The sequence below is a fragment of the Pyxicephalus adspersus genome, chromosome Z (genome assembly GCF_032062135.1).
Source record: "Pyxicephalus adspersus chromosome Z, UCB_Pads_2.0, whole genome shotgun sequence".
Lineage (NCBI taxonomy): Eukaryota > Metazoa > Chordata > Amphibia > Anura > Pyxicephalidae > Pyxicephalus > Pyxicephalus adspersus.
Window position 1 is genome coordinate 53,561,763 of NC_092871.1, and position 70,761 is coordinate 53,632,523.

At 39.4% G+C, this 70,761-nt stretch overlaps 4 protein-coding genes across 8 annotated transcripts; 3 read left to right on the plus strand and 1 right to left on the minus strand.

Annotated features, from left to right (window-relative positions):
• Positions 1-20,265: 20,265 nt before the first annotated feature.
• CZH9orf43 (chromosome Z C9orf43 homolog) lies at positions 20,266-30,806 on the minus strand. 3 transcript variants are annotated; one of them, XM_072429920.1, is made up of 12 exons: positions 30,684-30,806; positions 29,922-30,131; positions 27,754-27,892; positions 26,602-26,701; positions 25,453-25,547; positions 25,100-25,181; positions 24,615-24,709; positions 23,830-24,031; positions 23,452-23,566; positions 22,300-22,403; positions 21,614-21,722; positions 20,266-21,189 (listed from the first exon to the last, which is right to left on the minus strand). In XM_072429920.1, exons 1-12 carry the CDS (start codon positions 30,703-30,705, stop codon positions 21,005-21,007), a joined length of 1,458 nt encoding a protein of 485 aa, XP_072286021.1. In that variant the 5' UTR covers positions 30,706-30,806; the 3' UTR covers positions 20,266-21,004. The 3 variants fall into 3 exon arrangements, with proteins under 3 accessions (XP_072286021.1, XP_072286025.1, XP_072286022.1); XM_072429924.1 differs by having other exon boundaries at positions 30,102-30,131; positions 30,684-30,736; XM_072429921.1 differs by lacking the exon at positions 30,684-30,806 and adding an exon at positions 30,629-30,648.
• A 5,202-nt stretch (positions 30,807-36,008) lies between these two features.
• Positions 36,009-40,460, plus strand: POLE3 (DNA polymerase epsilon 3, accessory subunit). Its single transcript, XM_072430504.1, has 5 exons — positions 36,009-36,135; positions 37,065-37,145; positions 38,055-38,140; positions 39,234-39,352; positions 40,100-40,460. The coding sequence occupies exons 2-5, from the start codon at positions 37,080-37,082 to the stop codon at positions 40,267-40,269; spliced, it is 441 nt and encodes a 146-aa protein (XP_072286605.1). The 5' UTR covers positions 36,009-36,135; positions 37,065-37,079; the 3' UTR covers positions 40,270-40,460.
• Positions 40,461-46,567: 6,107 nt separating this feature from the next.
• Positions 46,568-60,172, plus strand: ALAD (aminolevulinate dehydratase). 2 transcript variants are annotated; one of them, XM_072429716.1, is made up of 12 exons: positions 46,568-46,654; positions 51,010-51,138; positions 51,223-51,273; positions 54,178-54,274; positions 54,655-54,790; positions 55,648-55,731; positions 56,228-56,316; positions 56,815-56,870; positions 58,250-58,337; positions 58,540-58,626; positions 59,096-59,225; positions 59,596-60,172. In XM_072429716.1, the coding sequence occupies exons 2-12, from the start codon at positions 51,026-51,028 to the stop codon at positions 59,655-59,657; spliced, it is 993 nt and encodes a 330-aa protein (XP_072285817.1). In that variant the 5' UTR covers positions 46,568-46,654; positions 51,010-51,025; the 3' UTR covers positions 59,658-60,172. The 2 variants fall into 2 exon arrangements, with proteins under 2 accessions (XP_072285817.1, XP_072285818.1); XM_072429717.1 differs by lacking the exon at positions 46,568-46,654 and adding an exon at positions 49,374-49,492.
• A 4,748-nt stretch (positions 60,173-64,920) lies between these two features.
• Positions 64,921-70,008, plus strand: HDHD3 (haloacid dehalogenase like hydrolase domain containing 3). 2 transcript variants are annotated; one of them, XM_072430088.1, is made up of 2 exons: positions 64,921-65,206; positions 69,198-70,008. In XM_072430088.1, the coding sequence occupies exons 1-2, from the start codon at positions 65,086-65,088 to the stop codon at positions 69,935-69,937; spliced, it is 861 nt and encodes a 286-aa protein (XP_072286189.1). In that variant the 5' UTR covers positions 64,921-65,085; the 3' UTR covers positions 69,938-70,008. The 2 variants fall into 2 exon arrangements, with proteins under 2 accessions (XP_072286189.1, XP_072286190.1); XM_072430089.1 differs by lacking the exon at positions 64,921-65,206 and adding an exon at positions 66,598-66,763.
• The last annotated feature ends 753 nt before the right edge of the window (positions 70,009-70,761 follow it).

Below are 70,761 nucleotides of genomic sequence, written 5' to 3' on the forward strand. Positions count from 1 at the left end.
TTAGAATCAAATCCTATACTTTTTCAGTCAGCCCAAGCAGCTGAACTCTCACTAGAGCTTGTTGTCTTTTTGAGGGAAGAGATGTGAATATATACACTGATTCTAAATATGCCTTTGGGGTTGTATATGATCACGGGGTAATCTGGCAGAGAAGAGGCTTCATAGCCGCAGATGGGAAGCAAATCTCACATTCTACCCTAGTACATGATCTTCTGGCCGCCATCCAATTACCAAGCAAAGTCGCTATTATCCATTGTAAAGCACACGCTGGCCTTCAAACGAACATAGCTTAGGGGAATGCCCTAGCTGATTAGGCAGCAAAGGAGGCTGCTGTTAGACAGACAGCAATAGTTCAAATGCCCTCCCTAGTCCCAGAAATCACCCTTACCGACAGTTTATTGCTAGGTCTCCAGGATTTGGCAACAAGTAGTGACAAGTCAGAACAGCAGTCAGTGGGTGGAGTACAAAATCCTGATACAGGTCTTATCTGCAAAGAGGGGAAACCATGTATTCCAGTTGCGCCCCAATTTTATTTGCACAATATCATGGCCTTGGCCATAGGGGTGCACAGGCAACCACTGACCTCATTAGGAGAGATTTGTTCATACCAAGCCCTAGATCAAAGGTACACCAGCATCTGAGTTACCCAACTTCACCATTCACTCATTTACAAGTTGATTTTACCCATATTCCAAAGACAGGAAATAAACAGGAGTATGCTCTTGTAATTGTGGACATGTTCTCTAGATGGCCAGAGGTTTTACCTACTACCAATGAAACCACACAAATTGTGGTAAAGATTTTGTTACAAGAGATCATCCCCAGACAGGGATGTCTGGTCCAAATCAACTCAGATAATGGACCAGCTTTTACGTCCAGGGTATGTAAGGAGCTTTCTAAAGCCCTTAGGATTGATTGGAAATTCCACCTCCCATACCACCCTCAAAGTTCAGGGGTAGTAGAATGGATGAATAGAACAATTAAGGAAAATTACTGGAGGTACGTTTACAAATTGGAAAAGGTTTTTGCCTGTAACCTTAGCAGAAATTAGGATGCAGCCTAATAAGAATACTGGCTACTCACTATTTGAGGTCCTAATGGGAAGACCCTTCCCTAATCCTTGTGGTCCAAAAGCCCCCGTGATAGAAAAAGGGGATCTAGAAGTAGTACAGGCAGAATATGTGAGAAAATTTGTAGAAATTTTATATCAAGTTGAAAAAGATATTGCTCGTGCCTTTCCTTTCTCTTCACAAGAACCTACACATCCTTTACAACCAGGGGATGTAGTGATAGTCCAGCGTCTGGCAAAAGGAGGGAAAGAAACTGAGTTCCCGTTTGGACCACCCACTCAAGTGGTAGCAGTTACCAGGACAGCGGTTCTCACGGAAGAGGCTCCAATTTGGATTCACACTAGCAGAATAAAAAGGGTTCCGGAGGTTCCTTCTCCGGCATCAGCCATACATATTACATAGCACCAAACATATTATGCAGCGCTGTACATTTAATTGGGGTTGCGAATAACAGACAGATTCAAACAGTGACAAGGAGGAGGAGAGGACCCTGCCCAAAAGAGTTTACTATCTAAGCATATAAGAACACTGTGTTGGCTAAGGGCCTTTTCACATCCACAGTAAAAAAAAACTGTTGCATACACCTGCGGCCCGGGGCCCAAAACTTTAAACAACCACACTGCCTCTTTTGTTGATTTTGGGCATTGCAAACTGCCCCACGCAAATCATAGTTCCCTGCTTGCTTGAATGGGAGAAGTTAGGACCACGGTTGAGCCTGCTGCAAAACGCAGGGGGTCTGAAATAGCCCTAATAGAAATAATAAAGATAATGATGAACAAATGTTACATCATATAGACGTACAATGAAATTGTGTTGGTGTAAAGATATTGGTCTGGGGAAAAAGTTGTGGAAGGGAAGAATGAAGGAGAAAGGTGGAGGGGAGAGTGCCCAGCCATAGTAATTTTAAAAACAAGAAAAATATAGAAGGTTCCAAAGATGCAGTTCCCATAATCAATGGTATTTATGTACTTTGTCTGCAAGGGTGGCTTCAGTCTTTCCACATATCATAGCTAGAATCATTTTACTCTGAATCTCAGAAAAGCTATGTTTTGAACTTTTTGTTTAGCTGTAGTGAACACATACAAAGCTGCATACAGAGAGGTGTTACTGATGTCTAGTGGGTGTTTAGGCATGCTTGGCAAAGAGCCAAAGAATTATTTTGGCCATGAAGTTCTGAAACAATGCCCAAAAATTGCACTACCATATTTGTATATGGATATTTAATGCCTTGCATCCCATATAACAATAGTGGGAGTAGGTAGGAAAGAATCTGGCATATTTTCCAGGTACCAAATACCAGCTTTGTTTGTTTTAGACTTAGATATGTAGGAGAGAGATCCACCGATCAGTGGGCAGCCTACTGTGTATAAAACTGTCCAAACACAAAGAGATGTACTTGAAAAATACAGAGAATTATTGTGTTATCATACAGCAGAGAATAGCATTCAGGTGCAGAATATTTAATCCTGACTGGAGAATAATTAGGGAGGCAGTTAATAATAATATTGGTTTTATAACAGTAGAGTACATTATGTTGTAAAGACACTAATGCCCTAAAGCAACCAAAAGGAAATCATCTGTATTTATTACTCTAATCTTCTATTTCTAATTAGCTGCTATGGGTTAAGAAACGTGATTGCTCCGTGGATTGTGTTCCAGATCATGAACTATAAAGCTGTATTTATATTAGGCAAATTAGCAAGCTCTCTGCAGTGACCTCTCCTTGGCCAGGTTTGAATGAAGCCTTTGACTTGTGGAATGTCATTACACTGGTAGGAGTGAGCAGGCAGTTACCTCAGTAAACATAGCTTACTATGTATGTATTCTTTTCAGTCACTCCCTCCTACCTTCCAAACTTGGAGCCACTCACAAGGCTAACAAACTTTGAAATTTTTACTGGGCTTTCCAGACATTTATTTGAAAAGTATGAGGTTTTTTTCAGTAATATGAACTCTAAAGACAACAAACATATATATAATCTCTCCTTTTTTAAAAAAAGCTCTCAATATGCTCACTTGGAGGGACTTTATTCCCTCTGGGTCTAAACTCTTCTGTCCTTCTTTCCACCACAATTGTCCACCTTTTTGATTAAATATTTTTCTACAGATAGGGGTAGCTGGATACAGCCCAATATTTGCAAGTGATGCATATGCTTTTATGTAGCATCATTCAGTGATTTAAGCTTCCATAAAGGGCAATAGCAAGGTCATTGAACCATCCAGACTTAATAGTGATTTGGAGGTCAATGGGAGAAACCAATGAGCAGTGCTGGGGACAAAGGTGATTGACAATCCCGGAATTGTTTCTTGTTAGAGTTCAGTGACGGACAAAAGGAAGGATGAGTATATAAGATAATAATTATAGGGACAGCTTTTAATCCTTTTTCAGTTTAGCAAGAGTTACTGTAATTTCACTATCTGTGCACCTGGTAAGTGTTAACTTTCATGAAGATTATATTAAAAATCAAAGCAATTTTCCAAAAAGGGTGCGGGTTTATCAACCAGTATCAATGCATACCATGAGAAACAGGGATCAAACATCCATGAAGGCACAGTTTTTTGGGGCAAACACCGTACCTGTGAGGACAGAATTTATATAACATTAGGCCCCCAGCAGCACCACATGGTCTCAGGTATGACTACAGGTCACATACACCTTTGCAATTACTGTCACTAAAACAACCCAAGTTGGTGCCATACCTTAAACTAGGTCCCTATCCTAACTTCCCATGTCCAAGTTGCCTGCCCTAAAGGACTTTACCACCAGCACAACTGCCTTGAACTTAATAAAATAAAATGTAACATAACAAAAGTAAAACAATAGGAAAGGCTGATGAATATGTTTCACTTCTACCAACAACTTCCTTCAAAAGACCCCATCACCTCTTACCGCTCAAGTACATTTTCTTCTATTCATAATCCATTAACCCAGTCCACTCTGGATACTCATTTTCACCCTATCATGTTGTCATTTTCACCCTATCATGGGTATGCTTGTCTTAAGTGAAAATCTGACAAATGTACTGAAAGGGTCTGAGACACTCCATTTTCTTGCCTGAGACACTCCATTTTGTTTCAGTTTTTAGTTATGAGAGCTTAGTTATGAGAACTAAATGTATTCCTTGGTTGTTTAGACTCTATGTGTATAAACCTGATGTTCTGACAAGACGAGTGTCCTTGGTAATTTTGCCAACTCAGATAATGTTGATTGTTTATGAATAACAAGATGTTTTGTACGTGTCTGAAATTATGTAGCTAATTAATTTCAATCTAGAATAGATACACTAGTATCTATCTATTCTAATGCGTCGTTGACCAATTCTTCCCAGGCGCCTGTTCTGCTGCAGTGAGAGACACTGGGATGGTGAGAGATCTGGGAGGAATAGAGCCAAGAAACCTGCAGATCGTTTCATGTACCGCGGTCCTTCAATGACGGAATGATGAATGACCAATCACAAACAGCTGTGCTGTCTTATGAAGGAGAGATCACCAAGGTGCTCCCCCCCCCCTTCTCTAATCCCAAAAATTAATTTCCAGTGACAATCACCTGATCACCCGACGTCTATATGGCACTTTAGCCCCAGTCCTCTCTTTAATTAGATAACAATGCAGTGTCTGTTATTGTCTCCTCTGAAGAACAGATAGCACTGTTCCAATTATCCAAATACCTAGGTACCGTGTAGTATATTTGCATGTGGCAAGTACATTGTGCAAATACAGGTTTCATGTGCAAACCAGCCAGCTAGACATTTGCAAACTTCACCAATTCCCTATTTTCTCTCCTGCAGATAATCCCAATGTATAATGCTCCTACTCGTTCACTACTGCAGGATGTAACTATTGGGGTGAGTGGATTGAGGACCTAATATTGATGGCTAGAGTTGATATGAAGATTATGTAATGTAATCATTTATGTATTCCGTTTTTACCCAGCATATTACATGCCTTAATACAATAAATAACAAGTGACAAAAAACTGAAAAGTTCAAATAAACGTACAACGTAGGAGAACTCTGCCTAAACAAGCTGTAGATGCAAATGCAAGTTGATCCATCATTTGTACCTAAGCAACAGATTTAATTTATTTAAACTACGTGAACAGTAGGATGGGTTTGTGTTCCAGGGGTACAAAAAGCAATGGAATAGATGAGTTAAGCAAGCATTCTATATATGTGTTCTATTACATATATAAATCTATAAAATACATATACCATAAAACACATTTTGTTGAAATATCATACATTTTATAACCCCCAATTCTAATGAATGACAGCTTCTATATTTCAGCACCTTTTCTTTATAACTTTATTTTTAAATACAGAGAGACATCGTACAGATACAATAGGAAAATAGTCAGATTTTTGTACATAGTAAAAAGAACACTGTCATACTCCAAGTCAGAACAGGACCATGAGTTTCAGTTTACAAAATCCACAGAAAATCGGTGTTTTAACAACAACAAGCTACATATCAATCCAGCCAATGTCGTAATAAGAACATGTTTATAACCAGTGTGTCTGACTGCATACACCATTTTCAACAATTTTCCATAACTTGTCATAATAAACCTGAGTAAAACCAAGACTGAAAAGTAGGGGGGGGGGGAGTTGGGTGTTTCTAATCTGGAAAGTTGTCCTAAGAAAAACTAATAGCATTTACATATAGTAATTACCATGTCATTCCTAATTGGGAGAGTGATTTTGTGATGGAATCTGACAGTGGGGTCAATGTGCATCTCGTTCAGTCAATGAGTAGTTCCGCCTCGTGGTGATACAGGCATGGAGTGCTCACCAAATTTGTAATATTGAGCATCCGGAAATAGAGGGGGTCAGGAAAAACCAAACAGGAGGGTCAAAACCAATAAAAAAAACAAAGCAGTCCTATTAGTTGAGTTCCCTTTTTCCTCACAGACAACGTAAGGAAAGGTTTCAGCACTTTTTAAAATTTAAATGCAGCTGATAATACCTACTAGATTGTAAGCTCTTCGGGGCAGGGTCCTCTCCTCCTGTATCACTGTGTGTATTAGTCTGTCATTTGCAACCCCTATTTAATGTACAGCGCTGCGTAATATGTTGGTGCTATATAAATCCTGTTTATTAAAAATAATAAAAAAAATAAAAAAGTAAACAAGCAATATCTAAATGTTAGCTTTGTTGGTACCTAATTTCAGCAATAGTTTCCCTTTAAAGCCCATTGGACAAAGCCTTGCCTTTTTCACATATTGAATTGTTGCAGCTGTATAATGTCTAATAAAATAATACTTTTGCTGACCCAGATTAGGTCTGCGCAATTTGTGCTGCAGTGGGACACACCCTGCCAATGTCTGCCAGGCTGGGAAATGTATGACCTCAGCTAGCTAAGTGCTGGCTGCCAACCTAGGCAGACTTCAGTACAGCGCCTCTGGAAAGCTTCAACAAGAAATATTTTATTTTTTAGTGAATGTGTAATGCAGCCTTGCAGCTGCTGTGGATCTAACTTGCTCTGACATGCAGTTTTTCTAATTCAACTATTATATCATCCATTCCCATGAATATTAGTTTGGTGAACAAAATGGTGACTTTGGGATTGATTCAGAGGCCCTGATTCATCAAGAAGGTCGCTCGCGCATCGGTGGGTCACTCGCGCATCGGTTTTCGCGATCTGAAATTGGAAGCCATCGCGCAATTCAGCAACTGGATGAGCTCGCGGCCGGAGCCGCACATCACTGGCAGCTTTACACTGGCGAGCTTGCATGAAAAGTCACTGTTCCTCTAAAAAATCATTCTTTCTAATGGCACACATATTACCCTTAGCCCTAAAAAAAAATGTTTGCGCTGTTGAAATAGCATTAAAGATTCTAATTGACCTGTAAAGGACTGTAGATACGCACAGAACAGAGAGCAGGTGTGCGCTAATTAATTGCTATGATCTCACCAGTGACAGCTTAACAGATCCTCCTTAATCGCGCAGCTGAAATCTAATCGCCTTAATTGGTAGATTCGTGACCCCTATTGCTCATTATTATCAAGCCAGGAATCCGGCTGGCAGTGAGGAGGCGAGTGTACGAGCGCACTCGACTCCGGACCGCGGGAAACCAGCGCGAAGGTACGCACGTCCAGAGAGCGCGGATTTTATTGATGAATCAGGACCAAAGAGGCAGCAATCACTACATACTGTTTACACCTTTAGAAGATGGAAATCAAATGGAAATCTTGACTGCAGGGCTAATTTTAGGGAGGGAGCAAACTGGACCATTTCCCAGGGTCCACATCATCTCCAATGCCTCAAACTGACAGAATGACAGGGGTACAGGCAGCTGGAAATTAAAGTGTACCTAAACTCAGAATTTTCACTTTACATAAAAGGGTAGACAACACTTTTATGTTAAGTAAAATTTCTGTTGTTTGTTTTTTTTTTAAGTGCAACACCCTTTTTAAAAAAAAAAGTGCAGCCCCCCTCCCCCTAATTTTCGACTGCCTAGGCGATCGAGAATGAATTGGAGCGCAAAGCCTCCTGGGATACCTACGTCAGGCATCCCAGGAGGCTCTTGGGTGCGCCTTCTGCACATGCCCGAGCATTTAGTACTAATGTACTGTGAGCTGTGGATATAGTAATTATAGCAGGTGTTCCATGAAGGCCTGAAAGTTACTTTAAGGGGTAAAAAAGGATAAAAAAAAACACTGGTTTTAGAGAAATAAAGGGTGCATTTATACATGTGAAAAGAGTTGCCCCTTAGGTGAACTAGTTTCATGTGGTGGGCGTTTGGCACAGCTGGCTGGCTCTTAGAATTTCAGACTCATTGTGGGTTGCTGACGGGAATAACAGGTGGGAACGTGCACTGTACTTTACAGTTCAGACACTGATGGCCTGTACATCCCTGTGTAGTTATAGTACCTTTCAGTGATCTTTTGTATGGCCCTCAGTGACACCACATGAACCTACTAACAGTCATGTGCACTACAAACCTCCTCTGCTATTTTACTAACGCTTTATATAGGAAGAAAAATTGCAAATAAATATCATATTAAATGGAAAGTAGGGACCTTTTGCAGTTAAAGTGGGCATTTTGGGAGGAAGATTTTACCAAAGACTACACAAAAACTATTAAAACTCCAAACACGCTTTGCAAATTTCGTGGATGTTGGAACAGTTTGACACTTTGCAAGGGGGTTAGAACCACTTAGGATATCTTATTGTAGTTAGAACCACTTGGGACACTTCATGGGAGTTTGACAACTTGAGGCACTTCATGGGAATCGGAATTAATTGCATTGAGCATTTCATGGGAGTTGGACCTTGGCACACTTTATTTTAATTGAAACCGCATAGAGCACTTTATAGGATTTGAAACTCTTTGGGGCACTTCAAATGAGTTGGAACCAATAGGAACACTTCATTGAGGTTGGAACCTCTTGAAACATTCCATTTAAGACGGAACTGCTGGAGGCACTGAATAAAAAAGTCAAACAGTTGCAACTCTTCCAATCTCCTACTTTGAAGTCAATGTATAATCATGTAAAACTGTAATTAAATTAAATGCTGCAATAATTATTATGTTGTTTGGGATATCCCCAAGGCATACCTGAAAGCAACTTCATCAAACTGAAATACACACATTGGGCAGAGATGGCCTTTAAGACAGTGAAAGACAGTCAGTATTAGCATGAAGAATTACTGCTGCAGGCTCAGTGGTCATTATGGTATACTCTTATTAATTATACATGAAAACAATCAAGCATCTGCTATCCTGTTACATGCTCATCTTCCTGTTACCTAATTACAATTTAATTTGTTTAATCTCTTTTGCAGCAGGTAAGATGAGCCTGGACATCTGCTGGTAAAATCTTGTCTTGACCTGTGAGTCAGTAGCCTGTTTGTTAATTTGTTAGGTGAGGCAATATGGCACCCTGTTGGAATACAGCCACTGACATATACAATCTAGTGTCTGTGTTGAAGTGTCTGCATGATTATCTCTAGCTGCTAATTTGTGAAAAGAAGAATCTGATTGGCTGCTTCAGGCAATAATTCCTTGAAATAGAAGTACAGGAATACAGGAATAGTGTACTGCATTAAATGTATTTCACATAGAAGTCCCAATTGTTTTTCTGTCTGGTTCAAGTCTTCATATTGCACCTTGGTGTGGTTTTAAAGTGTGACTATAACAGCCCATTTATGTGGGTGAATTTTTTTGTGGGCTGCAACATGTATAAATTGGCCATTCCACTACAATAAAAAATAAGCCTGCAGCATCCTGTCAAAGAAGCTGTTATATACTTCTCCACCCTTAACACTTTAGCAGTGTTCCAACATTTCCAGGGTGTGCCAGATAGCCTGACCCCTGGGCTTTGTGGTTCGTCCCACAGTCCATAATGCCAATACTGTGGCGATGTTTTATTTAATTAATTTTATGCTTCAACCAAACCAGTTCTATATTCACTGTCAGGTTAGGCAAAAGAAATGGGGAAATATCTGGTTGCTTTATCTTATGGGATTATTAGACAGGAAGTCTGAAGTTTGCTTTACATTATCCCACAGTAGGGCTCATATATAATGGAGTGTAGTTTCCGTTCCCCACTGAAGGACAATAAATAAATCTACTGAAGGAGATTTTATTAGAGGAGCAGTTGCAGTTTGGGCATATCACTGCTTTATAAATTGACCCTTTAGCTTTTCAGTTTCTTCAGAAACCCATCAATGTTCTGAAACAGGGGTGTCAAACTCTGGCCCCAGGGGTGAAATCTGGCCCCCAACGTCCTTTTTTTTTGGCCCTCAAATTAATCCTAAATATAAACTGCAGCTGGCCTGCTGCTGTATTGAAATAGCGCTGATACTACAATTCCCGGCATCACCCGCGTCTATAGACCAGGGGCCTCTCTGCCTATGCGTGGCCCCGAATTTGACTGTTTTATTGATGCAAGTAATGGCGGGAATTTTAGTAGTGGCGCTATTTCAATGAAGAAGGAGTTCCAGCCCCGCATTGGCCGCGTCTGGCGTTTCCAGCACTCCCCCTCAGCTGTACTTTTCCTTGCTACTCCAAGGCATGGACTTCAATGGTTGGATTTTCATAGAAAAAAATTGTTTTTATTTATGTTAGCCTGTGCAAAAAGAAATTTAACTCAGAAGGCTACAAACAGAGAAAGAGGAATACGATTTTTGCTTAAATAAAATATGGAAATAACATTCTTATGCCTCTTTCTCCATTATAGGCTTGTTCCAGATTGAATGTGAAGCAAAACCTCTTTGTTTCCATATGAAAAGGTTTTATATCCAATGAGAAGGAAAAACTTCCTCAATTTTTTCAATAAATTTCAAGGTTGGCCTGCGACTTTGTCTAGTTTTTAATTTTTGGCCCTTTGTGCATTTGAGTTTGACACCCCTGCTCTGAAAATTTTTTTTACAGAGTTTTACCAGTTTACAGATTGTGAGTATGTAAAACATGATATTCCTGCAATGTTTTCAGCTATTATTTCAAATTGTTCACAATAGGGTGGAAAGAATTTAGGTATGAGAAATATAAGGAAGACACTGGAATAACCACATTCTTCACAACATTGTATCTCTTACTCAACCCAGCGAATCTATGTGCTTAACGCCATTCATTTAAACGTCTAGAAATGTTATTTGTGCTTAATCAGTGCTCCGGAAGTCATACTAAAATAATAGTGCAATTCCTGTTATGTGAGTGTGCCCAGGCATTCACGTTTATTCAGGCCCATAGCTGTATGTCTGTGCTGCTGTGCCATTTACTATTCTCCGTGCTGAAGGATTTGACATGGGAAAGCAAAGTCCTTCAAAGACTGCAGAACAAAAGGTCCTAAAAATAAACCTATCAAAACCAATACATCTGTCAATGATAACATCATATTCAGAGCTTCCAGTAGTAAAAGCGATGCGCAGAAAATTTCTTAAAGTGTAGCCACAAGAATTTGAATTTTCAATGTGGTATGTGGGTGAGCTGTGGGCAGCTGTCCACAGCTCATCCACATACCACATTGAAAATACAGCATACGAGAAGACAACACTTTATCTTCCCCTGCTGCATCACTGTCATTTACTTCTACTAAGACAGACAGAGATGTCATAACCATTGTGCATATGAATGTCCTGGAATAAACATTTTAAGCTTCTATCACACGTTCACTCCACTCGGACATCTGGAAACAACAGCCGTACGTCCAAACTGATATCAGTCTTACTATCAAATCACTTACAAGTAGCAATTCATTATCACAAGGCTCCTTATGCAGTAAAAAGCCCCAGCAATAATACTAAGTCCCCCCCCTACCCCAATGGAAGCCCTGTATGGGCGAAAGGCATCAGATGGGACACCTTACTGCCATCGCTAACCCAGTATGATACTAAACCATATTGCTATTTTTTGCAAAACTAGTGGTTATTAGTTAGTCTAGGATTCATTTATAGAGACACAGCTCCCAATCTTTTAAATTATGTTGTTGGAACAATAAAATTTTGTGTTTTGAAATTTAACTCTGGTTGCCCTTCAAAAGCCTGGCTTTCCCTCCCTCCTCTTTTTCTCTTCCTCCCACAGATACACGATATGTAATCACAGGCTGGGCAAATAGGAGTCCACTTCTCTTTGATTATTCATTGGGGCTTTTCTTTCGGGTGGAACAAACTAACAAACTACAGGATTATTATAACACTTACTTATAAACAACACTTAATAAACACAATAGCAATAAATGCAACAATAGTATCATATAACAAAACTGTGTCCTAATATTAAGGTATTTTACTATAAATAGTGTACCATGCCTGATCTGCATTGTATAGGTAGTCTGTGGTTATGCAATGGCTAGTGCGATGATGGTAAGAAAAATCATTTTGTAAAGATGGCATGTAACATAGGGGAGTAATGTTGCCGGTAGGGGCTGGGGACATTGTGAAATGGGAACTCTGGGTTCAAACTGATGTATCAGACACTTGTTAAGTACCTCGGCTAGCTTTAAAACAATTTACAGCACATTTTTACTCCAATGTCATCCTCAGCTTGGTAAAAAATAGGAAGATGTCAGGTGGAGGAATAATACAGAAAAAATGTTTTTTTAAAGCTATAGGTAAATGATTTGAGGTAAGAGTTGATGAAGCCATTCCTTACATGGAGACTTGCTGACGCCTATTCTCTAGAAGATTTTGGATCAATTTCAGACAAGTTCACTTTACAGTAGATACCACCCTGTTTGCACTACATAACCATACTATTTCTATAGTTGTGTTTCTATACTATTTCTTATTTTTGGACCAATGCTACCTATAGTTGGATTATAGAGGAATAATACATTTTAGGAAAAATCCTTACACATTACCTCTCATCATTTTTTCAAGAGATCGATAGACATTGTAGTTATATGATATTGCCTACTTATAGTTATGTACCCTTTGGTAACAATTAAAATAATAAACCATATAACTAATCGTACATACATGTATGCAGTCCTCTTTTATTGTTTTTTCCAAATGCTCAAAATCTCTGATGTAACAAATTATATCTAAAACACACTGGATGCCTACAGGTGCCAATTTCTTATTCTCACAGCTCTAGTTGTCACCACACCAAATATATAGAAAGTATAAAAAAAAATCAAATTGTGTGGGGTTAAAGAAAACAGATCCAAGCTGATGACTATACTCAAAATATGCCAAAAAGTTTAATAAAAAGGGAGACTCTCAGGAATTGAAGTAGAAAATTCATAATAATTTTGTACAAATATTTGTATTTATCATCCATATTAAAGAGGCAGTTAGGCTTGACTGATTTACTGATTGTGAAACAATAAGTTAATTGCTCAATTATCTAAAATGTTTTCCAAAGATTTTTTAATTCTGTGCTGGTGTGTGCCAGTGGTCTCTATCATATAGGACAGACCCTGTAGAACTTTATAAGGTAGATGTGGGGAGCACAAACATTCTACTCAAAAAGGGTTCCTTATATCAGTGGTCGCCAACAGGACCTTGTTGGACACCTGGTGCAAATTTTTTGTGTTGTACACTTGTGCACTTCATTTTTTTGTTGCACCGGGTTTTGTTTTGGAGTGTTGTTTTCAACACCACGAGAAGGACACTGCGGATCCTTCAAAAAATTGGTCTCGGGTTAAAAAAAAAATGTCTCTCCGTCTTACAGTATTGCCATTGGAGCCAAAAATCCATAAACCTATTTCAAACAAGCAGAAACAAATATCACACTAAAAATGTGTAATACTTAAATAGGCTTCAATTATTTTGTAATAATTAAACTAACTTTAATAATTGTGTTACAATTTAACAAGAATTTCTTATGATTACATAAGCATTAATATTTTGGTATATTTAATAGGTGCATTTTATATTAATAAATTGGAAGTTCTCTGGTCATTATTTTACAAAAGTATTTATCTTTTTTAAAAAAATTCATATTAATGGTCCGTGGGATTTAAAATTATGAATTTGGTGTGTCCGAAAGGTTGGTGACTGCTGCCTTACATCATAGTGTGTCTCACCATTTACCAATCAAACACAATTAGGGTTATTTTCTAATGGAACGTGGACTATTCACTTAGCAATGTGAATTGTACCCATGCAAGAGATATTTCACTTCCTTTAGTGGATGTGGTAAAAATAAAATCTAAAAAAAGTTATTTTCCTTGCACATGATTGGATGGTTGAAGCCAGCATAATTTCATCTAATTTACTGGGATGAAGCTATTTGCTATTTGTCTAAAAGTACATATAAAGAAAGTTTTTAAAAATCTATTATTAGGAGACTTTTCGGATTGTTACCCCAAACACGTTTTCTCAGAGCTAAGTGGGGAATTAAATGTCAGCACTGTTCTGTAATGACTTTCTGCATTGATGTCAGTTCCTAATAGTCCTAACATGTTGCACAACTTCTAGCTAGTGGGCACTTACCATTACTACAACTTAAGTTTGAAATGCACCTGTATTCAAGTAATGAAAGTAGATTTTATTGCATGATACCTTCAATGGTTTTATTAAGAACTATCAAAGGCTCCCTAAAAATCCAGATACATTAATAACAGGATTGTAAAGAATATTTGATGCTCTATTTTATTTATATAAAATATTTGATGAACAGGTCTATCAGGAGGAGAACACTTGGAATAATTATCGTTAACGATTATGCACAAATATTTTGAACGATCATATTGTGCACAATTCTGTACATGTTGGAACAATACAATCGTACAAATATATTCCACTAATAGTGTACATAGGCTAGATACGATCGTACAAATTTTATCCACCAATAGTGTACACATGCTAGATACCACTGTACAAATATATTCCACTAATAGTGTACACTTGCTAGATACGATCGTTTGAACGATGCAGGAATTGACATGTATAGGATGAAGTGTACTGCAGAAACATCTGTGATCACTGAACGACCGTACACAATAAATACTGAACAATCGTCGCTCAATCAGATCCGCCGGGACCGTCGTTTGTTTACAGCGACAATTCTCCTTCGTCAGCGTCGTTGTGCACTTTTTATGTTAACGATTATCGGACGATTGGTCATTAGTCTGTATTTTCAACAATAATTATTGCAAGTGTGTACACAGTTTAAGAAGGGACTACAGTACACCAGTTTCACCATAATCCACTGCTAAATCTAAATATGTCTATCCAATGTGCGATCAGTGTTTTATTCAATTCTTTACATGTATTTACCCTTGCTTTGGATATTTTAGCCCAAATAATGTCCTTTAACTAAAAAAATCATTGGTATATATTTTTTTTACCTGTTCTAATACCTGGCAAATTTCCTTGCTATACATTACAAAACTAAAAAAGATCAAAGATAACCTCCCAAACAAATCTACTAGGATAGATCCCTTGTCGCAATTGAGAATCATTTGTTTTGAACAATAATTATATATTGCTATTAAAGACACTAAAGAGTTGATCATTTGTGCAGTGATTGTAGTGGGCGGTAGTATGATCGTGAAAGATCCTTTCCAACGACAATTATTGCACATGTGTACAACACGTGTGTACATCCTGACATCAGTGCCATATGGAGATAAGAACACAAACTCTGGTGTGTCTGCAAACATTGTATCCACCCAGGCCTTCAATACAACCTGATTGTACCCATAAGCAAGATTCTGATGTTGTGTAGTGTATTTAGTGTTCACAGTTTAACCCCTTGGTTTATTTTCCTTGTCAGAGTTAACAATAGACTTTAGTCATACCTTAAGGCTGGGTCTACATGGACATTTTTAAAATGCATGTAAACGTTGCTACTGCGTTTATATGTGTGTTGATGCTTTTTAGGCTTAGCCTACAGGGACTGTTTCCCCAGCGTTTAACCTGAGGCTTTAAAAGCCCATGTCTGAAATTCCCATGCATTTCAAAGGGCTACTCTACACCAGGATGCAGCATTTTCCAGCATTTTAAAGCTTAATAAAAGTGCATACAAACGCATATAAATGCAATAGAAACATTTACATGTGTTTTTAAAAATGTCTGTGTAGACTCAGCCTTATTAGCATTTTAAAGCTTGTCTTTAAAACGCTGAAAAACGTCCCGCGCTTTTACTACGTTTTCCAATGCTTTTAAATCATTTACATTTGAAATGCTTATAAACACGGGAAAATGTGGGAAAAACGCAGGAAAATGCCCCATTGAAATCAATGAAAGGGTTTACCTGCATTTTCCTGCATTTTTGGACGTTTACCAGCGTTAACCCCGCGTTTTTATTTTTTAAATGTTGCAAGCAGGGTTATAGAAAACGCTCATAAATGTGCCCTAAGGAAACGCCCTGGTATAGGTTACTCCATTGGAATGCATGGGAATTTCAAACATGAAAAGCCTCAAGTTAAACACTGGTGAAACAGTCCGTGTAGACTAAGCCTTAAACTGTCGACAGGATAGCTAGACAGGTAGTTCAGTTCAGGTTTTGAGAGAGGGAGATTACCTGGCACATTAATGAGTGACCAGAGGATAAAGCTAGCTACTGCTATTGACTACATATGTATCATAAACAATTTTCATTTTTCTAATTTGCATAGTTGTTTTCACTTATGTTTTAGCCTTAATTGCATCTCATTGCTACTGAACTCCTTTATTGACTTCCTGTCTGTATGCATATATTTTACCAATGGCTGCATGGTATTTCCCATAGTCAGTTTCCTGATGGTGACAACAAGGAACCATGTCTGCATATTATTGTTTTAAGTTGCCCTAAAGCTACGTACACACGTCAGATTTTTATCGCCCGATAATCGGCATCGGCCAATTATCGGGCGAAAATCTGCCGTGTGTACAGTCGTTGTCGTGTCGGTGTCGTCCATCGTCCGGACGACCGACCTGCCGGATCCACGGACGATGGACGACAGCCGATCCTAATGAAAGGGAAGGGGAGAGCGCGCAGCAGGGTGCCGCTCCGTCGCTCTCCCCCCTCCCCTCTCCATAGAGCATGAACGGTGCTGTATGTACAGCATCGTTCATGCATCGTGCACTCCCTTGTCGTTGGAAAGGATCGTGAAAGATCCTTTCCAACGACAAAAATTGGAAGTGTGTACGCAGCTTTAGTCTCTGACAAAAGTCCTTAGCAACAGCAGGAATTTGGGATTGGATACAAGTATACAAGATACTTGTATGAACGGATCCCCATATATTATATTCAGAAAAGCAACAGATTTTAAAATGTAGAAAAATAATAATAAATTAACAGCTCAATTAATTTTATCCCTAAATCCATATACTTTTATCTTTTTTGGGGGTACTTGGCAGTAAAGACTATATTACAAACAGCATAGGATCGGTGGTCTGTTTGATGGCTGCCACCATGTAGCTATAGATCACTACAGCAAGCAGTGAATTGTGCTACATAGAGAGGCTGGACAGAGTTTTGGGACAGTCATTGTTGAATCCTAAGATAGTGATCATTGCCCCAGGATGTCATCTGTCCATATTTCGTATGTCAGTTGAATCTCAGGTGCTGGGTACATGTGATGCTCAGCACTCTAATGTTCACATAATGGTCAATACAAAAGTTTGTCCTACACCAGTAATAGAATGGGTCAGAGTGGTTATGCATTGCTATGAACAGGCTCCAAGTATCATAGCGCCTGTATGTCATCATTTTGTACATTTCTACAGATCAGGATAGAACTAAGTTATTTGAATATTTTCTTACAGAGTGGCACAGCAGATGATGTGTGTATCAGTTTATATACACTTTTGTTTGTTTGCAAACAGGGTACAGTAACAGGGAGGAACTAAACAATTGTGTGCAGTCATCAATTGTGTAAAGTAATTATAGTTATCATTTCATATGTAACAACAAATACTGACACAATGCACTATACAGAGAGCAAAAACTTGGTTACACATGGTATGATAAAATGTGTTTATTGCAGCACAATCAAATACAGCTTTATATCAGTAATTTTTACTGGTTGGTATTCAGACAACATGTTTATCCAATCAAGGAATCCCCCTTCTCTCGTAATTCCCATAACCTTGTATCCCCCGCCTGCCAACCTAGATTAGTTTTTTAATATTTATTGATTTTAAAACAAAAAATGTTAGGAGTTGAGTTCTATGGAATTCAATATTAGATGGTCACATAGATATGTGGTAATACTGTCTTGTTTTGACAAACAATTGCTGATTATGCTGTTAATGGATAGGAGGTGAGTGGGTTCTGTTTTCAACTTTCTTTCCTTTTCTTGTATTTATGATTGTTATATTGCCTAGAACCTGAATGATTATTATTGTTATTAATATTTTTAATATTATTATTATTAATAATAATAATAATAATAATAAAAGAAAACAGGATTTATATGGTGCTAACATATATATAGCAGCACTTATGTTTGTTTCTGTTCACTGTATGTTTCCAATGAACCTTCCCAATAAAAATAACATTTAAAAATGAATATCTATAAAACATAAGATTTTTGCTGTCTGATTGTAATATAACATTTTGTCTTTCCTAGATAGTTTGTAGTTATGGCCTGCTGAGGCATTAGATAAGAGAAGTCTTGGAAGCCAAAAATATCCAAACTAGAAACTACTGGTTGTTTGTATGTTGCGCCTATTACCATGTGTATTTGGCATTTAATTGAACAGTTACACAGAATAGACATTTAGGGTGTAACTACTAATTGAAAGGGCCAAAAAATGTAGTGCTTTTTCTATTCTATAGTCACATTTAGGTTGGTTAGTTCTCTCCTACCTCTTCTCTCCTTTTTATTCCAGTTTCAATTATCTTTATTAGATAAATGAATAGAGAAGAACAGACCCCAACAGCACGCAACCACCCCCACCCCTTCTAGGGCCCATATCAGCTACATTGGCTTGGATATAATTATGTCCTTATTATATATATGAGCTGTTCTCCTTCTGAGAAGGAACAGATTTAATTGAAGAGACCTCACTAGTTTACTCCAACATATCAAATATTTTGGTACTTTCTCAGGATTTAGAATCAACAATTCCAAGACTGAGATGCTTTTTCTTAAAACAGTATACCCATCTGATGTGGTGGAACTGCTCCCCTCTCAATCTCAGATTTTGGGCAACTCCTCCTCAAAACACTCCCACCTCTGACATCTACACTCTCCTACTAAACTGCCCCTCAGACTACAGCACCCATGTATCATTTGTCTGCCGTTGGGCCACCTTTCTTGATCTACCTTATTAGGACACCCCAAATGTATTGGAATCTAGCTGGTCCATTACAATGAAACACATAATCAGGGAGGTGTGGAGAGAACTACAATATAAAATAATTCACGGGGCCTACAGTGCTTTTGATCTACACCCTCTTCTGCTCAGGGGTTACTAACAGCTTGTACAAAATGTGACCTTCCCTCCAGCCTACTACAGCATGTGTTGTGGGCATACCCACACATTCAAACATTTTGGACTGTTTTTTCACTCATTACCCGCTCACTCCTTGTCTCCCATTTATGGCTCTTTTTTGTGCTTTACTAGTCTTTTTGAATCCTTTGGGCCAAACTGCCTTACTGTTAAAACTCAAAATGTATGTCTTCTGGCTGCCAATAAATGTATTTTGAAGAATTGACTGGAACTTCACCCTCCCACAACCTCACAATGTATGACTTATTTGCAAAACATGGATGCCAATACACCCTGCCCCCTGCACATACCACACACCATGGAATGATATGAAGGCCTTGGGTGTATCTTAAAGTAAGCCTGTAATATGGTTAGATTTTATTTAAGGCCATAGTTAGTTAGTTTATTGGTAATCATTAATTTGCTAAACTAGAATCTGTCGCATTTTGGTGTCCTTTTTACAAGGCTCTATCTCCTAAGTGTTACAATAGATATGTTGTACTGATCCCTCTTACCTCAAACTATATATAAAAATAAGGTCATTTTGGATCATAGCAAAATTTTATATGAGCCTCATGAAAGTGTTAATATAGCCCCTTGTTTTCTGGAAAACCTACCGTAGAAACTCTCCAGGTGTGAGGAAAAGGGAAGCTTTTCAAATTGTACCTTTGTTTTTTTTTCCTCAGTTGTTCACGATGTATCTATATTTTTTATTTTACAATGTCAATTTCTGTTTGAAGCTATGTGCTAACTCAAAAAGGTAGTATTGTTTCAAATACTACCTTTTCAATAAAAAAAATAGTATCATAAGAAAAAAAAAAAGCTTGTATTCCAGTGTTGTGCATTCCTGCATACTGGAAGGCTATCCATAGGATTAAAATATGTATATATATATATAAAATGGTTCAAATATATGGGATGTTGGTGAAAGTGCATCAAACTACAGGTATAATGGAACAACTCAGAATGAACCCTATGTAAACTAGAACCGTCAAAACAGGATCAGAGAGCTCCCCTTACTAATGGCAATGTTTACTAATAGTGTTGTCACTCCAAGACAAGAAGTAAATAGGGCCTTTCTCCTCATCTACATAACATAAAAAATAGCCACTAAGGATTGTACAACTCCAAGCAAATAGTTTAGTTAGGCTAAAGCTGATTTAGCAGCCAATTCCAGCCTTCTTTGCCACCCCCACACCCAGTGTGAATGCCCCTTTTCTTTCACTCTTCCCGTGTTGCTCTCAATTGTTCAATATGTAAAAAAAAAAGGAAGATTAACAGTCATGTCCTTTTTTTATTATTATTATCTTTTAATATTGAACACTGTCCAGTGACACCGTGAACCAAGTAATATAGAAACTATAGAAACCAGTCAAAAATGAGCACACACAAAGTGTATTTAATTTTTAGGATGTTTCAAAGTAACAAAAATGTATTTGTACAACACATCACCTATACAGATATCCGAATTTACAGCTGTACAAAATCTGTCCTAAATCACTAAAAGGAACACAAAGCGTAATGCAGTTTTTCGAGTGTTCAGATCAATGACAGAAATGTATTTGTACAACAAGGCAACAAGGCACTTATTTAAGTTTCCCTGTTAAAAACAGTAACATGAACAAAAATTATTTTTTTAGGGGGGGTTAATATGTGTGACAGAAATACCTCAATCATCACATTATCTAGATAAAACTTCCCATTTATAATGTTTGTACATAACAATAGGTAGGTCCATGTACTGTAACATGTAACACTTTTAGTGCTAAACTGAGCACACACATGTAATGCAGATTGTACTAGGGGTAAATGTTTTGCTTTAGCCACCAAATGTGCAATGTTCAGGCCTAAACTCAAACAGCAACACCCAATACATTGGAAGCAGTGAGTGGGGACTGATTTGAAGCAAATCTCTCACTGGATTTATTAAAGCAGCTAAGGTGTACTAAATGTACAGTTATCCTTAGCATTATATTTATTAATTCACGCATTGATCCAATATGATATGCATCTATTACTTATTTAATGTACAGTGCTGCATAATATGTTATCGCTATATAAATACCGATTATTAATATTTAAACATCAGCTTGATTATACCTTCCTTTTTTTTCTAATTCAGTTTATACTCCTATGTGTTGGAGAAGGAGGAGGAGGGTTGGGTTGTGGTGATTGTGTCCTCTGTTCAGGGGAATTTTGGCTGTCAGTTACTTCTGAGCCCAGGATGGTATGTTCTGATATATCAGGAAGTTCACTTTCTTTTAAAGATTCCATTCCTTTGAAGAGGTGTCCACTTTCGAAATCTGTGTACAGAAAAAACAAGAAGACATGTTTAGAGCAGACTAAAGCTGCGTACACACTTCCAATTTTTGTCGTTGGAAAGGATCTTTCACGATCCTTTCCAACGACAAGGGAGTCACGATGCATGAACGATGCTGTATATACAGCACCGTTCATGCTCTATGGAGAGGGGAGGGGGAGAGCGACGGAGCGGCACCCTGCTGCGCGCTCTCCCCTTCCCTTTCATTAGGATCGGCTGTCGTCCATCGCCCGTGGATCCGGCAGGTCGGTCGTCCGGACGATGGACGACACCGACACGACAACGACTGTACACACGGCAGATTTTCGCCCGATAATTGGCCGATGCCGATTATCGGGCGATAAAAATCTGACGTGTGTACGTAGCTTTAGATGCATACCTCATACTGCTGTTTTATCTTAACTGACCTGGAAGTATTTGTAGGATGTTCTCATCTTCAGTCAACTGATTAGACTCTTTGGTATGTTCTCCCAGGAAGTCTTGTTCACTTATCATTATAAGGTCCAAATCTGCAGGCTAGATAATAGAATAATAATAATATTATTGATAATAGAAATATGTAAGGAAAGTTTTTGAAAGATGGTTGTAGAATGGTAACATGGTCACTTGTCATCCAGAACAAGTTTCTTCCAAAAAATAACTTGGTGAATGCACAATCATGCTGAAAGGTCTGTCTTGCAGAAACAGCACAGCCAGAACAAAGAAAAAGATGAAATAGGGATCAGGTCACATGGTTAAATCATCACTGGTTGCTCATAGGAAATAAGTGGGAACAACAGTTTCTTAGATAATGGCACACTGATGAATTGTATTCACTTGGGTTCTCCAAATAATGACATGCAATCAGAAACACTTAAGAAGAACTAAACCCACACTACTCAACTTTCCTGCTGCCATCTTCCTTACTTTTTACTATTTGCAATAGTCGGCAGTCGTTTTTGGTCGTGTTGGGAGGAAGTAATTCATACATATCTGGCACACACAAGGGAAGCTGGGATTACTGTGTTTTCCTGGCAACTATTGTTGAGCTGTGTATGCCCAGCTCAGCAAACATTGACATCCCGGTAGTGATTTATAAGAACATTATACTCACTATGTCAGATGGTTCCTCTGTCCAGGTGTGTGATAATACAGCTGAAGAAGGAGATTCTCTGCTGTCTAATTTATGTGATCTTTCTATATCACAAACTACTGAACCTGTAGAGAAGACAGAGGCCTTCAGTCATCATACTACATATACATTATTATTCCAACTAATAATGAAGAGGTGATAATTCTCTGCTATACTCGTTAACAACAGCCAGATTCTCATCTTGGTTTTCCTTTTTAGGAAATTCATTCATTTTATTAGCACTCATACTATAATTTTTAAATTATTTTTTTTCTTCTAAAAGAAAGAATGTGCACAGTAATACCCAACCACACCTTTGAAAACAAACTACTTACCCGTGGAATGGTTTAAAACCTAAAAAATCTTTACAATTTTCTTGCTCCAGGAATATGTTATTATAATATCCCCACCGTGGTCTCATCGATACAAATCAAACACAGCTTTAAGCTAGGTACACACTTCCAATAATTATAGTTAGAAAACAAACAATTACGACCGATCAACGATTATGCTTGATTATATTTGAACGATCGTATTGTGCACAATTCTGTACATGCTGTAATATATACAATGATACAATCGTTCAAATATAATCCACCAATAGTGTACACACGCTAGATACAATCGTTTGAACAATGCAGGGAGTGACATGATAGTGTCAAGATAGATAGCGAATGATCAGATTCACTGTGCCGGTAGTTCATTTCCAACGACAATCCTCGTTCATCAGTGTCGTTGGTCACCTTTTTTGTGAGCGTTTTTTGGCCAATTGGTCGTTCGTCTTCAGCGATAATTATTGGAAGTGTGTACGCAGCTTTAGAGTGAAAGCCAGTTAATGACAAAATGCCCCTCTCATTGCACAGGCTCAAGTTTTATAACCTAAAATGGTTTACAGAATGCACTTTTTTAATTTATCAGGCACCTGTGTTAGTACTACGTTTTCTAAAAAAAAAAGGCAAAAATATTTATTATGTTTAACTTGATGCTGATCACAATTACAAAAAAGAAAATAAAAAAAAAATAAAAAAGTAAAAAAAGAAAGTAAAAATAAAAAAAAATACCCTAATACATGAAAAGCTTCCACAAAAATAGCTGTAACACCTCACCAATAACAGTTCTGTGAGTTCAATTTACCTGGTAGGTTTATCCTGCAGCTGGGTCCAGCCAAATCAAAATATTTCTTCCATAAATAGTATTGGTTCCTGATGCTGTTCAAGTCATTTCCCACATTGTCCACAGCCACAATATTCTAAGATACAGAGCACAATTTTGTCAGAAGGCATTCTGTCATACAATGATCCGATTGCTTTTTGACTCTGTTTTTATGCATTCGCCAGGACAATCATTTGGGTGATGGACGACGGGCGCTGTACACATCAGCCCTGAGCCGAATATCAGGCGAGAACCATTGGACGTGTATACATAACCAAAGTCTAAAATTGAACAATGAATAGCACTGCAATCAATAAAAAATATTTTTGACATGCAATGTCCTTTGTAGTAACCACCGACCTGTTCATTCAGCTTGTATACTGGGCTGCTCTGTGAGAAGATTGGACTACTGAAGTATTTGCTTCTTCTATCATGCAAAACCACAGGCTGGTTTTCTAGTAGCAGATCGTCTGGCCCAGGACCAGGCAATGATTTTGAATATGGGAGATAGTCACCAGATCTTCTGATTCTCATGATCTCATCTGGGCTTTCCTTTATGAAACTAAAAAACAGTAGCAATTGTGGCACTTTAACATTGTCCATCAGACAGACCAATGAGTTTACAGGTGGTGCAAATAGTAATAGCAGTGTACAATAACACCAAGCATCAAAGATCAAGGAAATCAAACTGAAGATTAATATGAATGTCCAGCACTGTTCTCACTAGAAGCACATGCCTTCCCCTTCGCTCCGTTTGTCCACACGTAACAAGGTAAATGCTTTATATATCTACAAATAGAGCAGCATTTGACTCAATTTGTAAATTTAATAAGACAGCATTCGTTATCAATGATTGGCCTGGTCCTGCCACACTCGAGGATACATAAATCCTTATCCCTGTGCAAGGTCCAGCTAGAGCGAATTACACCTTACAAAGGACTTCCTTTACTTTCCTGGTGACTAAACGGTGATACACAGAGTGAAGGAAAAGTGAACATGTACTGTTAGGGAAAGGGGACAGTAAGGGAACTTGTGGTTTTGTTTTAAAGAATCAATTTTGATTGTATACTTGGGATTATGAAACTTTGCACATTGTTAGCACTTTCTAGCAAGACAGACATGGAAAAGATAGTGAAATGTCTCACCATTTTCTGGCTGGTGTCTCCATTGAGGAATTGTCAAGGATCAAGTTATGAGGTCGTCCACCTGTGGGAGGTTTAGTCACTTTCCTCAACTTCCGCTAACAAAACATGAACAGGTTTTTAAGATTTAACAAACACTTTTAAATGTATCTTAAAAAATTAGCAAGATGGTGGTGGAGTGGAACCTTAAACTTCATTAGATCGCTCCAGCAGGTTACATTAAAGCAGCCCTATATTGGATTATTGCCCCCTCTCTATCTTAGTCCTCGAACCAAAAAACAAAAAAAGACCCCTGAAATACCCATCTCAAAAAAACATTACCCTGGTATCTAAGAATACTGGTCATCTGAACAATGGCCACAAGTGACTGTGGTGTGTAGTTGTGACTTGAAGATTACAGGGGGTCAAAGACCTTTCCCCACCCAAAGTGACAGTGATGAATGCCAGAGTGGCCAATCGGTGTATAATTATTCAAGAAACTGACTCACCAAGTCCTGGTTTTCTCGTCTCAGCTGGCCTGCCACGTTTCTAAATGTCAGCTCTTTAATATGAATCTTCAAAGGTTTTTCTCTAAATGAAGAAATACATACATGAAGCCTGATGACTGACTTTATAACTAGGTTTTGCAGAGAAAGCATGTACAGGTGGCTCCACCTGAACAAGTACAAAAAAAAAATTATATTATAAAAAGCTTCAATATTTTAACTTAGAAAATCTGATTATTTTTGGACTGTGAAAGGTAACCAAGTTACCTAGAGATCTCCCATATAAACACTAGAAGAGCATATAAATTGCCACTACTGAATATTAACCCTCTTTGCTGCCCGCACACACAGTATACCTGTTTTCCTGAAATTTCTGCTGAGAATTTGGCACCCAAACCATCATCATTTGTTTGTTCTTTTGATCTTGTGAGCATTGGTCCACTGTTGCCACCTAGAAAACAGTGCATTGTGGGTAAAGCATTTTAAACAGTATTGCCCAGAAGGTGCACCCAAATTATGTCTCAGATTAAGACATTTAGGCAAGCAGACATATAATTGTTTGTGCCCCATTTATTTCTGTGCTAATCAACATTTCATGTGATCCATCCTTATGTGTGTGCTCTTCTTTTTCCTGCTCCTAGGTTTATCTGCCGTAGCCTGATAGTAAGCCTGAAATGGCCACAAAGGCCTTCTACCAACATGTTTTTTCTGCATTTCCTCAGCAATATGTAAGGAAACACAAAAAAACACTTAAATCATTTGTTGCTAGATTTTTAAGTTTGTTACTTAAAGCATATGTAACCTTCCCACCAAAACAATTTAATATAATGCAGCTTATTTGTCATTAGGTGTGGTAGCCACATTCGTTTTCGGGTAAGAACAATTTCAGCAAGTACGAAAACACCTGATCGTGCAAAAAATCCAGTGTCCTTATCACTTATCTTGTCTCTATGATTTTACATTCATACAATTTTGTTTTGAGGCTTAGATGTGGGATTAAAACTTCGTGAACTCCTCCAATCACAGAAGTAGTTTTCAGCTCACCATTACTGAATGTAGCAATAGTAATTTGATGGAAATGTGTTCATGTGCTGCTAGCGATGGGGGATAAAAGCGAAGGTATGAATTCTTTGAACTTTATTGGCACAGTAAAGTTTTGCCTTAAAAATCTGAAAAAAAAAATAAAATCTTTTCTTCTGGTACAAACCCTCTCTGGAACTGCAGTATTGTCAAATATACTGTGTTTAATAATGTTTGATTGGGCACAAACACAGAATCAAAATTTAGAGAAGTCAAGAATTAGTTATGAGGCAACGCCATTTAAAATTGATTGTTTCATTTTCAGAAAATGCAGAATGAGTTCTCAAGTAGAACAAAACCCCAAGAGTTCCAATGAATATTTTTCTACCCTGTGTATACAATTGAAATATGGTTAAGTAGAGCTGTATTCTATTAATCTAGTATGCTATGACCTACACACCACCAAGACACTGGTGATCACTTACCTTCCAAGGTTTTCTGGTGGAGAGGAATGATTCCACCCCTCTAGGAGCTGGTGTGAGTTCTCTATAGGAGTTCATGCCAGGAAAAAGGATTTTGTTCATGCTGTGAAACAAAAAAAATGTAAAAGTGATGCTGACGGTGTTTCTGAGCCAAAAGTATTCAAGGTCAGTTCAACCCTCTAACAAGATGCTCCTTTATATATATATATATATATATATATATATATATATATATCTATATATATATATATATATATATATATATATATATATATATATATATATATATATATCTATATATATATATCTATATATATATATATATATATATTGTAGTATAGCTCATGCTAGACAAGCCACTTTGCCACTAGAAGCAACCTAGCAACAACAAAACTGCTGAATACAACATTTATCTGCCTCTACAGCATTGCTCCTTCGCCTTTTAACAACCACTGGATCTTGCTCACCAGTGGTGCCAAAAAAGCAGGCATGTGGTTCTTGTGCCACTAGTGTGGGCAAAAATTCCAAGAAAAAAAAGGCACCATAGATCCATAAATACCAATGCAAAGGTCAGTCTGTAGTATTTTCAGAGTGATTCAGAAAAGAAAGATTCACTGCAATAAATGTGAATTTTATCAAATGTTAAACAACTTGCATATTAGTGGTCATTACAAGATGTCCATTTTTTCCTTTATTAGTCAGAAAAGGAAAGACTTTAAAGTCAATGAAGTTTAGTCTTATAGGACACTTCAACAGCAGTGGTGAAGTCAGAGGATATTGTATCCCAGTAACAAAAGACAGTCATATCATTGTGGGGCCCAGAAGCAGCATTCCTATATCATAAAGGTAACAGCAGATATCTTGGTGTATCTACTCTCATAAAGAATAATCACTTCTAAACAGGAGCACAGGTTTACCCTAAACAGGTTACATGTATATCTGAATAATTACAGACTGGGATTTTAAAAAAATAATAACGGATCTGTACAAAAGACTGTATACTAGCTGTTCATGTGGATAGGAAAATCAAACATTAACTCCTTATCTTAAAAACTAATATCTTATCATTTGAGTTCTTTTTTAGGACAATATTAAAGTGGTCTGCTAAGCATGCATTAGAGTGGCGTTATACTCAGCGTTATTTCCCAGCATTACCTGCAGATTTCACTGTTGTACATAGATGGAGTAGACATTCCGCTGTTGGTAAGTAATAAAGATGCACCTTCCACGTCCTGTTTATTCGGCAGGGTCTGTTTAATTGGCAAAGTAGTTATACTCAGCACTGGAAGTCCCGCTGATGAGAAATTGTATTTTTGTTGTATTAAGAGAGAAGTTGTATTAAGGAGACTCACCAGAATAAATATTTATGTAATTCAAGTAAAGACACAGTCAAATCATATATATTAATGCTTACTTGCAAGGTTTTTCTGCACCATAAATTTTTTTACTCACTTGCAATGTTACCTTTAAACTTGAGAATAAATGTAATTCAGCCTTGGTCCCTAGCTTACTTCTCTCTCCTGCTATGGCATGGTCCTTTTCTTTTCAGTGAGTGTCTAATTGTTTTCTGTGCTGGTCCAGTTTTTCTGCTTCTCATTTTACCTCCCTACATAACTTTTTTTTGTAGCTGCTATAAGAGGAGCAGAGAGGAATGCAATAAAGCCCTTACGCCCAATATGAGTCCCTGGTGCCACACACATCCATTTGGATGTAATCATGCAACACTCAGCACCCCCCATGTTCCTTACCTAGGTTCCTACTCGGGCCAGTAAAGGGTGACCTTACTCAACCTCACGGAGATCCAAGCACAAGGTCTGGCAACTGTTTACTTTCTCATTATAAGGTCATGCCAATCTTGGACTATAAATTACATTTTCTCATCTGTCCTCAAAAAATCTCCCCTGCGCAATGTTTTGTTTCATTAGACTGGATTCTACCACACTCCCATGTGGAACCAGTCCATTGCACGGTGGATGGCAAGTTGTCCTTCCTGTTGATTGGTTGACCCAGGAGAAAGGCGGAGCTAGAAGTGACATCACCACATCATACATATCATGAACAGTGAAAACCTGATGCTGGAGACAGTCAGAGATTGGAAACATATTACAAAAGACTGCTAGAGAGCCCTGCTATTACAGTCCAATTACTATACTCCCAGACTTGCGTTCCATTCAGCCCAGTGTTCTCTCCAGCCCTTAAGCTGGCAAACCACCCAACACTTTCCAGTTACCACATGGCTCTTTTGGGTCACAATGCAGGAGCACTGGACAGTTGAGACATAATACAAAGATGATAAAAAAATAGGACGTACTATGGAGGTGGACATTAGAAAGTTGGGACAAGGTATAGAGGTGATAGAAAGCTAACAGAATTACTGGATTCCTGTGGCAACAACAGCTGGGAACACTAAATGTGCCACCCACTGCTTCTCCCCCACCCTTCTAAAAAAAATTTCCGGGGAAACACTGCAGCCCTTTAAAATTAACTAAAGTCCATTAGATCTTCTCAGTACATTCAAGCTCCTGTGCTTTGCGTTCAAATCCCTCCACAGTTTTTGCCCCACTTATCTTTCTGACCTGATAGAAAAATACTCCCCTAGCCGCTCTCTCCGCTCCTCCAATGACCTACTAATGACTTCCTCACTCATAACCTCATCACACGCACGGCTCCAAGACTTTTCTGGAGCTGCCCCGACTCTCTGAAATGGGCATCCTCATCCTATTCGGCTTGCTCCTACTTTCTGCTCATTTAAAAGAACACTCAAAACCCATTTTTTTTTAAACTGACCCACCCATCTTCTTCTGTCTTTTGAAACCATCTCTACTTCCCACCACTACATTATCTCCCATCCTATTGTGTGATACTTCCCCCACCTCCTAGAGTGTAGGACTTGCTTCATTACAATTTATATTTTCAGCTATAGTTCTGCTTTAACCTCCTGGCGGCATGAAAAATAAGTATTTTTTGTTAAAACAGTACATTTAAAAATACTTTGTTGTATTTTAATTTTCTGCCTGGTCCCTTCTCCCAGCCACACGATCCCACCCTCCAGCCACATGCTCGCATTGCTTCCTTGCCTTGCATCCCCAACGTTCACACGCTGGGAACGCAGATGCTTGGCATTGCTGGAGGACGCTGGGGGAACATGGGGACCAGCTAAGACTTGAAATTTCCTGGCAATTCCACACCGAGGGTGGCTCGGTGTTACCACTTTTGGTATGGATAATTCACTCCGAGCCACACTCGAAATTACTGCTGGAGAGGTTAAAGAAAAACTTTGAAAATTATGAAATAAGCTATTGATTCACCAAGCAATGCAGTACCTGCATCCATTCGGGGGTTCCTGGTATTAGACCGCAGTGGCCGGTATCGAGGGTGACCCTGCTTGATCCTCCTTTGGGTCTCCCAGCACTGCGGGTGAAGACACATAGGTGCCTTGCACAAAGTCTCATCCAGATCCATGTTGGTGGCCAATCTGCTCACAGTGACAGGAGGGGACTTACTGCTACAACCCATCCATGTGCATGGGGCACCTGGAATACAGACAGACAGACATATTTATATAGAAATACATCCTCATCAAATCTGATTTAGAAACAACTACACACACCAACTTAATTATTTTATGTAAGAAAACCTTGTTTGCCGATGATCCGAAAATCCACTTTATTAATTGTAATGTCATATTAAAAACAATGCGGGGGAAAGGTTTAAAAACCATCTAAAACTGTGTTTTCTTTTCTTTCTATTCAGAATGTCAGAAGGATAGAGACCACCTGAAATCCTGCCATTTCTGTCATTACTTGCTGTCTCTCTGGCCGGCCATAGCAGCACCAGAAACCAGAGCAAGGCCCTTTTCCCCTTGCATGCACTTTAATAGGGGGTTGATGTGTAATATTGCTTGGACCAGTCTGAGGAAGCATTGTGTGAATAGGTCAGTGAATATCTTGACTTCTGACACCAAAGTAGTTCAACTAAGTAACAGAGCAAATTTTTCCTAAGCAAGGTTGTCCATTCTGCCCCGCCTTACATTAGGAGGGTCTCCGCCTCTTCGCCCAGCACGACCCCAGGTTTATAACACTCACCTAGCGCTGGTTTCCACAACATATATAGCCGCGCCCCGCCCCTTCCACGCGTCTGACAACCCTGCAGGAGCTGATTGGTGGCGCGCTCTCACTTGTACGTGCCTGCTGGAACGCAAAGTTGCGTTCAAAGCGGCTGAGCAATGAAACGCAAAAAACCTACAGGGGGCGGGGACTGTGGGCACGTGGTACACGACAGTGGTCTAGACTCAGGCGGGAGGGTTCATGATAGAATGGAATTGTTTAACGGAGGGGCGTGGTTTATGTAGGTACGTGGCTTATGTTGTAAAGCAATAAGTACAGAGAAATCACAGGATTTTTCCTAGCGTCTAGAATGGAGTTGTTTAGAGGAGGTCTCCCTCTAGAGGGCGTTATTCAGCCAGCTCTATAGTCAGAATGCTAGAATGGAGTTGTCTAGAGGAAGATATTGCAGATAATTCAATCTAGCCAATAGTTAGATAATTCAATCTAACATACAGTATATAAAAATTACATGTATTTAAACCAAAAAATAAAATCACACTTACCTTTAATTCAGCAGATCTTTCGATCGTGTTGCACCCTTCCTTGACCAATCCCGCTTTCCTGGAATTCTCCTTTGTCCTGGTGGAAGGAAGCACTGTGCCCCGCCATCTTCAACCTTTATTTTGTGGTTACGTCACTGATCTCACACTGGGAAGATGGAGCAGCCAGGAGCTTCTTGAGGCTCTTTGCACCCATTCTGTCTTGATCACCACAGCCCTGGCAATCAAGACAGAAAGTAGAGGTGGGTCAACCTTTTTTCTTTCTTTTTTTAAGGCTGTTGCTTAAAAAAAAAAATTATTTTTACTTTATACGTAAAGTAAAAACATTAAGTTTAGGTCGGCCTTAGGATAAATTCCTCCTTTAAACCACTCTATTATATCCCATTCTGTAAAGAGCAGGCAAAAATGGGGTGGGCAGAACCTCATCCTTTTTACCCAACCTCCCTTAAACCACTCCATTCAATCCTAATTTACATTCTAATTCTTTGCTACTATGGAGCTGGTGGAAGAATGACTCACCACACTGTATGCACGCTAGAGTGTAGTGTGTCAAACAAACCTGGACTGGAATTAACCTCCCTAGCGGTTCATTTCTTTCCAGTTTTATATGTCTAAAAGCGGTACATTGTTTTTCATGAAAATTTATTTTACAGTATAATATATTAGTATGAGTATAATAAAGTTTGAAACACAAAATCATTTAAAAAATCTATACATTTAAAAAAAAAAATTTAATTAAAAAAAAATACATATTATACTCATACTATTATATATACTGTAAAATAAATGTTCTTGAAAACAATGTACTGCTTTTACACATAAAAATCTAATGTATTGCATTCAAGTTATTTTGTATTGAATGCAATGCAAATAGATTTTGAATTTCCTGCCCCGCCCGGCCGGGACGTACACACGCACCGATGTCAGCGGGAACTCTCCCAGTGACTCATCGGATGCAGAAGCAGGAAGAAGAAAGGAGAGGACAGAGATCACGGCGCTGGACCCCAGCGGATCAGGTAAGCGCTCTATTTACTAACCTTCCTCAGGTGTTCCAACCCCCAGTGTGACTCAGGGTTTTCACTTTTTGTACCCCGAGTCACATTTGGGGTTACCGCCAGGGAGGTTAATAAAAGTCATCTATTATATGTGGCAATAGTTTGTAACCCTGCACAAAGAATTATTGTAATTCCTGTGAAAAATCATCGATTATAGGTATGTGCACCAGTTACAGAACAATTTGTACTTAATCACAGTTCTCTATGTACACAACTGGAATTGGATTTTTCATTCTATTATGTTATAATTCAGTCTAGCATTGCAAATCTTTGACACCTAATTGTCCACTTTTCATAGCAATTCAGTTTTACCAGATCACCTAGGTTCTCTCTTGATCAATATTCTCTAGTATTAGACATGTTTGTAAATGGGGGTCAGTGATTGACATTTTTTCTTCTACATAATGCCAGGTTATTATATTATGGGAAATTCTAACCTGTACATAGCAGAACATTTGTATGTTCTTGTGCTGTCCCAGATTCAGCAGCCATAAGTGATTTCTGCTCGTTCTTAGCATTGGGTATGTTACTGTGCAACCATTTCTATAGAGATTGCAGGTAGGAAGGTGTTCATTCACCTCTCTTTGAACAGAATATGTACTTGTATGTATGAACCCTTATGCAAGGAAATATTTATTAAATACAAAACATATACATATACAATGACATTTTGATGTCATATACACTAAAAACCTTTTATTATTAGTCAAGAAAAAACAAGCACAATTGCGTTAAAATGTTTTATTAAGATCTTAATTAATAAATAATGAAATAGCTATATAGATCAAAACATAGCAAAAGTAAATGACTGAAGTATACAGGACTGTCACCAAAAACAATATATTCTCCTTCCATAAAGTTAACATGTTTATACATACATACCCATATACTGTATTTGGACAGAAGTATCACACACTTATCATCCTTTTTATGTTAAAAACACAAAACCAGCCCTTACATTCTAAGCAATCCACCATGTTGCCTTTTTAAATATTTTGTTACCTATGCTCAGGTTAGGTGTGTTAGCCTGAGACCCTCCATACAGATAAAACAATAGAGGTTAGAGTTGCTCTTTAATGTCTGTGTCTAACAGCACAGTGGTTGAACATGGTCTGCAGCTTTGGCAGGTGCACCCCACCAGCGTGTCCTTCTCTTGACCCCGCTCAGGGCCAGAGCTGCAGACCACTGGTTGGCGACCGCTGGTCTAAAGGACAGTCCAACCCAAAACTGAAATTTTACATATGTCTAAATAAATGCACTCATGTTTATGAATACAAGTGAATCCAACTCCTAAGGCTCTTTTCCTACCACGTCTGAAGCTGTTGTAATACAGTCTTGTTTTTAGGATCAGATGGTCAGTCTATATCCCTATGCAGTGTCCATTTTGATAGAAACTGAATCATGTTGCTGAAAGCAGTTCTTTGTGAAATGCACCACATGGCACCCAAAATGCCATCTCCACCCTCTCTACAACCCCCCACCACCCCCAGCCTGCAATCCTTACAGGGACCTTCTCCCCTTACAGGGTCGCTAAAAATGATTTTTCCATATATCCCCAGGAAAACAAAGCCCCGCTGCAAGGGTTGATTTCTGCTGAAAGTGGAATTTGGATTTAGGGAAGTAACATTATAACATGTGCTCATTAACATGAAAGATGAAGGTGATGCATCAAAGCAACAAAAGAACATACTGTACAGATCTAATGCCTAAATTCTCAATTCACAGCACTTTAATTAGTTTTTTTTACACGGTTATGTCACCTCCCTCCGTCACTGGAATTACATTGTGTTGATCGTTATCTCTCAAGATTTTAGTTTCATGTTCATCCGTTTTACTCTTTAAGCTCTTCTCACCACCAGATCGCACCCACAGTATCCTCCCTATATTGGACTCCCAGATCCCACCCCTATGTTCTCACGTGCACCTCATGTACTCTTCTGCTCCTCCAGATGTTCCTTTGTTACCCCAGACCCCCCCCCCCCCATATCGCATTCTTCTGCACCTCCAAATCGCCTCCCCCTCATATCACACCCCTATGAATTTTTTGAAACCCCATATCACACCCTCTTGTGCCCTCAGGTGCTATCCTGCACTTCCATATTGCACCCCCACGTGCTTTCCTGCTTGCCCAGATGCAAGTCCTTATGTGCTTTCCTACATTGCCCCAGGTCCCACCCCCAAACTATTCCCTGAACTGGCCCAGACCCCTCATGTGCTCCCCTGAAACCAGCCCAGATCCTGACCCCCATTGTGTTTTTCTGATCCCTCATTTGCTCGCTTGCATAGCCAGATGCTTTCCTGCACCTCCAAATCACATCCCACCCACCATCAGGCCCCCTCTTGTACCCCTAGATTGAATCACCCCCACCAGGTACCATTCTGTACCCACAAATCACAACCCTCACACAACAGGTATCCTCCTATACCCAAAGATTAAAAATCTTGCTCCACAGGTGGTTTTCCCTACACCTAGATAGCATTCCCCCACCAGGTGATCCCCTCTACCCTTACCCCTAGATCACCCCCCACTACCAGGTGCTCCCCTGTGCCCCAATAACCTATCCCTCCATCCCCTAGATTGTATCCCCCCCATCAGGTGCTCTCCTGTACACCTAGATCGCACCCCTCCACTAGGTGCTCTCCTGTGCCCTCCGGATCCTATCCACCAAAGTTCTCTTCTGTACCCTGTAGATCACCTCCCCCACACCAGATGCTCTTCCCTACCCTTAGGTTGCACCCCCCATGTGCTCTCATGTACCCCCTTGATCACAGACTTCACCAGGTGCCCTCCTGTACCCCTAGATTGCATCCCTTCCACTGTCTCCCTGTACCCCTAATTCTCACTACCCCCAACAAGTGCCCCCCTACCCCTGCATTCACTACCCAGTGTCCCCCTGGATTGCACCCCCCACCAGGTCTCCCCCTGTTCCCCTAGATAGCATCACCCCACCAGGTGCTGCCATGTACCTCCAGATTGCATCCCTCAACAGATGTTCCCCTGTATTCATAGATTGGAATTGCATCCCCCACCATGAGCTCTTTTCTGTACCTCTTGATTGCACTCCCCCCCCAGGAGCTCTCCTGTACCCCTAGATTGCACCCCCCCATCACCCCAGGTGCTTTACTGTACCCCTTTTTTTTACCCCCCTAGCCACCAGTGCTCTCCTGTACCCTAAGGTTGCACCCACCATAAGCTCTACTGTACCCCTGGATTACACCCTCCCCCACAAGGTGCCCTACTGTACCCCTAGACCCCATAACCCACCAGGTGCTCTCCTGTACCCCTGGATCACCCCCCAGCCACAAGTGCTCTCCTGTACCCTAAGGTTGCATCCCCCATGTGCTCCCCTGTACCCCCTCCCACCAGGTGCCTTTCTGTACCCCTAGATTGCACCCCAACACCAGGTGCCCTACTGTACCTCTTGATTACATCCCCCACAAGGTGCTCCTGGATTAATCTACCACCACTAAGTGCACTCCCTTAACCTAAGCTTTTATTATTAATATTCAACAGGATTTATATAGCGCCAACATATTAGGCAGCGCCGTACATTAAATAGGCAGCCCCCATGTGCTCTCCTGTAACACCTATATCACACCCCCACCAGGGTCCTCTTGTGCCTCAAGATCGCGATCTACTGTACCCCTGCAATACAATGCAATAGCCTGCAACAATCTGCTCACTGACAGGCGGCCTGGGGCGGAGAGATGGGCGGAGAGATCCCTCACAGCCACAAGAAACACCGAAATACAGAGGCGGGAAATCCTCTCCCAGAATCCTCTGTACGTATCGCAACACGTCACAGACCCCGCCCCTCCCTTAAACGACTCCATGCTAGCATATACCCTGGCGGGAATTGGGTATTTCGGGGTTTGGTGAGTACGGAAGGGTATGGCTGTGTTCCCCGATATCCAGCATGAAGCTGGTGACTAGCTTTCCATTTGCAGAGGCTGAGCCTGATTATCGGTCTGTATCAGGAACGTTTCAGACTTATAGGAGCACCTGGCGTATAAACACACAATAAACCCTGCTTACACCCATTCAGGATCGCTTTGACCTGTTTTTTATACATTTGGTATGGCATGAGGGATTCCAGTCTGTGATGACCCCAATGGCAAAACTAGGTCCTTTTTTTCACCCCATGACTATTACTGAAAATGCAGAGCTGTGTTACCCGAAAATGACGTCATCAGACCTTAGCCCGGGGAGGGGGTGGGGTGTAATAGTCTGCTCATAAAGAGGGTAATGAGCTCCTGTGGCCATGAACCCCAATTCAGACTTTTCTTTGGATACATTGGAGATGAGATAGAATTCATGTATATATGTTACCCATATTATGTTCCTTTCTGTCCTTGTGACAACCCCTTCCCCCTCTATATGGCATTAGAATAAGGTTGTCACCAAGACAGGGGAACTTTTTGCACATCAGTGAGCCACTTTCTTGAAAAAGTCACTACAAGTATCATCTACCCGCAGCAGCCCCATGGAGAATGGGTGGCGTGAGCAGTAGAGAACCGCTTACAATAACCAGCTGCTAAATCTTCAGACGCTGTTTATTTAGGAACCAGAACTGTGCTGCGAGCTACTGGCAAGGTGGCAGCTGCTTGAGATCGATCGGTCCTGACATAGATCTCAATCTTGCCTTACGTAGACAGGAACTTCTGATTTCTTCTGGCAGTCGGCTTTTTACAGTAATGGCAGCCACTGTATGGCAGGAGGTCCACATATATGTGACACAGGTGATTTGCTTTATATGTCTACAGAATATCGAATTGCTAATGTTTTCTCTTCTCTCCTGCAACAGTTCTAACTTGTCAAGATGGCCGAGAGACCAGAGGATCTCAATTTACCCAATGCTGTTGTCACTCGCATTATTAAAGAAGCGGTAAAAAATCTTTTGTTTTATTACAATGTATACTTTTTTTTTTTTTTACTGTCTCGGACAATAGATCAATAGAATAATCCAACAACTCCTGAGAGGTTCTGCTAGATTTTATTTTATTTTAGTGTACATTGTCTTTTCCTATTCACAGTAGAGTGACTGTGTTTGTGTAAAGCTGCATTACAATTCTCCTTGCAGATCCTCACTTCCTCTCTTGTAGCCTCCACCATTTTACTCAATGTTTGATACTAGAAGGAATGGTGACATGACTTCCATCATCTTCTCATAGTGCTGGAACCCAATGTTTGTCCACCAGGCCAGAGCACTTCAGGCCACATGCTGCCCTGTACTCAGCTGCATTGTGTATTTAGCTCCTGCTATGACGGAGAAAAGCAGGGGGATCGCTGGGAAGGGGTAATTTTGCACCAACACTGGACAAAATGATAGTAAAGATACATATTTAAAAACATGAACCAAACATAATTTAGCCATTTAGAAGTTATATATAAATAAAGGAATCTGATAGTTTTTCAATGTAACTAGAAGTCACACACTGGTCATTTATGAGGTCAATAATGTTTAATAGAGCTTGTTTACAGTGAATTGGCTTTTTTGCCAATATATAAGTATGCACAGCATATTATAGCAGTCTTACTTACCAAAGCGACCCATTTGAGTGCTAGCTTCCCCCTAGTGCCGATGCTTCTGTTCTCTGCCTGTCGTCTTCTAGGGTCAGAGTTAGTGCCCATCTTCGCATACTGGGTCTGATATGGGGAAATACAGCACAACTACACTGGAGTTACTTTGTCCAAATTCTAAAAAAGGCTTACAGGCAGGTAGAAGCAGGTCCTGTTGTCAAAAAATTTGTCTATTGTATGTGGATGACTCTCATTCTGATTTATCTATTTTCAGTTACCAGAAGGTGTAAACGTATCCAAGGAGGCACGTAGTGCAATCTCGCGAGCAGCCAGCGTCTTTGTCCTTTATGCTACATCCTGGTAAGTGTCCACTTAGGTGATGGTTATTTTTTTTTGGGGTGCTTGTAAGGTAAAACATTGTTTTTTTTTTCCTAGCTTTAAAAAGGTAAAAATGTAAAAGAACTAAACAGGAAAAAAAAACTTACCTTTGATCCCGCAGGGCAGTCCGATCCCCCTGGAGGTGTGTTGCATTGGCTCCAGCGTCGTCCCAGCATCTGTCCTGAAGCCAACGCTCCGGGCGCCGCCATCTTCTTCTCTTCTTCCGGGTTCTTCTTCCTATGTCACCTGACCCAGGTGATTGGGTGACTTAGGATGGAAAATAAACTTGCGGATCTCCCTGCTCATGCGTGAGATCAGCAAACTTTTCACTTTGAGCAAATAGGCTCCTTCTGCACATGCCCGAGATGCACGGGCATGCACAGAAGGAGCACCCAAAAGCATACTGTGATGCATGACGTAGGTATCCCCGGAGTGTTGTCTACCCTTTTATGTAAAGTGAAGTTTCTGAGTTTAGGTATGCTTTAGGTCAGAATATTCTAATTAAATATGTGATATCTGCCATGACCAAATTTGAGTCTTTAGTTTATTCACACAGTTAGTGTTCACACAATTATTTAGTTTGTTCACTGATTATTGATAGTAGCCATTCTTAACCAGGCTTTCATGGACCTCCAGGTTCCTCCAGATATTGCTAGTGGTTCCTTAAACTATGGTTGACCTCCCATTTGATGATTTCCACTGACCCACAAATAATTTGTTTTAGCAGGGGTTACCTGAGACCTGAAAATTAATTCCTTGTGAGGTAAAGTAGTTGAGAGCGGCTGCTCTAAAAATTCGGTTTAGATGTACAGTGTACATGTATATAAATGGGCCTTTGCTCCCTGCCCCCACCCAACAAAGGCAAATTGCTTTTCAAATAAAAAAATAAATATTCCACAGTCTGCAGACCATCAGCTTGGTGGATATCACTTAAAAATTACCAGGTACGTCCTCTGTTAAAGGTACTGATGTCTAGATTAAGTGGAGGCAACCATGTTGTGGTGACATGAAAAAGTTATTGGTAAAGGAAATACAGGATGATACATTTTGATACATCATTTTTTTTTTTTAAAAGCGCTAACAGTTTTGCAGTGAAGCAGAAGAGGAAAACCCTTAATGTGTCTGATGTGATGTCAGCCATGGAAGAGATGGAGTTCAGTCGTTTTCTAAGTCCCCTGAAAGAGGCTTTAGAGGGTAAGCGCTAATTTTTAACCATGTACAATATTTTATGCAACTAAAATATTAGAGTATTTTTATTTAGGAAGGTCAATGAGACTCTGTCAGAACAGTGTCATATTTATGTACAGCATACCTGCAAAAAGAAGATCACATATATTTACCTTTCTGGCAGCCTGGTATATGAATGAAGCATCCTCTGCAAGTATTTGTATTCAGCTTGAACATCACTACTGGATTCAGGAGCTGAGGTGAGGAACCACAGATAGCACCATAGCTTTCTGTGGTTCCTCTCCCCAGCTCCTACATCCCGAGCAGATGATTTTACATACTCCGGGCAATAACTATCACAGAAGATAGTGGTTAATAGAGCAGAGGCTTTCAGAGACTCATTTCCCCTATTTGTAATCTTCTTTCTGCCAATATTTTTGACAGTCTCGCTGTAAGGTAAAAGAGCAGTAGATGGGTGTCTTGTCTATCAAATAAAATGCCAAGTAGGTAGAGAAGTCCAGCTAAAATAATATTATAAAAATATTAATAAAATAAATTTTAATTTTTTTTTAAATAAAATAAAAAAAGTAAATTATATTTATTTCTGTATTTTAATGATACTGCAAATAAAAATAATAGAGAGAAGGTTTTTCCTTTTTTCTGCAATACTGTACTGGCAAATCAAAAGAATAAACTTTATTGACAATATTTGCATGTAACTAATATATAAAAAGAATCTGCTAAAACTTAAACCTTGTTTTACCTTTCCTTCAGCTTACCGACGGGAGCAGAAGGGAAAGAAAGAAGCCTCAGAATTAAAGAAAAAGGACAAAGATAAGAAAGAAGATGGTGAAGATGACAAAAGCCGTGAGGATGACAATGAAGATGAGGAGGAAAAAATTGAGGAGGATGAGGCGATGGAAGATGAAGAAGTGGATAACTGAACAATCCTCTTTTTAGGACTTTGGTGTCAGATTTGTCGCACTTTGTGTGAATGGACTATTTGATCTTCATGTCTGTCTGTTTGGATCCCCAGACTCATAATTTCCTGCAAGATTGTTGAGTGAGTTGGTTGTGATGTTATTTGTGGTATGTTTTCCTTAGACCTGTTAATAAATAAGGTTTTTTTTTTTAATTAGCAGATCTTGAGTCGTTATTGTTGTTAAACAACTTTTGCTATGGTCATGAAAATCATTTACCCAAGTCTAAGCCTTGATGCTTGGTGGCTGTCTTTAAACAGGTCTTTGGTGAGACTACAACTTGTGCTATCCTGACTGGACCTAAATTGCAGGCATTATGTCTAAAAGCAGAAGATGTGGGCTACCCCAATCATTTTGACTCTTTATGTAATCCCAGACACACGCAGTTATGTTAAAATCAGGTCTCTGTGGCAGCCAATACAATCATATGCAGGACTTCTTGTTCTTTTTACATTGAAGATAGTTCTTAAAAACATTGGCTGTATGTTTGGGATCGTTGTCCTGCTACAAAATAAATTTGGAGCCCATCAGATGCCTATCATTTGAATGTGTTGGATAACTATCTGCTTGTATTTCTCAGAACTGAGGACACCAATAATCCTGACCAAATCCCTAATTCAACTTGAAATGCAGATCCAAGTTGCAGACATTATCGTACACCTCCCCAGCCATTCAGTGAACAAAGTGCCTTCTGCTACAGCTTTGTTGTTTTTCTGCATCCCAGTTTTTATGTTTTCATGCATAGCTGTTGATATGGCTGGATATATGGCTGTTTACCTCAAATCTCTAATGAAGACCTCTTGTATGTAGACTTTTCAGGACAGTAGATGAGTCATACCTGGGTCCTGCAGGATTTTGCCAATTCTGAGCTGGATATCGTCTGATTTTTCTTCAAGTATACTTTTGTTTTTAGTAGAGTATGATGAGGTTAAAATTTCAAAGGTTTTATTTTTTACTCTCCAAAGAGGCCAACCCCAGCATCAACTAAAGTCAAGCCAGGTCAATGCTCTGATTAATATTTCAGTGGTAAAGTAAATCTACTGTGAGGGCCTTTATCCCAATTTATGGTATTAGTACTGGCCAGGGGACAAATGTCACTCACTCCAATTGTCCTTAGATGCCAGTTTAAAGTGTTTTTTTTTCAGTATTTAATCTCAAATAATGCCCATAGTTTTGAGGAATTACAGCAACCACAGGTTTTTGTTTCCTGTTATGTACTGTCAGGAGGCAGAAGAGAGCATATAAGATCAGGCAGTTGTCAGACTTTGAATAATAACCCACCCCTGACACTCAACCAAATTTTTAGACTTAAAAAAATTGGGTAAATATAAATCTTAAGGCTGCACATTTGAAAGTTTAGTGTTTAGTTCAGTTGTGACTGGTTCTCCAAAATGTTTATGGAATATGATATCAATATATTCATATTTTATAAAAGTATCTCCTACAGCATTGGAAACAAAGCAAAAAAAGTGTATGTTTACATGTGCCTAATCAGAAGTGACAGCTTAGTTTGGCTGACTGGCACAGTAGAGTTGTCTTTTGTTTAAACGCCAACTCCCATATTATTGGCATTCACACCAAACAAACCATACAAAATTAAATGTGATTTGTCTTTCAGCTTAGAACTTTGTCAGCAAATTCCTAACATGTTTACACATTTAGAGAATTTCCAATTCAACTGTAAGATTTCAGAAATGAATGCCTGCCCTGAGGTAAGCTGGCACACAAACACAAGAGTACAGGGCATAGCCAGGCTGTTTACTTTCCTAAAGGGTCAGTAGATATTTTATAATTGAAACTGGCAGGTTGAATCACCTTTAGGGGTCTCTTATCTCTCTGGCTCATGATTAACCAGGTTTTTTGCAATATTTGTATATATTGCTTGGCTTCTGGTATGATGAGGTGTTACTTTAGTTGGTCGGGTCTAGTTTCAGCAATGTTATGTGCACAAATATTGAGATCAGCTGACTACTTGAATATATTGATTGTCTGGGTTTCTCCAATAATTAAATTTTTTCTTCCCTGGTGGCACAGGGATATTCAAGATGACAATTCCAGGAACCACTTGGCTCAAATTGTGTAAGAGAGGTTCTGGGAACAGGAGACCTCATTTTCACGTTGATAGATTTGCCACCACAGATTCCAGACCCTTACCCAATGAAGGATTATTGGGATATGCTATAGAAGACTTTTTGTAGAAGTCTGACTCTTCTATCATCAATACAAATATTGGCAAAAAAGTGAATGCAACTCTGAATAGACATAAATATCGTACTGATACTGTACTGATTGTGAACCTTTTTGTGTCTGAAAGTGTGTATGTATATACACATAGCAGGTCCCCTATTTACTGGTCATGTGGACATAAAAGGCAATATTAAAAAACCTGTGGCACAGTATTTGGCATATGTACCCAATTTATCAACATTTTTAGCATTTCACAACTGGGTTGTTGCTAAACAAAATCCTTTATTTATTATCCAGCTAAAGACGGAGAAAATCAAGTTTGTAAAAATCACTCTTAGGTGGAATAATATGGGCCTCCACCTGCAAACTGAAACCTAAACTTTTCTTTTGGATCTGTGGTGCTTTAGTGCAAACCTCTGCAAAAAACAAAGTGTAGACACTGATTAATAAGATTGTTTTGTGATCAACGACTAGTATTAGTTGTTGAAATAACACAGTAGGACAGATTGAGACAAAGACTTTGCATGGTTATTCTTTTTAACAATGTAGCAAGAGTAAGGATATCATAGATCAAACTGCAGCAACTTAAAGCTAGGCCCTTTTAAAAGTGAACAAACTGGATTTTCTCTTTATCATTAAGAATTATTACACAAGTCACAAGTAAATCCCACAATCACATTCATTATAGGATGTTAGTATAAAGATATTTAAAGAAATACAGACATCTCTGAAAAATGCAAATCACATGAAACTGAATTCCAAATCCAGGAAACATTTCCAAAGATAAATATTAGGACAAAAAGATCCAGAAGGATAGTAAGAAGTATTTAAATATTATTCATGTTGATTGTCAGAATACATAAGGTAAACAAATCAGGTATCTCCTAGAAAAGTAACAAGTTGACATGGAATTGTATGTCAGAACAAGGAATAAAGAACTGATCAACTTTTCCCCAAACTCAGGGAGCATCAGCAGCTGTGAAGGGGCCCATGGATTAAACAAATATTTCATGGTCTGACCAGGTGTACAGTTTGACTGAATGTTCTGAAATGTTCGCTTACACCTTTACTGTAAAACATCTCTAAGTCTGCTGTAACAGTCTTTGTACTGCCCAGCTGATGCAGTAATTATTCCTGCACTTTTTAGACTCCCACAAACAGCTGTTACCTGTGACCTTATGGCTTTGGACTGTAGGCAGCCTGGGTCATCATGAAACAGGCAGCATCAAACTAAAATTTCTTACCTAACAACAACATTTAGGATACTCCTAGGTTCTAACATTATGGGACAATACAGTGGCAGAGGTGTATAGGCCACAAAGTCTTCACTGTAATACCTATCCATCAGGAAGACATAAATGTCTCAGTTGCATGTCACTTTGCAACAATTGCCATTGGTTGTCAAGAATAAATGCACACACCAATATCTTCAGGACCCAGCAGCACTGAGTCCTAGGATTTCTGAACTACGTCACATCTAAAAAAAGTCTTGACCTCTTGATGACCACACACATCTACAAGTACAGAAGAAGGCACACCTATCATCATCCTCAAATAATAGTGCATATATAATGTATTATATATAAAACTGAGGATTATACAGCTGAGTTTAGCAGTAAGCAGTGATGCAATAATGACACCTAAATAGCAGCTGTTACTGTAACAAAAATAAAGGTGGGTACTGCAGGTTAAAAAATAACAATTAAAAAGGAACTAAATTCAAAAATTCCTAAAACAAAAAAAACTAACAAAAAAAATTAGGCGACAGTGCTGCACCCCTTTTTATATTTATAAAAAAAGGGTGTTGCACTTAAAAAACAGAGTTTTTACCTTACTAAAAGGGGGTTATCTAACCATTTATGTAAAGTGAAATTTCTGAGTTTAGGTAGGCTTTAAGGAAGAATAAAATATTATAACATAGATGTAAGTATATAATAGTTTAATTTAAAATGGGCCTTAACACTAAACAGCAATACAGTAGATGAGCTTTAGGAAGGTAGGATAGGGAAAGTAAAAAAGGCTTTCTTCTTATCTCTAAATAGTATTACAGTAGTCCCCCTCTATATCGCGATTCGAAAATCGCGGTCCCTATATATCGCAGGCCCTGAAACCCCTGAGATGTTGTATTGGAAAGCTCAGTGTGGGAATGCTGGCAGTTAAGGGAGGAACAAGTATGGTCAATTGAAGTGCCCCATTCATTTGGATTTAATAAATGGGGCATTCCGATTTACAGCACGAATAGACAGCAGCCAATCACAACCAGGATTCAGTTGTGACTAGCTGTTGGCTATTCGTGCTGTTGAGGAAAGTTAGGCATCCATGTATCGCGGATTTTCATTTATCACAGGTGGTTTGGGAACGTACCCCCCGCGATAAACGAGGGTCTACTGTACAACTATTATTGCAATAGAGTGGAGTCTGCAGTGCTTTTGTCCCAGGTCACATGTTCTGGAGCCACAATGACTTACATTGGGGCACTTAAGTAAAACGTGAATGAGGACTCTGCGATCCCAAACAAAAAAACTAATCCAGAACAAGGTTGGTCAGTTACAAAATATAACATTTTTGTTTTTGGCTTTAGATTTTTAAGGCTTGTTCACTTTAAAGCAGCACAGTTAATTTAGTAGCTTGCACTCTCATCTTTACAGCACTGGAGTCCTAGGTTTGCTTCTGGACACTATCTGCATGAAGTTTAAATGTTCTCCCAAATTTTATGAGGGTTTCCACCAGACATTCCAGTTTCCTCCCACATCCCAAACACATGCAGTTGTGGCTTATTTGGTTTACCCTCAAAAATTGGTCTTAGACTGTATTAATGACATGTCTTATAGTAAGGACATTAGATTGTGAGTTCTTTTAAGGGGCAATCAGTGACAAGACTATGGACTTTGTAAGGCACAGGGTAATATGTTGCTGCTAAATAAATATTAGAAAATATTAAAGTTGGAAAGCTGTAATCCAGGGGAATAATTATCATATTCCCAATGGACCCTGCTGGTTTTAGAATGAATACCGGCCCCCTGTAGCCAGTATTCTTTGATGGCTGCACAGATCCAATATCTGGCCAATATCAGCATGCACACTGCAGTCCACCATTGTATTTAAGGAGTTCAGGGACTCGCACAATCTAGGACTGGAGAAAATCAGCTCCAGTCAGCAAAGAAGCCATTTGTCATGAAGCAAGAAAAAAGGTATTCCTCCTCAATATAGCCATGTAAAGGGAGAGTGGAAAAATGGCTTTTTGTGGCAGTCTAAATATTTAAAATCTTTTAAAATGCTTTATTCTAAATCAAGAAAAAAAAAACACATTTATAATACACAGAACAAGATATCAGAAGACATGTAATTCCCCGCACGAAATTGTCTTCAACATAAGTACAAAATTAGGGCTTGTTACAAATCAAACCTTCATGGCCAAACCTTATTATTTTATTATGTTGTTCAATGTGAGAACTAGTCTCACTCCCGATGCGTTTTGGCCCAGTGGGCTTCCTCAGGGGTTAGAAGACCTTCGAAATTGTAGCAATATTGTATAATAACGTCAATTATTACATAAACAGCTTATTGGTACAACATATGTACTGTCATTTTTGGGCTCTGAAATATATCTCCAACCCAACTGACAGCCATTCATCTATGGCTTATAAAAAATTTCCATTTTTTACTAAAGTGGACCAAATACTGATTCATGCATTTGCCCGGTGACACAGCCAGACCCCCTAAGTATAAAGCAATATTAAGAATTAAAGATTTTAACAGTAAATAATACAAAATCCCTCAAAAATAAAAGATAATCCCAAACTGTCACTGGATCAGGTGTACTCACTGAAGGATTCTCCCTCTTGTCTTGTGACAACCATCAAATTTTAGATTTCCTCAGTGAGACAAGTAATAATCAGCACATTCAGACATGATGAAAAAAAAAATTAACTTTTAAAAAAAGTCCTACTTTAGATACACTTTAAATATTTTGCAACTCCATAAATTAACCAGAAACTGCTATACTGACTTTCCGCCATTAGATGGAAATCTGCAGCGAGCGCTTGATTGGGCGTGGCGTATGATATTGAGGAGGGCGGTCCTCAGGTCAGTTCCGGCTTGCATGGGGTTTATGACACATGTGAGCAGAGGACATTGATCTGCAAAGCAGAGAGCGGGACTGGTGAGTGATCACGCTGCACATTTCATCATTTTATATCCATGTGCACATTATACAGACCCTTCTGGTCAATGACTTGCACATTATATTCTATGGCTTCTCTGCTGAGCTGTGTTTTGGCTCATGCTTGCAGAGATCCACGCAGTGCAGCATTGGCTTGTTTATTTGGGTGATACACAGCTGCATGGAGTATGTTGACTGGGAATATTACAATTACAAGTCAAGCAGGTGTCCATAAAGTGAAAAGCTGGCGTGATTGGCAAATGCCAGTGTAGGTTTGCTATGTGCTGCCAAATTTAGAGCATCACTTGCCATAACTAGGCTTTATGACCTATAATTGTACCTGTAATAAGTGCTTGGGTATATATGCATGGTGGGGATCCTGAATATCTAAACCGTTGGATACCCCTACTTGCTGGTTTTGGGTGATAGCTTCTTGTCGATGGTCAGACTGAGTCGAGAAGAATGAGCTGGGACTTGTGGTGCTCCAACAGCTGCACAGCAGCAATTCATCCTATTGCTGCCCATACACAGAACATTCTATCTGTAATATGTATATAATGTAATATAGTACAATATTGGTGTCAGTAAAAGTTTGTATCTTGTAGATTTTGGCTGCAGAAAAATATTTTGGGTCTAAGTGCAATTGTGTTTATTTTAATAAAAATCCACTTTTCATCCAACTTTTCTAAGTTGTGTTGAGCAGTTGCTTTCTGATTGTTCTGTGTAGGCATTGTAGGTATTTTGTAGGTGTTGTAGGTATTGTCTGTCAATGATGTAATCAATATTTTGTTTCCCATTTTTAAGTGTAGAAACTTTTTAGAAAAAAACTTTTTAGAAAAAAAAAATTATTATTATATATTAATGTATAAATATTAAACAGGGTTTATAAAGCGCCAACATATTACGCAACACCACGGTTCTCCCCAGGCCCTTTTAGCTGGGCGCACCACTCGGCACTTTTCAGCACCCATCCGGCTGTTTTAGGGTGGTTCCTAAAGAGTTTGGTCACAATACCCCCTGCCACCCACCTACAATTTCTTCCCACCCGGCTTAAAAAAAAATGTCTGGGTTGAGCACTGAACACTGTACATTAAGGGTTGTAAATGACAGACAGTGACACAGGATGAGGAGAGGACCCTGCCCAGAAGAGCTTACATTCTAGGAGATCTAATATCTATAAAAGACAGTAGTATTGTAAAACCTTTTGTGTGTCCAGGGTACTCTCTCAGCAATGCTGCCTTTTTCCCTATTCAGCAATTCAGCACACATCTAAGGGTCTTTTTTTATATTGGTAATCTGATATTCACTGAAACATTCATTCTCTGGTAGAGACTCAATTACTGTCATTGAAACACATGGATATGGAAGGTTCTCTACCAGGAATGTTTTAATAAACGTTAGTTTTGTAAGGCGGCAGAAGCCCACCAGGAAGTACAAAATCCTAACTTTGGGAAAATGTAATGATGGCCACCAAAGTTCCTTTTCCCCTTTGGGCCAGTCCGATCCTGTACCCTGCTTTATGACAGGTGAGGAGTCGCCCACTGGCACCTGTAGATTCTGCCTACTATATGGTAGGTGGACCCTGTACATTGCTGTAGGGGTGAGTCACCAGCAGCAAGTAAGGCCAGTCAGGTATGTGGGGCTAACCCAGGCATGGGCAAACTATGGCCTGCGGGCCAATTACGGCCTTTTGGGCATTTTAATCCAGCCCATCAAATATTGGTACACAATTGTCCACTGGCTAAAAAGGGTTACCAACAAAATTGTTCCCATTAAAATGGAATGCAATTTGATTTTTTTTTTCCTTTTACTTTTGGTTAACAGCTTTTACACGTAGTTTATAAAAGTTCATAAACACTCTCCATTTATCTGATACTGGCCTGGCCCATCTGTCAAATTTTAAAACTCATTGTGGCCCCTGAGCCACGAAGTTTTCCCATTCCAGGGCTAACCTGTGGTATGAAAGTTTTTTCATTGAATGTCCTTACAAGGTTGTTAGGTAGTTTTTTTGTTTCTTTTGTGTGGGATGCTGGTGAGCGTGGAGTCACATTTCTTTTTCTGTAGGGTCCATTGATTTCTACCCACACCTCGATTCTTTATATAGGCTGATATCCTGAGCACCATAGCACACTTTGATGTGAATCGGATTCAAATTTACAAACATTGCTGTAGTCAGCGGTTTTGTTATCTCAGCCTTCCAGACTGCAAATTCTGATGGCCACACTTTCCCACCCAGTGCTCATTGCAACATGTGCTTAGTACTGACATTGGGGGATAAGGTTGAGCTCCTTAGGAATTGTAGTAGATTGGAGCAAATGCTGTAAATAAAGGGGGGCAGTTGTGTGTTCCCTGCAGTGGACTGCCTGCCCATGAGTTGTAAGACATTTGCAGCATTTTTTTAAATTACAGTTATACTGGATTTGCTGGCTGCAGGTTGAAATACAAAAGTTATGGTTAAATCATCATAAATAGACCTATGAGCATCAAATTATGTCACTTTCAAACAAAGCCGCTAACTGTACTGTATAGTGTGATATTATCTTGTATTTATCAAGTGCTGACATATTATGCAGAGCATAGTCATGTCACTAACTGGTCTACAATCTAATGTCCCCGGCCATAATCGTATATCATCACCATGTTACAATGCCAGTTTTGAGGGGAAGACAATTGACCAAACTTCATGTTTTTAGAATGTGGGAGGAAACCAGAGTGCCTGGAGGAAGCTCACACAATCACGGGGAGAACCTGCAAACTCCATGCAGATAGTGTCCTGGCCAAGATTCAAGCCTGGGACCTAGCACTGCAAAGGCCAAAGTGCTAACCACTGGGCAAAAGGTGCTAGCATTGTAATGTCAGTCAAATAAATAATGTAATCTGCAATTTTGAAAGTTATTTTTAATATATTTGAATCTGCAGCGTTTATTAAAATTATACTTAGTGATGCTATAAAAGTCCTTGTGTCGGAATTTCATGATACAATATTCCTGTGACAACATTCTGTTCTTTTCTCACAGTTGTCATGATTTTGAAAAAAACTGCAATGTTAATGAGATGTTAAATATGTATTAAACCCAATAAATAGCAAAACAGTAATAAATGTCTGTAGCAGAGGTGCATGTTTAACAGTGACCAATGCAGAATTACTGTTCAGGACAGTAAAACCACAGTAAAACCCTCTCGCATATTGCTGAGACACCAGGGAATTAAATTCTTTAGTTGACCTTGAATAGGAGATAGTCAGCTGCCTTGGCTTAGAATCTGTGATCACATATTTGAAGTGTCTAAAACATTTTCCCCATTATGCAATATAAAAAACTACAGGAAAGAAAATAGTCTGATCCACATGAAATGCTTAAAAAATATACATCATGCACATACTCCCATGCAGGCCAGCAATAGCTTGAGTTAATTTAAGATTTTATTACCCTCTTTTCCTGCTGCTACCTTAACTTTAGGGGTAACCTTCCTTTATAGCCACAATGCTGCAATGCTGAAAACATCCCACAGTAGGCAGAATTCCTATCCCAACCAACCTCAATGTAAACACACTGTGCTGTGCACTTAAGCAGCATATCTCCCAGGCACGGATGGGATTGGGCAATAGGCTGTCATTTCCAAAGGGATGTAAGGATTTGATTTAACTCCATATAGAGTTCTCCAAGTCTGCAGAACATACCACTGGAAAATATCAGTACATCTGATCCTCTAGGGCAGAGGTAGGCAAACTCCGGCCTTTAGACCGGATACGGCTTAGCCAGTATTCCAGGCTGGTCTAATGCCCCCTAGTTATTTATTGTTGGATCCGGCCTAATTGATTTGTCGCATTATTGCGAGTTCCCATGATATCATAAATATCATCGAGTTCCCGCACAGTAACCCCAATTACTATGCCTAAAGAGCAGAAGCAACGCGCAGCTACCAGTCTCCAGAAGGTTGACCTCGAGCGTTGTGTCTTCAACCCCAAATGGACTGACGAATCATTCTTCGTCCAATGCGGCAACAAAGCCCTGTGTTTAGTGTGCAACGACACCAACAGCACTTTCAAGCAGTCAAATCACAAGGGGCATTTCCATACCATAAATCGGATGAGCGGAAGACTGAGGCTGCTCGGTCGTCACAGTTGGAAAAAACCTTTCCTTGGACACCTTGTTTCTTCTGGCCTAGTGTGCCTTCTTGACCTCCTGAAATGGCCTAGTAGTCCAAAATGATTGCCGACCCCAGCACTAAGGGCTTTGATGAACAAAGCTGAGTTTTGAGAGGACAGCAAAAAAAAAAAAGGGAAAATGGTATTCTTCTGTACTTGCTTGCTGATTTTATATGCACTCCACCTAAAATTTTCTCTTTTTCAACAGTCATTGAACAAGCAAAATGGAAGCAAACTCCATTCTACACAGTGGATATTTTCATCCGACTCTCCGAGCCTGGCAGGCATCAGCCACCACTTTACATGCCCAAAATTTTATGTATCCTATATTCATCACGTGAGTAGAACCCTCAAAATCTTTGTTTGGTGAGTCTCCTTAGGTGACTTCTCCCTTAAAAAAATTGTACCTTTTGTGTTTCAGAGATGATCCAGAAGGAGTTGAAGTGATCGCCAGTCTGCCAGGACAGGCACGGTGAGTTCTACCTTTTGCAAATTGTGTTTTTATTGCATTCACTATGCAATAGAGAAACTAGGTCTGTTCCTCAGATTGTGGAGAATAGACCTAGATGGCGCAATGGTCAAAAAAGATCTTGGCGGACCTGGGTGAGTTGGTGGTAAGGATGGTGGCTTCAGTGAATGCAACAATGACAGGATCTTATACCTGTCATCACTGTAGGGTGCATAAACAAATAGTAAGCTGAATGAAAACTTGTGACTAGTGTATTTAACTTGATATGCTATTGGTGACCTGTTGTGTGTATAAGGATCATACGCTGGGGGCCCCAATATGAAGTCTCTCTGAATGAAACCTATTGGAGATGGGCTTTACGCTCAGCCCTTAGGCTATGTACACAATGGTTCTGAGCCCTGAGACAATTATCGGACGAGAATCTGGCATGTGTACAGCGCCGGTCTTTCATTGTCTGAACGACCGTCCTGGCGGGTCCACGGACGATGTACGACAAACGATCTTAATGGAAGTAAAGGAGGGAGAGTGCAGTGGGGTGCCGCTCTGTCATTCTCCCTCCCTCATAGAACAGAACGATGCTGTATTTACAGCACCCGTTCATGCATTGTGCAGTTGTTGGAAAGGATTGTGAAAGATCCTTTCCAACAACAATTATTGCATGTGTGTATGTAGCTTTAAGCTACGTACACACGTCAGATTTTTATCGCCCGATAATCGGCATCGGCCAATTATTGGGCGAAAATCTGCCGTGTGTACAGTCGGTGTCGTCCATTGTCCGGACGACCGACCTGCCGGATCCACTGACGATGGACGACAGCCGATCCTAATGAAAGTGAAGGGGAGAGCGCGCAGCAGGGTGCCGCTCCGTCGCTCTCCCCCTCCCCTCTCCATAGAGCATGAACAGTGCTGTATGTACAGCACTGTTCATGCATCGTGCACTCCCTTGTCGTTGGAAAGGATCGTGAAAGATCCTTTCCAACAACAAAAATTGGCAGTGTGTACGCAGCTTTAAGGTGCGTACACACTTCCAATTTTTATCGTTCCAATCGAACGACGAACGATCGATTGGGCCAAAAATCGTTCGTAAAAAAGTAACCAACGACGCCGACGAACGAGGAAAGTCGCTGGAAACGAACGACCGGACCGGCGGATCGGATTGGACGACGATCGTTGAGCATCGTTCGTGTGTACGGTCGTTCGTTGATCGTCCATGGTCAGAGCATGCGTGATGAACGAACGTCCGTTCACTTTCCTGTCGTGCACATAGTTCCTCTATCGCTTAAACGATCGTATCTATTGTGTGTACAATATCTACGAACGATCGTGTCGTTACCTCTATGTGCAGGATCGGCTATACGATCGTTCGTATATATCGTGCAGGAACGTTCGTCGTTCGTTTTCCGACGATAATAATTGGAAGTGTGTATGTAGCTTTAGTCTCTGCTTTAATATCTGCTGACCATACAGCGAGAGAGAGCCACCTCCCTCATTGTCCCAATCACAGATAAGACCCAAGGAGCCAGCAACCATGCTGTTCTCTTCTGATATCCAACCACTGCCCTGATAACAGGCTTTCTCATCTGCTGATTCTGCATTGCTTCTTTATTTTACTTCTAATTACAGAACTTGAACATTCAAGTTACAATGCATATATGTTTAGCTGTATGTTAGGGTCTGACACTCTTAACATTTTGGATCTTGGGCATAAAGTGGCAAAACTGATGTTCACTAATAAATGTCATTATTTATATATGATCGATCCAATTTTTTCTTTAGAACAACCTGTTTACCCCTTTTTTTTGTAGGTGGCATTTAGCTTAAAAGTTGTTTGTTTTAGCAGCTTGCCACTTTCACTATGAATTGGATGGCAGTCACCATATTCGTTTAACCACCACTTTATAGTTTGCCAAAAACTAGAAATCTTTATAGAAAAGGGCACGATATGTATCAATGGCATTTGTTTCAAAAGCAGTAATGATTCAATGTAATGTAAGTCTTTGGCTGCTGATTGGCACTTTTAAAAGCGGTGACTGTGGCTAGAAAAAGTGTCTGTCAATACCTCCATTTAAAGGGATGGAGCTGCTAATCACCAATTGAGGTTATTTACAATATTTCCATTACATGAAGATGCGATCACCTATTGTGGATTTTTCGAGCAATTAAGATTTAGAAAAAAAAGGCGAACAAAAATGTTAAATCAGATATGTGATCACCACTATATTATTATGCTCCATAGTATGTTATGTATGCAAACTCTGCAACAGTTGATGTAGAGTAAGATAATGGTTGCATATTGCATTGTGGGAGAGGATTTTCAGCTTGCATACACCTGCTCAGAAAGAAGGCATGGCCATACACACGTCCAAATCATTAATATTATTATTGAATTTTTTTTTTTAATTTTTAAGTTGATGTTTTCTATCCATTTTTTCATTGCGGTAGTTATTTCGTTTTTAGTTGTCATCATCCCTTAGATAATTTTTTACATTTTAGTCTTCATTTGCACGTTTCACATAATCTAGAGTGCCATCTGCTGCTGCCTGAATAGACTACATAATAGTATAATACATGAATTAAATCTTCTTTAAGTTTTGGATGAGGTAGGAAAGAGTTATAATATCCTTAACTGGAAATGGACAACAATACAAAAAAAAATCACTGGGGTTTCATACTCTATCTAGTATTCAGATGTAGTTACAAAATAGAGAGTAAAATACATTTCCAAATTGTAATTTATTATCTTCACCCTAGTCTGGATCATAATAAATAACTGTACAAATTCAATATAAGCCCAGTTCACATTCTAAGTTAATCCCCAGTGAAAAAGCCTCAAAGAGTGAATAATGCAGAGGTCTGTGACTGGTTAATGGGGGGCTGAGTGTGACCATTGTCCTGTGCCATCTCCAGGTATGGAGTAAACCAACTAGAAGCCTTGCTGCGCCCTCTGGTGGAAGATGGCCTGAAGTGCGTTCTGATCTTCGGTGTTCCCAGTAAAATTGCAAAGGTGGGAAAGTTTAAAGACTTTTTATGTTTCCCTTTGACGCCTATTGCTTGTTTGGGTGTTGCAGGGACTGGAGATCTCCAATCATTACATGAGAAAATCAGACTTACACAGATTTAATGTTCACATTATGTGAATAAATAAGGAGAACACATCTTATTGTCCTTCTTTTTTTATGGACTTATCATCAGATATATTTTATTGTGCTGTTATAATAACCCATCTATATGTGAATCAAACCTCCTGGGTGTCTCTCGTGTCAAAAATGGTTCTCCATGTCTGTCAGAATTTTTTTTTTTTTTTGTATGTGTGTACAATAGGCTGAACATGTGCAGCTTAGTGTGGATAGATAAATTATACTTACTGGTTTGTTGTGTATGTAGGATGATGTGGGCTCAGCAGCTGATTCAGATGACACCCCTGCTATCCTGGCCATCCGGAAGATTCGCTCACTGTTTCCAGACTTGCTAATTGCTTGCGATGTGTGTCTGTGCCCGTACACTTCTCATGGGCACTGCGGTAAGAATTTCACTTAGAGTGGATTTGTCATTAAAATGTATTCTACAGTCACCATTGCTACATGTCAAAAGTAAGCTGAAATACAGAACTTCAATTCTTCTATAGGTTAGAGCTTAACTATACTGTGTTTCTAAAGTTTTATTCTGCCCTTTATTTTAGGCAGCTGGTTGCTCGGTTGCTTTTTACATGTGATTACAAAGATTTGTAATTTGCAGTAGTTACTTAACCATCCTAGCATTCTAATTCTGTCCATATTTTGATGCAAAAGCGTTACATTTTTTTGCAAGAAAATCTATTTTACATTGTAGGCCTAAAATTCTTAGGCATAACTCACTAAAATATGTCCAATATTTAATACATTTATTAATAAACTTTAAATAAAAAAACACAAAAATCTGTTAAAAAAAATAGTGAAACATGTAATATAACTGTACAGTTGCTTGTATAATATATATATTATATAAAGATTTCTTTGTATTGGACTCAATACAGTTATTTTGTATTAAATCCAATACAAAATTATTTGAATTTCCCACCTGCACCGACGCATGCACCGACGTCACTGGGTAACCCTGGAGATCGTCTCTGCAGTTCGCGACTGGAGATTGGAGTAGGTGGACGTGTCCCGTGGACCTGCAGGGACCAGAAGGACGCCGAGGGACGCTGACAGAACAAAGTAAGTGTTTTTTTTTATGATTTTTAGCGAGCCCGAGTGTGACTCGAAATGACCTCTTTTTGCAGGTAAAATCCACCCTGAGTCACACTACAATACTGCTGTTGATTGGTTTGATCTTTTGCCTCGATTTCCCCTTATCTCACTGTGAAATCTGCTAACTAAAGAACCTTCTATATGGTAGGAATCCTGCGGGAAGATGGCAGCATCCAGAACGAAGCCAGCTGCCTGCGGCTAGCAGAAGTGGCTGTGGCTTACGCCTGTGCAGGTACTTTGTTAATAAATGTCTGTTAAAAAAAAAGTCACATGTCAGTTATAATATCTATCCACTTGCATACAAGTTTTTTGGAATTTTTTCTCTGGGGATGGCTGGTATAAACAACAAATTACTAGGTTTGTGTTTTTTATGACAGGTGCTCTTTAAAATGTATTGGAAAAAACATATTTGTTTAGTTTTTGTTAATTAGTAGCGAAGTAATAGGAAAGTTGTAACTAGAACAACATTTTCAGAAATTTTCTCTGCACCTTCTGTTTCTTTCAAAATTTAGACATTTTGAAAACCAAAATCGCTTTCTGTATTGTAAACCATGATCACCAACACAGTTCTTGTTCTGTTGGTCATGACAACTAAAAGCAATATTATTTGAGAAATAAAACTAATAATTTATTGATTTGAGTGGGAGATCACTGTTTTTCCATTCCCCCATTTCCTTACTCCCAGTGAAATGTAACTTGATCATGTCTGCTCTTTTGTGTTTAATCAGGATGTCACATTGTGGCACCCTCTGATATGATGGATGGCCGAATTGGTGCCATCAAGAAGGCGTTAATATCCAACAATCTGGGAAACAAGGTGAGATGTGTATTTCAAGGTGTTTTTATGTCATCCCGATATGCATTAATTTAAAAGATAATTGTATTGAGAACTATTACAATTAAAAAAATAAGTTTGTTCCTGTATCTACCACCTGTTATCTCCTATGTAGCATAACTTCATGGCTAAATCCTGACCAAAGCTTTGGCTTTTTTTAAGTGTTTCAAAGATTGCATGTCCCTTCTTGCCTCATGCACATTCCTATAGGTTACTATATATTGGTGGCAAAATTATTATGTGTGAAAGAGAAGTTCGGCAGCAACCTATCTGAAATTTTCAGAACTTTTCTTGTTAAGACAACCCAAGATGAATAAAATATGCATTAGAACTGACTATCAACAACATATTCACCCTGGGTACATGGGCTGGACTTGGCATTTTCCCATCCCTGGCTAGCGGTGAGGACCTAATACAGGACACATCTTTGTGTGGCATGGTTTTGGTGAGGTAATAATATCCTCTTTGCTTTTGTTCCAGGTTTCAGTCTTGAGTTACAGTGCTAAGTTTGCCTCCTGTTTCTATGGCCCCTTCAGGTAAGATTTTCTCTATATCTAACATTGTACAGTATTTTCTTTGCAGTTTAAGGTATAGATGTTCGGAAAAGGAATTTTTGAGAAAATCTTTACTCTTAGGTTGTTATATGAATGTATCCTTAGCTTTAATGCCCAAATAAACCTTTTTATTCAGCTACAGTACAGGTGCATCAATAGCTTAGGTGTTCTATGTTTTTTTTCCTAAAGCAGCCACAGTGTAAGTAGAAAAGCTTCCCCCTGCGCTGATTCAGACCCTTCTCTGCAGGGAAGCAGCAGTCTCATTCCAGAGGTCAGACCTTTGAAACAGTGGTCACCACTGGTTTGAGAGCCATTGATTTACCTTAACAGGGGATGTGTACAGGATTCAGACTTTTCTATATGAGCTGTGGCTGAGGAAATCAAACTGTAATACAGTGCACATATTTTCATGGTGAAATGCCTGTACATTGTGCAGAGATGAAAGATAACAAATTAGCTGAATGGGCTGGTATTTACTTGTATTTTGTCCCTAATTGGGCAAAAACATTCCAAAGAACTCAGCCCATCTCCTCTACCTTAACTCACAGCTAGTAGCTAATACTTAATCTGCTGTTGTTCCAGGATAAAGCTGACAGTTAAAAAATATAAAGTATTTATATTGTGCAGTGTTGTACAAAGTCCATAGTCATGTAACTAGATGTCCCTCAAAGGAGCTCACAATCAATGTCCCTATCTTTGTCATATGTCATAATACAATTTAAGGTCAATTTTTGGGGGGAAGCCAATTAACCTAACTACATCTTTTTGTTTTTTGTGTGTGTAATATATATATAAGCAGGTTAATAGTTTGTGTCCTTTCAAATGCACTTTGGACTCAACCTTATCATTGTACAACAGCCTATTTATAGAATCATTTGAAGACGATTAATGGAGTTCTGTTGCTCTGAGATCTGTCAGTATGTTTCTATAGAGTGTATGTTTGGTAATGTTTGTGTGCGCTATTGGACCTAATGACACATAATGCTATACCATGTCATCCTAATTTCGGAAAAATAATTATCTGTGGAGGTTTAATAGATTTTTCAGGCAATACTCTATAAAAGAGCTCAATACACAGTTTACATTTTTTTGGTATGTTCACAATTTTATCTGAAAAATGTTTATTTCCTTGTAGACAGCCTTGTTATTTACGCACCTTGGTCACACCGCACAGCAAGGCAAGGGGATAAATTGATTTCTTGCTGTGTTAAATTTTCTCATTGGACAATAAATCAGCATCAATATTGCTGTCCAATCATGGATGGTAATTTAGAACATAGCAATCTTTCTAGTTGTGCAATTGTAGCAGAAGCATTATAAAAAAAACATGAAAACATAACTTTTTAATAATATTATTGCAGAGATGCAGCCCAGTCCAAACCTGCCTTTGGTGATCGCAAATGTTACCAGCTGCCTCCTGGAGCTAGAGGACTGGCCAGCAGAGCAGTGGTAAGAAGAAATTGTTTGCAATTGATATAATATTGTATACCCCTGTGGTGCCTGACACAAGTGCATTTAGTCTACAGTCTTGTGCATTTATGTGGTCACTATTCACGATCATTAAAATTAACATTAGTCCCTAATGGTTGTCTGTACACTCTTGTGTCTGATACATTTACGCATGATTCTGTTATTTGATGTGTTCTTGCAGGACCGTGATGTACGTGAAGGAGCTGACATGCTAATGGTTAAGCCAGGAATGCCATATCTGGATTTAGTGAGAGAAGTTAAAGATAAGGTAGGTAACAGGAAAATCTACCTTTCCTGCTTTGTTTAATTTAGACCCCATGGCAAATCAAAACCTGTTTCCAGCTTTCCTTTACTCCCCATTTAGAATGGAGAGCAGAAGAAGAGATACAATATTTCCAGATATAAAACCTCATGTAATTTCTTCATTGAGAGATAGCAGTGGGCTGATCAATTCTCTCACATAGAGAGTTCATAGACTAGTTGAAGACACAATACCAACAACTGGTAGCTTGCACAAGGCTTTCCTTCAAACCCTGTCAGTTAAACAGAACATCCAAGGGGACCAAAGGATGTTGGGAAAGTGAACCTGCTGTTTAGTCCTGCATTGTCACATAGCACCTTATAGCTTGTTGATAAAGGGTCCAATTGTCCCACTGGTCCCTTTTAGTAGATGTTTTAGTCATGGGCCTAAAAATTTTACCCTGCTGAGTAATATCCTGTTACACTTTATTTTTTAGCACCCCGACCTCCCTCTTGCCGTGTATCACGTATCTGGGGAATACGCAATGCTTTGGCATGGAGCAAAGGCTGGGGCTTTTGACCTGAAGGTGGCTGTATTGGAGTCCATGACTGGATTCCGCAGAGCAGGTAAGGGCAAATGCTATACTACCCTAATCCTGGGTCACGGATTTCATCGTCTATATTTGCTTCCAAGTACTTTCTATTTCTTTGCATCATGCGTTTCCCACATGTCCACATACCTTAACAATAATGTAAGTTCTTGCACTCTTCTGTACTGTAAGAAAAAACATGTGGTGTGTAGCCCTAGTGTGGATAGTCATTTCTCCTCAGTATGTCAATGATCTGAACCAAAAAAAATCAATAGATTCTTGGTTTTCATGCTGCATGTGCTGAGCTGTCAGAATGATATATTAGTAGGGCCAGATCCTAGTTTTTTGAGTTTTGCAGTGTCTGTGTAACCATGTTAATTGTTATATTTGCCGTTTTTCTCCTACAGGTGCAGACATCATCATTACATATTATGTTCCTCAGCTTCTCAAATGGATAAAGGAACTGTGATGTGAAAATAGAATCAGCCATATTCTTCCCTGACCCCCTTGTATCATCTAAGCTTATGGGAGCTGAAAGATAGCCTTAATTATTGTGCTGCTGCAGTCCTTGTTTTTTCTCAGACAGAGGACTTTCTTTTAACTACAAACATGTATAAATGCCTTTTTCTGCAAACACCAGAGGGTTAACTTTATAATATAAATTTTAGGTGTTCCATAATCTGTACCTGTCTCACCAACTTAATTCCAGGGAGTGCAACCAATCGCTTCACTTAAAAATCCCATCACACTAAGGACTGCAACACATGTGCTGTAATGTAATATTTTATTTCACATTGAGATTTTAGTGAAAATAATTTTTAGATATTTTAATTTGTTTCAGTAAATGTAAGTCCAGACATGAACAATTCATACATTATCCAGATTGCTTATGTGTATTTAAAAAAAAATTCTGTAAATGCATCTATGATAAAAGGTGATTGGGCAATAATAAAGAAACCCCACACTTTGTAAACACAGAGCAAAGCATTTTGTTTGTGGTGGCACCCTTTCGTGCACATATTTGTTCTTTTATTCTCACTGATCGGTTTTACCCTGGAAACCTATGAATAATAAGCCTTTATTTCCTGGGTATGGGGGAGCATGTGGTTTACTACCCCACAGCTGTTGTGACAGTACAGGTGCTTGGATTCTACTGAAATCGATTTGGACCTTGCACGTGGCCTTTTCTCCTTCCTGCCAACAGTGAATGGAGCAAGGGGAAGTGAAGTGAAGGTGAAAATAAGATTCTGTGGTGGAAGGCTTTAACGGTAACCTGTTGCTCTGGCCTTTATATTCAGGTTTGCTTTATTCTAAAATGTCTTGGCCAAGAAACTGTGTGTATTGCCCTACAGCAACCAGTCCTCTCTACTTCTAGTGAAGGTTTTATAAGTAAAAGGGGTTGCTTCAGATGCAGGAGTAGGATAAAGGTCAAGCTAAGACTGACATTTAAGGGAACCTGTCACAACCGAGGCAGGCACTGCCTGATTCCTGGTAGTTCTGGCATAGACAATTGCTTTGCAACTTTTCATACTGCAACATTTGCAATTGTGGGTGAATGTAGAAAAAGTTCATATTCGGTGGTGTCAACTTTATTACCCCAGCTACCCCAAAAAGGAACAGTGATTGTTATTAGCAACCAATCATAAAAAGGAGTTCCTGGCTGCACTCTGAACATCATAAATTCAAATACAGACATACAGGTTGACATTCAAAAATCTGTCAATCTCTGAACCTGAGGAGTGTTAGATTTTCGAAAATGCCGTTTTTTTTAATGGATATATACATATAATATATGGTATATATTTAACAGAAAATGACTTTCTCTGCGATCGACAATGCACAATGTTTTTGTTTTACACCACCTCTTTTCTTTGCTGAATCCATAATGGAGCTCTACAGCAGCAAATAAATGATAAAATAAGAAGAAATGAGCAGGAATGCCTATTAGCACGTGGAAGCAAGACCCAACAGCTGATTCTGAAATACAGCACCATCAAAACATAAATGGCGCCTCCAGTGGCGTGCCATTGCTGTAAATTTGAAAATGCATTCTGAAATCCATGCTGAAAATCTGAAGAAACTGGATTATCGATGGCCGGATTTTTGAATGTCAACCTGTATCCTGGTTCTGGCAATACTGAGGAGCGCAAAACGATGCTATTGGTGAAACGTGTCATGTGATTCTGTCCCTCCATAGCCTGATCTGTCACCAGGGAGAGCTGTTGCCTTCTGAAATGATAACACTTTGGTTAATGTGTTTATTACCAGGAAATTAGGAAATCAAACAGTAAACATTGCAAAATCCTTAACAACTATGAGAATAGATCTGCTAAACTGCAGACATTATGTAAGACATACAATTGCTCTTGTTTTTTACTGTAATGCATAGGGCAAACCTATGTTAATTCTAGTAAAAGCAAAATAGCAGGTCTGTGTACAAATTGTGGCTCTAAAGCTAGCCATACATGGTTACAATCTGGTTGTATATTCTGTTTAGGATACATATCTACAACTATACCTTACATAGACCTGTTAACTGCCCGTTTAATTTCTATCCAGTCTTGCACTGTGTGGTTGTTGTAGTTCACACATGGCAGAATTAGAAATAAACCCACTATGACCAGTTTAAGATATATGCAACCTAAGTGCTAATTTGCTTTGATTTGGGGACAGTTTTAGGATAACAGCAGTTATAACAAATAATCACATGATATGGTAGTTGTGCCTTTGCAGTTTACTAACAATGTTACCCCTAACTGTGACAGGAATGGTTCACAGTGCCTACTTGACCAAGAAAGTATATGCAACCATTGGAGGACCTCCAATGCCATGAATGCAGCTTTGCTTGTCAATTGGTGGAAACTTTTGGCTTTTCTTTGAAAGCTGCACATAATACAGACAGACAATTTATTACACTAGTGACCACTATATTCTACAATCAAAATAAAAATCCAGACTTAATTTTTGTGTCTCATTTTTTAATTTTTTTAATGTTCTAGAAATAATGTATTGGTACATATTATTTATTTTTTACATTCAAACATAAAAGATTATTAATCCTGCCCCATCCTTTTTACAGTACAATAGTACTGGAGGCAATATTATTTTCTAGTATAACCTGGTGTGTATCCGAAAAAAAAAAATCACTTTCGTTTTTCTGGTTGTTTACACAATGTTTAGAAGCTTATCTTATCTCTGTTCTCCTATTTGAGGGGGGTCCATGTTAGGCACTGTTAACTAACCTTACTGCAGGACCTTGAAACTCCTCAGTCAAAAATCCTGGGACTTTTGACATTGGAAATATTCATCCTGTGTAAAGAGTGGTTAGTTCATACCTCTCTCTCTCCATAATTACACTATAAAATGCCCCAATTATACATTAATATTATTAATATTAAACAGGATTTGTATAGCGCCAACATATTACACAGAGCTGTACATTAAATGGGTTGCAAATGACAGACAGATACAGGCAGTGACACAGGAGAAGAAGACATACAATAGAAGGAGAGATATGTAGTGATGAGAAATAACGAGGGTTTAAGAGACAGAAGACAGGTAGGGAAGTTTGAAAAAAACAGGTTTTGAGTGCTTATTTAAATGAGCAGAATGTAGGAGCAAGCCGAATAAGAGGATGACGAACATTTCAGAGTATGCATGGATTTATGTAGCTTTCTTGCTTTACAGATCTAAGACCAGCATCCATTAAATGGAAGTAAAAGTAAAGTTAAATTTCCGTTTCTGTATTTGTTCTGCGTCAGTGAATGCAATAAAGGTAAGTGTGACAGCAAAACAGTGATTATTTCGAAAGGAGAATTTATCAATGGCAGCCTCCATATTTCTCTCTTGACAAGCTTTCTTTAAATAAAAGCTTTATTCCTCATGTACCTTTCCTATACACTTAGAATTGTAGGACACATTTCAAAACAGATATACTTCACAAATACAAACTTCCAAACTTTGTTTTTAAAATATATTTTTATCCATATATTTTTTTAAACTTTGTAGAAATTTCCTCCTATTTCTGCCAGGTCTCAGGCCCTAGGACATGAAGTAAAGTGAAATCCCCTCAAGGAACAACTACTGGTTTAAGCAGCCAGACAAGGCAGGTTCCTACATTTGATTTGTATGTGGCGTTACAAGTTCCCTTTAAAAACTATGCTGTTGACAGACTAAAAATAATAGCTATAATGCTAACCCTTTGTCTTTCATACTTTGAGCCACCAATCTAGAACAAGTGTGCAGATCAGGAAAGACAAAAGTCAGAAATTTTATCTCAATACTTGTTCTTAATATAGAAAGCCAGGCAGGTAGTATTCATGGAATGAAAAGTCAGCATCTTTCTTTAGGAAGAGTTTCTTTACATACTAATGTACCATAAAGCTGGCCTCACATTTAAATAAGTGAGTGATGTTCTACTTCTCTGAGAAGCTGTCACTTAGTACAGTGGTTGCCAAACTTTTCAGACCCACTGACCACTAAATTTACTGGCTCCAGACCGTGCAGGTACGGGGAGCTATGTGTCACTCAAAAGGGAAGAAACTTCCCCATAGTGACGTCATGATGCCAGAATGCATCCGCTCAGACCTGCGATGGTAGAGTGGGCGGGTTGTGTCCAGAGACAACCTGCCCACTGCCCTGAGCTTGCGATTCGTATGGGGAACCTTGGCTCTGCCTGATGCGCCTCCCCAGTGGGGTCCTTATCCTGACCCCGCTCAGGGGCGCACCAGCCAGAGCTGCTGACTTAGAAACTCGCTTTCTGCTCTTGTGCATGGCCATAGCTGCTGCTAGAATTTTTAGTATCTAACCAGATATGTCAGATGTCGGCAACTATAAATCCAGATGTCGGCAAGCATAACTAAATGAACAAAAGACTTGAAAGGAAACCTAGCTAAGGCTCTCCATGGTTACATGTACAGTTACAGCCAGGGGACCACCGTGAGGATCCTCCATGTATTGCTGTATTCACCAGTTAGAGAGCTTGTGACTGATAAGTGTGAGAGGGAAGATGCTTTGTTGTTTGATCCAATACATGGAGGGCAGGAAGCCTGCAGGTGCATGTGAAAAGGTTGAAAAAACTGCATTTAATGGTGCACTAGGTAAGAATTAGTATTTAAACCCTGCAGTGCCAGAGGAGACTCAATGCAGGGGCAGTTTTAACATATCCTTTGGTAATCCAAGATACCAGGTTAGAATTTTGTCCAGGACACTATCTACATGAAGTTTGCAGGTTCTTCCTGTTTGCGTGGGTTTCCTCGGGGTACTCTGGTTCCCCCCACATTCCAAAAACATGCAGTTAGGTAAATTGGTTTCAGGTCAAAATGACCTTAAACTGTGGTAATGACTATGGTAGGGACATTAGATTGTGAGCACCTCGGGGGGACAGTCAGTGACATGACTATATACTTTGTACAGTGCTGCTTAATATGTCAGCATTATATAAATAAATAGATCATCTTTAATGCAAATTTAAGAACTTATTTATTACATTTCAAAGAACTTTTGGCAGCTCCAAAGAGAATTAGCAGAACAAAGTCAGCTTCACAACAACATCACAGGTAAAAATATCCCAGGCTTAAGAGTCTCTGCGGCAGAGAATTGTCCCTGAAGAAACAAAAACCAAAGAAACCTCACATTTTCCCCCTTGTCCTAATCTAAAATAAACACAGTTTTGGCTTTACCTACAATGTAAGTGCAAGAAGATTTGTGCAGAAATGCTATGTATTTTCTTTAAAGCTGAGATTGTACATGCTATTAAAGTTAAACACATGAATAAACGTTCAAAAATGATTTTAACATGTACACTTTTTATATATACAGTACAGAGTAATGCAGTAAATACATACTGTTTTCATATTATTATATCAACAAAACAAATTTAAGCCTGAGCCTGTCTCATGTTTACTTCACAGTCACACACAAAGAGGTGGAACCTTTCACAGCTGCTCTTGTTTCCCGAGCGGAGGGAAGATTATACCAGGAACGCGGAATACTTAGACGTCCTCGTGGCTATTTCCGGTAAGTAATAACTTGGGGGAGCATAAAGGTCATTTGATCAGAGCTGTGTAGTGTTTGTGAATTATTTTGTCAATAGCTTAATTGACAATTGTTTGTGTGTACTGGGACACATTTGTACAGAGAGCATGAACACGGCTAGGAAAAAGCAAACAAATTTAGTAACCCATAACAATACGTTTAAATCTGATTAGTACAGAGAATTACTGTACTCCACATTGTATTGGAGAAGCTCTATGAATTGTATACAGCATATAGATTATGCTGATTTTACACCGACACTGTCATTTTGCTCTGGGTGATTAAAGCGGAAGTGAACCCAAAACAATAAAATCACGCTTAACCTTCAATTCCTCAGATCAGATTTCTTCCTTTGGGTCCTGGGTTGTCCCAGTATCTTTCTTTGGCCCGTCGCAGAGGGAGCGCCAGCCGCCATCAAGTGCTCTTTATCCACGTTCTTTCAATGTAGATTGGGGAAAAACTTGCAGATGTCATCATGAGATTGGCAATTTTTTCCCAATGGATGAAAGGGCACAGAAGGAGCAACATCCCGGGAGGCTCTGCACTCCCATTGATTCTTGATCGCCCAGGCAATCAAGACTTAAGGGGGAGGTGCTGCACCCATTTTATTTTTTGCACCTGAAAGAAACAAAACACAATTTTTACTATAAATAAAAGTGTTGTGTTCCCTTTTATGTAATGTAAAAATTTTGAGTTTAGGTACACTTTAAAGCCTGCTAATGGGCAATCACTTCTCCAGCATTCCTCCATTGCAGCTGTCACAAAATGCCCAATGTTTTCAGGTACATGGGGGGATGTCCCTTCATATTACAAGGTGGTGACACCTCTGTTCTTGCTAGGCTCTGACACAGTGTTTTGCTGATGGCTTCAATGGTGGAAGGGACAACAGGGGGATTGCTCTAGAGGTGAGTATTAGTGGGCAGAGGTGTGGGTGGCTACATAAATATACTGCTACTTCCACAGTGTGGTGGTCTCTTTAAAGCAGACCTGTCAATGAAATGGAGGTTCTGCTTACCTTCTATGGGCCCTTTCTCTTCTCCAAATCACTGACTATTAGTAGGTGTGAAATGTATCTAAAAAGAAGAATAAATTATTAAAAAAAAGGTACTTCCCCTACTCCCATCTTTCCCCAGTTATTATAGCTACATTCACCCTCACTGCCACCTGTATTGCTGTTTACGTTTTTACCTTGTCAGACAAAACAAAAACACATGGTTAGCAGAGTAAGGCTATGTACACACGTGCAATAATTGTGGTTGGAAAGAATCGTTCACAATTCTTTCCAAGGACATACGACTGCACAATGTATGAACGAGCACCTTACAAACACAGCGCTGTTCTGCTCTATGGAGAAGGGAGGGGTAGAATGACATTGTGGCACTCTGCTGTGGTCTCTCCCCTTCAATTGGATTATGATCATTCATCGTCCGTGGATTCGCCAGGACAATCGTTTGGACAATGGACAACAAGCACTGTACACACGCAAGATTCTCATCCGACATCAACCCTGAGACGATTATCAGACGAGAAACATTGCACGTGTGTACCTAGCCTTATGAAGGAGTAAATCTTCTTACAAAGTTTTTATTGCAGTCTTTGTATTTCTGTCCCAGGTTCCACGTCCATCTTTTTTAAAAATTTAAACTCCTATTCTATTAAAACAAATAAAAGTGTATGGAATAAAGCAAAACTTGTCCCTATAACAAAAGAAATGTTACAGTGGGGACATTTTTCTGGGGACAGCGTTCTACGAGAGTAGAATTCACCTCTCTTTTTTGGAGATCTCTATTAACTTCCACTTGCATCAGGACATGAAGGGAAATGTCCCCAATGGTACACAGACGGCTAAAAAACTACCCTGATAAGGGTTTAAACAACTATTATGCTAAAAAGATACATCATACGGAAAATATTTATGTACATTTTTGGAGAAACCTAACAGCCTTTTCTCTACATTTCTAAACTTTACTAAAAAATAAATGGCAGCTAAAATTTTGCTACACTGATCCCATTGTTAAATCATGTTAAATATATGGTGGAGGGTTGTTTTGGGTCTGCCAGAGCTGTTTTTGGTTCTGGGGGTCACTGTTGCTGTGTAAAAATATAGCTTGTAGTGAACCTGCAGGGTACAGGAACAGGTTTCTCTTTAGGGCTCCTTCACACCTCAGCGTTCAGGATAAAGTGTCGCACCTTCATTTGTGTTGCCTTAAGGCAAGGGTGTCTAAACTTTTTGCAAAGAGGACGAAAATTGGTGAGATGAAAATGTGTGGGGGCCGACCATTCAGCCTGACGTTCTTTGAACCAATGCCATTACGGATTAGTGTTGGCATAGTCTGCACGAGTCTCGCACAGCACACACCCACCAGGGTGAGGGATTCTTTGTGCACAGAGTCTGGTGTCAGTGTGGGCACCGCGCAGTTCCGTTCTTGGAATCAGAGTGAGCCTGGTTCGTGCGGGTCCCGCACAGCATATGCCCACTATAATGATGTAGGTGATTCCTTATGCACACATGGGGACTCCCATCCTGCCGATTATGCCCGCCAAGTAAGCGATGCCTGCGGTGTCCTCCAGCGATGCCCGGCATCTTTTTCCCCTGGCGATGCCGGCCAGGCATTTGTGCAACCTGACGATGCCCAGCCAGCATCTTCGTCCCCAGTGTGTGAACTTTGGGGGCACGAGGCCAGGGGAAATGGATGTCGGCTAGGCATCTGCTGTTGAGCTTGTCTCTGGGGGGCGGGACCATGCATCTGGGAGGCAGGGCCGTGCGGCTGGGAGGCGGGACCAGGCGAGAAATTTAAAATTCTACGGTAAGTATTTTTAAATGTACCACTTTTACATTTAAAGATACTGAATATGCATACTACCAGGGAGGTAACTATTAAAACAAAAATAATATTCCAATAAATTATTATATTCTGAATAACATTATTTACCCTTATATTGCACTAAATTCACAAACTGTACTAGAAACAGAAAAACAAGGGAGGCGCAGCATGACGTCAGTGTAGTCGTAAGTTGTATGAGGCAACCGTTGCCGAGTCATACACTTCAGTATTGTTTCCACCATTACAACAGTCACCCCACTTCGCATATACCCATTCTCATCCAATTGTTTTATTGTAATTGTTTATTTCCCAGGAGATCTTTTAGGAAAGTATGACTTTAGCTGTGTATTTTCTGTAACTGTTATATTTAATGGCATCAAATAGTTTGACTTTGATAACTATCATTTCTTGTTTGGTCTTAGATTCGAATGAAATAAACACATAATGAGTGAGAAAAAGCAAACAAATATTTTGCATTACTTTAGTAATACTAAAGATAATGCAACTAATGATAATGGTAACAATATTAATATTTAACTTAACACTGAGCTGATCAATGAATCAGAGCCTGCACAGTCCTCGCCAGGCACCATTAGGAAGATCATTATTTTACAAATGTATTTATCTTTTTTTAAAAATTCATAATATTAGTCCGCAGGAATTAAAATTCTGAATTTAGTGGTCTGTGAGGTTCGAAACATTGGCAACCGCTGATTTAAACTGATCTGAGATCCACAAATTGTTCATGGCTCAAGGACACCCTAGCAACCTCTGGAGTAACCCTGGTTCAGAAACATTCAGAGCCTTTAGTAATTGGCAATTTTTGTTGTTGTTTTTTGGCAGTACTGCAGCCAAATTTCTTTATGTCTGTAACAAAACCTTCAAGGGTTAGAACTTATAAATCTTATCTCAAAGTCCCACACTTCTGTGGGGGTCTTTGAGATAGGAAATCTCTCTAACAGATAAAAACGAAACAGCTTTTGGGAGGGGGTAAGAACTTTTAGGGCTTCTGTTGTCTGTATTCCCAATAGGGTTACTAACATCAGTAAAAAACTTGAAATTGCTTATATCGCTTTCCCTATGCTAACCATAATTTAAAAATAACTCTCAGCTGGTGTTAGGCTTTAAACTCTTCTCTTGCTTTACAGAATTAAAGATGAAACTCCGGCTTCTCACCTGGGATGTGAAAGACACACTTATTCGCCTCCGCCTTCCCGTCGGTCAGCAATACCAAGCTGAGGCCAAGCGCAGAAGGCTTCAAGTAGACTCATATGTCCTGGAGGCTTCTTTTAGGCAGGTGTATCGAAACCATTGGCGTCTCTTTCCAAACTATGGCCTGTCTCAAGGCATGACCTCTCACCAGTGGTGGCTGGATGTTGTGTCACAGACCTTTCACCTTTCTGGTGTCCAAGACGAGAAGATTGTTCAGCCCCTGGCAGAAAAACTCTATCAAGATTTCTGCACTGCCAAGTATTGGGAGGTGTTACCAGGTGCCAGGGAAGCACTTCAGGGTTGTGCTAACTTAGGAATCAAGATGGCAGTTATCTCCAACTTTGACCACCGATTGGAGGGCATCTTGAGGAGCTGTGACTTAGACGGACATTTTGATTTTGTGCTGACTTCTGAGACCGCTGGTTGTGCCAAGCCTGATTTGGGAATCTTTTTCAAAGCTTTAAGCCTTGCAGGTGTGTCACCGCAACATTCTGCTCATATTGGCGATGATTATAAGAAGGACTATAGCGCACCACAACAAGTGGGCATGTTCAGCTTTTTGCTCCAACCAGAGAGTGGTGGACTTAAAGAACTTATTCCACAGGATCATATAATACATTCACTCGATCAGCTTGTTCCAAGGATTCAGAAAGTTCTAAAATCATGTATTTATTGATAATGAACTGACATTTAAAATCACAATATTGTGGAAAATATAATATTTAAAAATAAAAATGAATTTATGTATTTTGTCTGTAACTTGAAGACCCTTCTAGTTCTGCAACAGTTAGATATTTGCTGTTTTAAGAGGCAATGCTAGACACAAAGTAAAGTGTTTTAGTGGAACATAAACGCTGTCCATGAATAATTTCAACTGTATTAAATTTTAAAAAAAATCCACTGGGTTTTCATTTTATTGCATCCATTTCAGGCAGATATTTGCTTTTAAAGCTGGACATAAGACCTTACTCACATGATTCTTTGCATGGCTATGTTGTTCTCTAAGAATTACAAGGGATGGTGCTCAGAACCTGGGAACACTTAGCATTTCTATCGTGTCAGATTCAGGGCCACCCCAAAGTACTGGAGGGGATTAAGCAAGCAGATCGCTGAATGGTTGTCATGAAGAGAATTACGTTTTCCCATTTAGGCTTAGTCTACAGCAAGGTTCAGCAAACTTTTTTGGCTACTAGGCCATTTTAGGTGGTCAAGAAGGCACACTAGGCCGGACTCTCCCTTGAGTCCCGTGCTGATGGCTCTGCCCCCCACCAGGAACTCCCCTGAAGGGGAAACCCTTCTCCTCCGCAATGCATACGGAGGAGAGGGAATGTCCCCTTATCCCGGCGGCGGAAGTGTTAATGCTAGCCGCGGTAAATAGGGAAGGGAGCCACAGCAAGAGGTGACTCAAGAGCCGCATGCAGCTCCAGAGCTGCGGGTTGCCGGATGCTGGATTAGGCCGATCGAGCGGAACGAACTACTGTAGGCTAAGCCGTATCTGGC

Coding starts and splice junctions, on each gene's coding strand:
- CZH9orf43 (XM_072429920.1), bottom strand. CDS start 30,705: ATGTTGTGGAAACCAGCGCTAG. Junction 25,182..25,452: donor CAGAAATTTCAGGAAAACAG/GTATACTGTGTG, acceptor TTCTTCATTTAG/AGAAAAACCTTTGAAGATTC. Junction 24,710..25,099: donor GACGAGAAAACCAGGACTTG/GTGAGTCAGTTT, acceptor ATGTTTTGTTAG/CGGAAGTTGAGGAAAGTGAC.
- POLE3 (XM_072430504.1), top strand. CDS start 37,080: ATGGCCGAGAGACCAGAGGATCTCAATTTACCCAATGCTGTTGTCACT. Junction 37,146..38,054: donor CTCGCATTATTAAAGAAGCG/GTAAAAAATCTT, acceptor ATCTATTTTCAG/TTACCAGAAGGTGTAAACGT. Junction 39,353..40,099: donor CCTGAAAGAGGCTTTAGAGG/GTAAGCGCTAAT, acceptor CCTTTCCTTCAG/CTTACCGACGGGAGCAGAAG.
- ALAD (XM_072429716.1), top strand. CDS start 51,026: ATGGAAGCAAACTCCATTCTACACAGTGGATATTTTCATCCGACTCTC. Junction 51,139..51,222: donor ATGTATCCTATATTCATCAC/GTGAGTAGAACC, acceptor TTTGTGTTTCAG/AGATGATCCAGAAGGAGTTG. Junction 51,274..54,177: donor AGTCTGCCAGGACAGGCACG/GTGAGTTCTACC, acceptor TGCCATCTCCAG/GTATGGAGTAAACCAACTAG.
- HDHD3 (XM_072430088.1), top strand. CDS start 65,086: ATGTTTACTTCACAGTCACACACAAAGAGGTGGAACCTTTCACAGCTG. Junction 65,207..69,197: donor CGTCCTCGTGGCTATTTCCG/GTAAGTAATAAC, acceptor CTTGCTTTACAG/AATTAAAGATGAAACTCCGG.